The sequence below is a fragment of the Pelodiscus sinensis genome, chromosome 1 (assembly GCF_049634645.1).
Source record: "Pelodiscus sinensis isolate JC-2024 chromosome 1, ASM4963464v1, whole genome shotgun sequence".
Taxonomy (NCBI): Eukaryota; Metazoa; Chordata; order Testudines; family Trionychidae; genus Pelodiscus; species Pelodiscus sinensis.
In genome coordinates this window covers 75,521,104-75,593,192 of record NC_134711.1, presented here as the reverse complement: position 1 = coordinate 75,593,192, position 72,089 = coordinate 75,521,104, and the positions used below count along the sequence as shown (strand labels likewise).

Below are 72,089 nucleotides of genomic sequence, written 5' to 3'. Positions count from 1 at the left end.
TTAATAAGGAAAACATGTATTTTTTACTGTCAGAGGCAGCTCCCCTCTAGCTGCTGGTACGGCTCAATTGAAAACACTTTTGTCTTTCACTACTGACTGCAGAGAGACCCTCAACTTCCAGACAGCAGGGCCATACATAGGAGGAGCCATACCTAAGGGGCACCAGATCTAGCCAGCACAACTCTGCTGCAGTTGAACTGTCTAGGAGGCAGAAAGCGAAGAGTAGGATTAAATGATCAATGTTCACCATGGCAAAAGATTAATGGTTAGTGCCTCAAGGTTCTGTATTAGGCCTCATGTTGCTTAAAATAATTAATTATTTGAAAAGAGGTGAGGGGAGTGAGTAATGCTGTAGCGAAATCTTCAGATGACAGTTATTTAGGTTAGTCAGGGCCAGAAACAACTGTCAGTGAATGGGCAACATGATGGCAAATAAAAATCAAACTTCTTCATACACCTTACATGGTTCTAAATTAACTGTGTCAACCCCCAAAAGAGGATGGGAGCATCATTGCAAGCAGCTCAAGAAGACCCTCTGCTCAATGTTAAGCAATGGTCAGAAAAGTAAGAGTTGTTAAGATGCATGAATAATGAAATGGAGAATAATCCTGAAAGTATGATCTCACCTTTAAAGAAATCAATGGTACAGCCCTACCTTGCAATATTTTGTGCAGGACTGGTAACCTTATCTCAAAAAGAAGAGGACAGAACTAGAAGGGGCATGGAAAAGGGTGATCATTATGATCAAGACTATAGGGGAAAACAAATACAATGCCACTTTTTACAGAGCATAGTGTATGTGCTAATGAGTTTTGGGCTGCTGAGTCTGATGCGCAAGTAACTATCCTGTCAACAGGTAGGGCATACCCCTTAAGGGCACTTTAAGATGTGCTTTTAATCTGAGAAGCAGATTCTTTTCTCCTCAAACCCGTCATCAGAAATCTTGATCTATTTCACTTCACAGTTTCTCGCTCCATTTACAAGACGACTTCACCAACCAGAGCAGCATTCTGCACTCCTTTGCTAATCACCCCCAGAGATTCCAAATGATCTTTGCAAGCCTCCTGAAATCTGCACAGCCACCTGACTGTCTTTACAAGCATTTTATAAACTTCAGAGTACAGCATACTCTTTGGGATCCTGTAATCCAACATTCACTTGACATGTCCAAGTCAGCTCAGTCTTTTTTTACTAACCAACTTTCCCGTGAATGACATACCAGCACGAATCAACACTTCCACATTTGTTATCCTAACTTACCATTTTATTCAAAGATTTTTATGTTAGCATCTGGCATGAAAACTGCTTAGTCTGTTTAGTAAAGAGATTGAAAAGATTAAGATTGTCTGCCTCCAAAAAGAGATGAGTAACAGATAACATAAGCATGACAAATATTGAACACTGGAGAAAGCGAGTGTGAACTTCTTTTCTCTGTGTTTCACAACACAATAGAATAAAAGGTGGAACATTCCAAGCAGCCCTCAGTATACTTTTTCATGCAATATTTGTTTATCACAAGAAGTCGGCGAGGCCAGGATGTTAACAAGATTCAGAAAGTAGATGGATGTCTATAGGGCTATCAAGAATAACCAGAGTTATCATAATTAATTCTTAAAAAAATCTTTGTGGAAGGGATATTAAACTTCATGATTTGGGAATTAAGCCATCCTCTATTTCTTAGAGATCAGGTTGAGATCCGCAGTCTTGGCAGAATTCCCCACAGCTGACTACTACAAGGTGTTACATCTTTCGCTGAAGTATCTGGCTGAAGTATTAGCTACTGGTGAGTCCTATGTACCTAAGTATTACAAAAATATAATGCATCAAAATATAAAAGTTAGTAGGAAGAAATATCTTCATTCTGGAAGGCATTTCAAAGTTCAGGAGTTAATTTAACATGTTGTACAGTCTATAGAGCTTTACAAAATTCTTACATGTTCTTTCCTATGCTACTATAGTTTGCATAGTCTGGGGTTCTCTAATTCAGGCTCCATACATGGAATCTGGATTAAAATAATCTTGTTAAATTGAACTTCATCCCTCATTCAGGATGCAATTTCTCTCATCTTGTTTCCTGTCCCTCTCTAATGAAGCCTCTTTTTCTCCCCTAACAAACACTCTATAAGAAAATGTCAATATTAGTGCTTCTGTTTTGGTGGGATGTTCAGTTAAAAGAAGTCAAACAATGGGAAGGAAAGGAAGTATTAGAATGATCACCAGTTTATGACTGAAGTCATATAATGGTTATAAAACTGACCTTATAAGTACTACCATTAGAAGAAGAAAGTATGTCCATATTGGAATCACTTGGCATTAGGTTTTCACTTTGAGTTCCCTGGCTTTCATTTAACAAGGGTTGATACCACATTGTATTAAATATTGCATGACCAGGTCATGATAGCTAGGTGGTGATATAAGGGGCCACCATAATGAAGTCTAAATAGAAGAAAATGTATTTTTCTTCACTGAAGAATGTCTTCATTGACATGAATCTTAGTATGGAATACCTGTCAATTCTTCATCCACAACAAGGCAGTAGGGATTGGAAAATTAGAAGAAGAAAAAAACATTGAACATACAAGGAAGAAAAATGCCCTTTAAACACTTTGTTCTGTGTAAATATAAACCAACTCCTACAAATTATGAGATGGAATATGTCACATAACTGGAACATCAGTGGTCAGAGCAAGAATCAAGCTCTAGTGGTCAAGCAGTGTTGCAATAAGACAGCCTATTACAGGCCAGCCATGCCCATTAGGTTGCCTGCAGAGTGACTCTGCGGAAGCTCCTACAGAGTTTGATTTAGCGAGTCAAACTACCATTTAGTATCTTACTAAATCAAACTCAGAGGGTGCCCTGTCAATGGTCAGTACTCCTGCTTCTGTTCAGAGTGAGGGAAGCCAATGAGAGTGTTTGTTCCTGTGTGCCTCCCATTGTGGGGATGGCAGAGAAACTGAAAACAAGGTATATTGACTCCAGCTACGTAATTAATGTAGCTGGAATTGTGCATCTTGAGTCGACCTTCCCTTTTAGTATAGGTTAAAATGAAACATTTGGGCTCCAGTGGAAAGTTGTGATAGGTGTATCCCAAATTTTAAAAAAAATCTCAACCAGCTCTAATTACTTGTGTTACGGCGGCACTAAAACCTCCAATCATCATATATAAGGTTCATTGTACCTGACACTATAACATCACCAAAAAAGGCTAGAATTGATGGGGGCTTTTTTCACACAATACTTTCCCCCCATGCTGATTTGTGAAAATGCTGATTTGTGCAAAATTGAAACTTTTGGCAGAAATATGTTAGTTTTGCCAAAACTTTCTTTAGGAAGATTCCTCAGGTCCAGAATAATTTTACTTAAGGTAACCTCAAAATAGTCAATCAGGTAGCCTCAAACTTGGGATGTAGGAGACCCAGATTCAAGTCTTTTTCTCTCTCTTTATCCTAATACAGATAAAAAATAAATATAGAAATCATAACATGGATTTTGACATAGCTGCTTTTGAAAATTTTACTCTAAATGTATAAAAATACAAATGGACTAATATGACAGGGCAACTATTGTGAATACAAAATATAACAAGGTGTATAAGATTCCAAATATAGGTACTTAAGATTTACACCTGTTCATCTTATTATTTGAGAAACAGTATATGTTCATCTAATAAATACTATTAAGATACATATATTCACAGGACCAGAGTTAGCAACCATAATTTGCTATTTCCTAATTTTGACTGGCTGGTCATGCAACCTCTTACTATCCTGTTAACATTTTTTTCAATAGAATAAATTAAAATATGGCATAACATCACACACATAACCTACACGTTTTTCCACACTGATGAGATTAAATAATAGAACTGTTTTTGTCATATAGCCAGACCACATGTTAACTGGAACAACAAAAGGTTTAGTGACTATTCACTGTGTGAGTAATTACAGCTTGTATGGGGATTTTTCTTCCACTTTTCCAAGGCAGCAAAAGTTCTAGAATCCCTGCTGTTGAAGATCATTTCTTTGTGCTAGTATGGGAAATAATAATAACAATATAAAGATAGTCAATGACCATTCTACAAAACAGAAGAAAAAGCTGAGTTAAAAATGAATTTCACAGGCCTTTAGATGATTCCACTTAATCCTACTACCTTGTGCTTCCTATCAATGTAGTGATCAACAGTTTTATGCTGAATATTTAAAAAGTGTTCTAGGCACAAATCTACAAAGATAAATAAAGACAGAAATTCCAGTAATAAAATAACTCAGTTAATACCTCAAGAACAAAGCTAACTTTTTTACGAAAATCTCAGAACAGCTTTGCATAAATATGCACATCTCATTGCATTGTCTTATAGAAAACTGTACTTCCTAGTTTACTCTGTTTAAAAACTCAACTTTCTTATACCTAAATAAACACATCATAAATCCAGATATGTATATAATTAAAAATGTCTGTGAATCCCATCTTGTATTGACAAATATGTGTGCACTATGTTCTACACATATTTTTAACAACTTGTGTTAAATACTGACATTTTCCTATACAAAACAGGAAAATGGCAAGCAATTAAGTTCCATTAAGCAGTTGTTGTATGTGCAATATGAAATGTATTATTTATGGTTTAGTATTCAGTAAGCATTAATTACATTTTTTATAATTAACACAGAAGAGATATATGCCAAGCTATGCTGCTAGAAAGAAAAACAAGCTAATATAAAGATTTACCCATAATTGACAGGTAGCTTGACATCTTTCTATTTCCCAGCATGGTGTGAGGAAAGTGCACATGGGCAAAGTTGTTGTTGTTGTTGTTTGTTTTTACTTTTTGCTTTTTGTTTTCTGCTTTTTTTGCTCACTAGATCTGTAAAGCATACCCTGTGAGCAAGCTTTCTTTTTCTTGTAAAAGCTCCCCAACCTTATAAAAACAAGAAGAGCTTTATTAAAGTCAACAGAGAAATCTTCGAGGAAAATAGTAATTATAATTATGTGTGTGTGTGTGTGTCTATTTGTTCAAGAACTCCTCCTAAATGGTAAGAGCAAGGACCACCAAATTTGGTATACAGCTTCCTCCTATCCTAACTTAAATCAAATATTGAGATGGCTCTGGGGGACAACGAGCCCGCAGGAAAGAGCTATCCTGCAGAATGTGCACTGGGGCAGCTGCTCCATCAAGGAAGTGGCTAGTAGGGCTGGGGTTTTGTCATCTTGCCTGCCTGCACCCCAGGTAAGTAGCCCTCCTGCCCCAAACACCTCCCTCCCCTCAGCCCTTGCCCCAAGCAGTTGGGGGGGGCAGGTGGAGGAGAGAAAATGCCTGTGCTGCATGGGACCCCCTACATTGACTCTCACCTCCTCCCTGCCCCCAACCTCCTGTACTGTCCCTACACACATTCCCAAGGTCCTGCCCTGACTCCTGCACCTCCCCACACCATCAGATCCTGGCCCTGAAAGACCCGGACAATGCTGGGTAAGTTTTCTAGTGGATGATCATTTTAAAAGGCTTAAATGACTTAAATGGCAGGTGGGTTCTAAGCCTTTTCCAAGGGAACCTATATATACTCATTAAGTGTGCTGGAGTCTGAATTCCTGACCAAAAAAAACCCTCTCTCTTTCTGGCTCATTCATACACACTTCTAGCCTTGCATCTTCTGAACAATCTCAAATTCCCACCTTACATTGATCCTAGCTCGTGCTGTCTTTCATTACATCCTGGGAGATCAGCATGCTCCTATTTAGAATATATTAGTCATTCATTCCTAATGCCGCAAAAGCTCTGAAGTCCTAGAAAGGAAGATTCTTTACTTTTACCTTTCTGTTCCCTCACCATTAATAGATAACTCCCAGATGCTGTTTCATTTTTCTTCTGTCAGGAAAACTGTAACTACATGATTAAAATGGCATGCAGCTCTAAAACTATTATCAATTATACTAATTAAGGTCAAATAGAATGGAGCAGCAGCCTTTGTGGAAAACAATGTAGGCAATGTAAACTGCTATTAATTTAGGGGCATCATATGTACATATGACAGCTTCTGCAGACCTTATTATTAATTATTTCTAGGCAGTCTCTTATAATCACATCTCCAAGACCTCATATCTAATTCGGCTCTTTCAGCTGGGAACAAAAAGAGCATTGATGGAAATCGATGTTTTTTGAATGGAGTGTGCAGGGTAGCTATAATGACCTCTTTTCAGTGGAAAAGTCTCATTTTTTTTTTCCTTGTGTCAAAAGAGATTTAACTGGGAATTGTGAATATTTGCTTTCCTTCAAGCTATACAGAAATTATATGTCATAAAGGCCTAGACATAAGTAAAAATGAACAGGGTCTTCTCCAAATTTAAATTCATGTTTTCCTTCACAAAATAAAGCTATCATCTGATATTGCCAGCTATTAAGTGGTGCTCTATTCATGAATTGTGCAGTTGAGAAATAGAGCTGGTGGGAAATGCTATATATTTTCCAAGATTTTTTTTGAATGAAATGAGATGTTTACAAAGAAAGATATCACATAATTTTCCATTTTGTAAAATGAAACAAACAGTACAAACAGTTTTCCCCCTCCCCTTCATTTCTCTATCTCTAAGTGAGGGCAAGAAGAGAAGGGGTGGGGGGATAAAGATGGGAAAAATAACCTAATGATTAATTTTTTTGATGTGAAATCCAGAAAATTTGAACCACTCTGCTAAGAGAGCCCTGAAACCTGTGTGTCATGGCTGACTTACGAACAGCTCCTCTGCTCATGTGATAACATGTCTCTAAAACCAGATGAAACCCTCAAGATAACAGTGCTTATGCTAAACTAGTAAGGCACTGGTAATAAGTTGTTTTTCACTAAAAGACCTTTGAATCTGGAATCTGCTTCCCATATCTGTTAAAAAGAGTACTAGTCTGAGCATCATAATGCATCTCTTTTCCCAGGCTGCTGAGGAGAGAACATATTTTTGAGGACTCCTGGTGAAGTAATTAATTTATATGGATTGGATATTGCAGAGATTATACTGCTACTAGTATTGATTGTGTATAATCTTGCTGTGTATTTTCTGTGTATGTATGTAGATCATAGGGAGAGGGTCATTTCAGAAACTGAAATATATAAAGTGCACATCGTAACACAAGGGGGAAAAATCACCAAGAGGGTCTCCTACCTTGTAATGTTTTAGATGAATAATTTTTCCTGCATATTAGTTAGCTTTTACTATTGCCACAATGTGTTGAGTAATGCATGCAGAAAAGGAACAGCTGGGTTTTGGAAAGGGTTTCTTGAGGGAGCCAGTAAGCACAAGCAGTGTATGTGGCTCATTATAGCATTCCCACCATGCAGAATATTCTGTAGCTAACTTATTCAGATTAGATAGGTGTTGTAATTATATGATTAATAGTCCCTTGTTCAAGTACCTCCTAAGGAAGGTGTCTACATAATGAACAAGCAAGCATTGCCAAAATATTTTTCTCCAGTATAAATGTCTATATAGTACATCAATAAACTTCGTTTTTTGTTATTAAAATCTGTTGCACTATCCTGCACATTTCTGTATAATGTTTTTATAAGCAATGATAGTTCCTAAACATAATGGGACAGATCCTCAGTTGGTGTGAGCTGGAATAGCTACATTTTATGTCAATAGATCTACAGAAATTTACACCTGATAAGTATCAGGCCCAGAGTAACTCCAAAGTAGTATTTCATAATTGTCTAATAGATTACATATTCTTTGTTATCCCAATCCATATCCCACTGAGGTCAATGGAAGCTTTTTCATGGACAGGTTGCACCTCTATAAACCAGGACTCTCTGGTCCAGCAACATCTGTGGTCCAGGAGGACCACTGATGTTCCAGGATCAGAAAGTCCCAACATGCTGCATGCGGGGGAGAGGCAGGAGCCCCATACAATTCAAGGGAGCCTGGAGCCCAGCACAATACAGGGTGGGAAGAAGCCTGGCGTATGGGTCAGCTGGGAGGGTGATGGGAGCTGGAGTGCAGTTCAACTGGGCTGGGGGTGGGCAGGAGCTGTTGTGCAGCCGAGCTGGGCTGGGGGGAAGCCAGCATGTGACCCAAGCATGGGACCCAAGCATGTGACCCAAGCCAGCATGGGAAGCCAGCATGTGAGGGGTTGGGAAGCCCAGCATGTGACCCAACTGGGCTACTCAGGGAAGCCAGTGGGGCAACAGTGTGGGGGGTGGTGCTGGCAGCAGAGGGGCCAAAAATGACCTTCCCTGGTTGGGCAAAATCCACCATCCAGGACCAATCAGGTCCCAATGGTGCCGGACCTGGGAGGTTCAATCAGTACTTAAATGGGCTTTGAATCAGGTCCTTAAATGTCCACACTTTCTTTTCTTTCTCTCTTCCCCAGTGCATCCATAAAACATAGAAGAATGTTTCTTCTTTTCAGTAACACTAGGGGGCTGTGCCCCCCTACTCATTATGCTCGCCAACCCCCCTCTGTCTGCCGCAGCTGGATGGTGGCCTCCCCTCCTACCTGTGCCACAACAGGAGGGGGGTTGCCACCAGTCCTTCCTGTGGCCAGATGGGGGCTGTGCCCTGACTGGGGCCTTGTTATCCAGGCTTCACTGTTGTCCCACAGGAATTTTTTCTATAGATAGTGAGATTATTTACAGTGAATAATCACTGTAAAAAAAAGCACTATTTGATAGCACTTCTGTAACCAGCATACCAACAATAGCAAAAACTTTTAAACTTTGTCTAAGTTAATTCATTTTTTTTGCACATGAATTAATATTTGCTGCAGACCTGTACATCACAAAAAAGATGCTCTGCAAAAAGATATTACATGGCAACTGACAGAGTTGGTCAGGCTTTTTTCAATTAAAATAAACTTTTTTTGATGTGGGAATGTTTCCATTTCCACTAAACTTTCATTGGAACATTTTCTCAGGTGTAGGATTGAATTTCTGGTGAGGAAAAATTCCTTTCCCTACAGCTTGGAATGGCCAATAACCTGATTGTTTGGGTGCTCGTGTGTGATGTAGGAAATGAGGATACTAGTCCTCATTCCACCTGTTTCTCTCCCATCTGTAGAATGCCTCCACCACTAGTTGATTCTGCTGTGTGTCTCTCTCTTAGTCTTTCCTGTTGGAGCTTTTCCATTGTGTAAAAATTATGAAACTGTCATTAGGCCTTTGGGAGGGACTGACTCTCTAGTCCATTAGCTAGGGCACCCAATGGGGATGCAGGAGACCCAGGTTCAAATCCTTGATCTGAATCAGTTAATTCAAAATAGCACTTTAGTGTAGACATACCCAGAGATAGCAGCCAAAATTTCAGTCTGATTCATTTCATATATCGATGAATTAAGTTTTCAGTCTTGTCACTTTCTCTTTAATATTTGATGTGCGTAAATTAGGCAGATACAACTATACATATTCAGTTGTGCACATCTAACTTAAAACATTCCAGTGCCATATTTCATTCTTTTGTATGTGAACTAAACATTTTATAAGAGAGGAAAAGAAAAGGATCATTTAAATATAAATCTCTATGTAAGAGAACCCTGGAACTGTGTGTTAAATCAGGAATTTTCTCAATAGAAAATTCTTTTTCTTCAAAAATTGACATTTTCCATGTAGGAATTTTAATTTTGCTTCTTTTTTTTTTAAAAAAAATATTTTATCGGGAAAGTTGTAAAGTACTTTATTGAAATATTAAATAAAACATTGTTGGACAGTATAAACAAACTTCATATACAGTCCTGAAGACATACAATTCTACCTCTTCTGATAAAGGATTTCTTGGTCTCTGTGGTGAATTCATGAAATAACATTCAGAATGAATACTTTTTTTTTAAAGTAAGACAGTGTGCTATTGCAGTTCAGTTTAAAGTTCCAGAACGTTAGAACTCCACATACTGAAAACTAACAAGATTATGATAATGGCTCACAGAATGTCATTTTAAAAATCATTTATCCCAGCCACCAGTAGTGACTTTAGAAAAAGAAGCTGCCCTTTGTACTTCTAGGTTTTAAAAAGAGCAACATAGCATATAAGCTGCCAGACTAAATCAATGAGTGACTTATACTTTCCAAGGTCTTTCTCCTGGCTGGTTTTATTATCACTAAGCTTGCAGCAAATGGTGAAAGATTGCCACTTCATACAGAAGGATATTTTATGTTGTCAGAACCTGTTGATATATTATTTTCTTAAGAACAATAACAATATTAAAGATCATCATGCAGATAATACCATGGAATTCCTTGAAAAATATAAGGAAAATAAATCTTCCCATGTGTAAATTCAATTAAATATGAACTTTTACATGCCTGAATGTCTGGCTAGTCATTCAGCATAAAGCTATACATTGAGCATCAGTCCTCCCTTCCTTTTGTGGGTAACATGATTTTGTGCCCTGCCATGATGATTGCAGAAACAACCATCTCCTCTTATGACATCTTTCAATTTCTACTGATGTAACACTGACACCTTTTTGCTGAATATCTCTATGTGTGAGGAGTTTCAATTTACAAATATGACTGGATGAATTAAGGGTAGCATTTACAGTTTTGAGAGAAATGAATCATACCTGCTATCCTGATGGAGTTTGGAGAGATTTTGAATGTATGAGTGAAACTGAGACATAATCTTGCAAGATTCACTTGTGGCTACTATGCTCAATGGAAATGAGTGAAGTGCACCCAGGCCCAGTGCTGACTGAACCTTGTTTGTATCTTATAAGAAGGGTAAGTAACCCTTCAGCACACATTAACCTGGCTAATATTCAAAGGACCATCTTCTGACAGGTCCACTTATGATTTCCTTATCTCTAGTTATACAATTTTGGCAAAAATGATTAAAAAGTTGTTGATAAGTGATATTTTAGTCTTCCAATCAGCCTTCAACTTGCATCTAGATAGTGCTCATCACGAAGCTGGATGATTCACCTTTGCTGTTGAAAGAGCTCCCATGTACATATTAATTTTGCTTGATTTACTAGTGAAAATATTCAGCTTGTTCTATTAATGAACTGATTTATTTTAAACATAGCTTTTCCTGTAGATCTCCTTGCAGATTCTACTATATTTCCAGTTCATATGTCATTGCACATTCTTCTTTCATGAATGTCTGTAATCCAAGTGAAAAATGACATCTTTTTAAAAGACTTTAAAAATAAGGGAATTTTCCTTTCTTTTCTTGCAGTATAGTCAAATGTAGAATAGCAAGTTTATGCATTTATGCAGGAAACCTAGTCAAGTGTGATAAGACTGAATATTTTACTTGGCTTTATTCTCCAAGAAGTCATTTTGGGGTTTTTAGTCTTCACTCCCATTAGGAATCTGAACCCTAAACTCAGATTGACCTTCCTGAAACAGATCTATCATCTGTGTGTCTTCCTTTGGACTGCATGTAGTTTGTTGGTTTAAAACAACATTGGTCATTCATTAAATTAATTAAATTATACAGGCATGTAATCTTGACAAAGAATTTTACCTTGGAAACAAATATATCTGTTATATTTTAAGGAGTACATCTGAAATTCAGTTATTTTAGAAATTATATTCTAAAATAAGTGACAATTTAGGCAACTATCCAGTAAAATTCGTTATGTATATGCTTAATTTTAGGCATGGGAGTAATCTTTTAACAGTTCGTGAGAATGTTTGCTTGCTTTAAGTTGAGCCTGTGGATAAGGGCATTGCTAGCTTGTATTGTAGAGACTGGTGTATTGAAGTGTATATTTTTGAATGGGGAATTTTTAAAATTCTTAAAATGAAGCTTGTATTGTGTTCAAAAGTAGCCTCTCTTGTTGTGCCATCTCTACACACTGCTGCAAGAATTGCATAAAAAACGATATGCCAACACTAGAGCTGATCAATGAATTTTCAGGACTTCCTTTAAGTTTCCTCCACAACCTATGAAAATATCAGTTTTAAAATTTTTTTAAAAAAAGAAAGAATGTGAACGTTCTTCAAATTGAATTATTTCAAGAGCAAGCGATCATGTAAATAGAGCTGCCATCTTGTGGATAAAAAGGTAGTAAGCCAGTTGCTGATGCTGCAAAAATAAAATAGACAAATGCTTGTAATATTTACTATTCCTGACTTGGCACTCTCTTCTGAAATAGATATATGAGAACAGCAATTTTGAGACTGTACATTTAATCTTTAAAACCTTATCACCTGAGCTCTGATTTCCCCCAAAATCTGTAGACCTACCCCTGACCACACTAATAATGTGTAGGTGAAGCTCTATCAAAAGATGTGTGTTCTCTGCAGGATTTTGCAATACAAATACAGATAGTCCCCGACTTACAAATGAGTTACGTACCAAACACTTGGTCGTAACTCGATCTGTTCATAGGTCGGATCCCATTTATTGAAATGTGACCACACTGTTTGTAAGCGCGGATCACATTAGTAATTCGGGGACCGGCTTAATGGGAGGTTGGTCGTAAGGATGAACAGTTGTTAGTCAATGTTTTCATAACTCGGAGACCACCTGTAATTAGTTTAACCATTAAATTGATCTGTCAGAAATAATTGTCAGGCAATTAAAGGCGGTAATTATTTCAACTTGTGGGAAATAAGTATTCATGAAACTGAATTTTACTTTGCTTGGGGTAACATGTCACAAGTACCTCAGCTTAAAGATTCTAACTTACCATATGTTTACAGTACAAAAGAAGGTATCCTAATACAAATGTGCTGGAGTTTAAGTGCTATTTCCATTTGACATACAGGTTTGGTGCAATATTTTCTTCTTAAATTCATAATAGGACTCTATTGCTTCTTGTGTGCTAATTTCACAAACAAAACTTTTGACATAATTGACTGTTCTGTGGGTAAAATATAAAATCTAGATTCTGAGATGTTAGTGTGGATGGAGGCTATGCCAGCATACTGTTCTTTAACCACATAGACTATCTAGCAGTTCACATAAGAATAAATTACCCCATTAAGGAAATAAAGTATTATATGTGTAAGAAAAACAAAAATATGGGACATGAATTCATTGTGTTAAGATTAATTAGATATGGGGACTCTGTATATTTTACAGACCAAATCAACCCACATAATCACATTTTTGTTTGACTTTTTGTTTGATCTTGGCTATTTATAGCATTAAAGTTTCAGAGGAATATAACTTATACATATGATATGTCTAAGCATATTTTATCCCATAAATAATTCCTTTACTCATGACTCATATCTTCTTACCAATTACTGTGTCTTACCTTTATCATTAGTCACACAAAAGCACAGTTGGCATTCCTATTGTCCAAATTCATCTTTCTGATCTGTAATTCAGTTTTATGTCACTTTGCATGGCAATGAATCTTTTTTTATATACATTTCCATCTAAACTCCCATGTTTTCTAGGCAGAAATAAATGATATGGGGCTTTCACTTTGGCCTAAAGTACATTTTGACTAATAGGCTAGCTTCCAGATCCCTACACAGAGCTGCTGTTTATTAAGTCCCCAGAATTTAATCTCCTGAGTCTCTACAACTTGGTGAAAGGACCACAAGGCAATGGCAGAGCTGTTTATCAAGTTTATTTGAGAAATCCCGTGATATGTTTCACATATTCTATATTAAGCCAAAAAACATTTCTGAGCATATTTTTTCCTGGGGAATAAACTGAACAGAAAAAAAAATTAAACACAACACTTAGTTTTAGCATTAGGCATACTGAATTGCACACTAACTAAGGAGTTATATTTTACTCTAAACAAACATCAAATCAAGCTTCTCTCCAGCCAAGTAAGCAGCAACAACAACAAAAAGTCAAAGTAGAGGGAAAATGTTAATGTAGATAAATGTACACATACTCTGCATACAATATGTAATATATATGCCCTGTGATTTTTTTTCCTTATATAGAGCACTTGGATAGTCTATCAATTAAAGATGAAAGATTAAATTATTATTTCTGTTTCAGAAAAGCCAGATATTTAATAGCTGGATTGGGGCTCATTTTAAAGTTCCCATGATTTGTGGAATATTTCTGGCAACCTAACAATATTTAGTGCCACTCTATTTAAGAAATCAGATATTTGACAGTGTGTTTCATGCCTCATTTACCACACAATGTCTGAGATCCTATTTTACATTAAAAATAAGTGTACATTTACATTTGTGCATATCTTTACTTTTACTTTGTTTTAGTTTTTTAATTCTTAAAATATCAGTGCCTACCTGTGGATAACCTAATTATAGCTACATATGCAGTATTCTCAAATGAGCCCCCCTCCCCTTTTTTATGTGCATCTTTGGGAACTCTCATAGCTTAATATAAGGCAATGTAAAATCATAAAAAGAGAATTCTCCAGATGCTGTATGCATTAACCTTTCATTTAATACCCCTTCTGTATAATATTTTGATGATTACTGCCATTTAGTAAACATTATGAAAATTCAATTCCCCAGGGCTCTTGCTTAATAATTTAAGCAAATTAGTTTTTGATTTTTGGTTTTCTCTGTTTAAACTGTATGCACCTGCCACTCAAATTGTGAGCTTTCAATATATTCATTCCCCCCACTCTCCACACCATCTATATATCAAACAGCTCCACATTTCAATTTGCAGCTGACAGTTTAGGGTTAAGTTATGATTCCAGGTAACAGAAGCCAATGAGAGTACACCCAGTTGATGTTTGTGACATCATCTTACAGTCAGAGTACATAGAACAGCTGAGGTAGCTTTCAGCCTCAGCACCAGTGCCATTATGATGGATGTTTACATCTCTTCATTGAGAGCCAATTATCTTGCTTTTGTGTGAGGCCCAAAGATCACTCATGCTGCCTGCTTGCACAGAGCACTGTTGGATCTAGCTGAAGGAATTGTTTTCTCTATCTCTGGTAAGAGTCTGTTTTGTTTTACCTTCTCTTTCAGAATAAAGGTGGTATGTCCAACCTGTATAGGGAATTGCTTTTTTAATCCAAAGGCTTATAAAAGCTATAACATGTAAAGAGTTGGGTTTTATTTAAAGAAAGATGCTTTAGGAAAGAATGCATTTTAAAGGAAAATCAAGTATATGCCCTATCTGATAAACTCTACTTTGCAATATAAAATAGTGTTGATGTCTATGTTTAACTTTGGTATAACTGAAATTATCATTAGATGGACAAAATTGTTACTCTCAACAATAATTTAGTGCATGTCATTTTCCTTCCTTCTATTGGAATCAAATATTTAATGGCAAACAGCAGATAGCGTGGCTTAGGGATAAAGAGTTTAATATCAGGTCAAACTTAAAAAATGTTTTGGAATACTTTTGTGGAGGTGTATTTCAAAGTCATGGAGACTGATACTAAGTTGTTACAGGTTCTGAAATAAGTTGTGATTACTTTGTTCCTGGTTATAATTATTTAAAGGGACAAGAAACTGGAAAACAAATTCAGAGCATTTAATGCACATGTAGCCATACCTTTCAGTGCTTAATATTTTTTTCCACAATTATAGTGCACAAAATCTAAGATGTGAGAGATATGGTTATCTATTTCAAAGTGTAATAATCACTATGGTTCATATCTGGGAAACTGCTTGTATGTCTCCTCCCAAGTTTTGCCACAGAATTAAGTGCATTTACTGCTTGTGAACTGATGTGGATTTAGTAGATTAGCGATGACACTGGTACTGACAAATCAGGTACAATAAAAGATTTAATTGACTGAAGTAGTTCAGGGGCTACTGTATGAAGAATCCATAACCAGTTTTACTACTCAAGGAGTGTATATAATGGGGGATGTAACAGGCTATAGTTAATAAAAGCTGGTGATATAATTATTTATTTAGGAAGGACTGGAATTCATTAACTACCTATGATTTAATAGCTTTGCTGCCCTTAAAATAATCTGTGATTGTACAATAAAAAGTTTTAAACAGAAGCATATGTGGAAAGCATTACAAGTACTTGCAATTCTCTGTAGGTCCGTGCTAATCAGTATTTTTGACTAATAATAGCCGTTTTCAGCTCAAGCATCACTTAAACAGCAGAATTTCTCAGCTGTGTTGTACTTTTGCATTTTTACTAGACCAGTCCTGTTTTTGCAGCTCTTTGTTTACCACAGGTTTTTTTTAGCTCTCTGTCAATATTTGTCCAAAAATCCCAAGCTTGAATCAAATGTCAGATATATATTATTCATGGGTTTGATATGATGTATTTTAGTTGAGGCAAAATCTCTATCACTGTGTATTTTCTATAGCAAAACCTAAAGGACCCTGATTAAGGTTCAGAAATCATGGCCTATAGGCAAATTGAATATTGAACATTTTCTGAGTTTCCCCTGCTTACTTGTATTGTTAACAAACTGAACTAATCTTCTTTTCCCCACCTTAAATAACTTGACTTAGTCCCTGACACTGAGAGTAATAAAATAAAAAAGTACGCAGTCCTCAGCCTCAGCATTACACTTCTGTTTGCTATATAGGTCCATGCAGTTTGCCTATCATTACTAGCATTCATATAGGACTTTAAAGTAACCCAACCTCCCAGCTTAGCCAAAATCCGTGTATGATATAAATAAACTAGCTCCTAGCACTGTCAAAATGCTCAAGTGGTATTAAAACTTCTACACAGTTTGTGTCCCCAAGCCCAACCCCCACAAATCCAGGGGATCCACATTCAGGGGGTTGTCTCAGATGTACTGTTTGTATTTACTAGAGGAATTTCAGAAATGAGTGCATGTGATAGGGTACGTGCACAACATCAAACTATAGAGGTGAATCTTCCCTTCAGAAGCATCATGTCTTACTGGTTTTGGGTGTTTTTTCCCCATTTTGTTGGCTGCCTATTAGCTCAGTGTCAATCTAGGACACAACTTCTAGTGTGATAGTATCCGTTTTTCTGTGGACTTTTATGCTTCCTAGAAGTCTCTGAAATGTTCTTAAGGACTTGTAAGTGTGCTTCTTTTTCTATTTGTGTGTAGCATTTGTTTCTAATAGTGGTGAATGCTCATGTAGCATACACTACTGGGAGGAGAAAGTTTCAGAAGGAGGACTGTCTCCCTGCTATAAGATGAAATCTCCACTCAAACATCAGTGAATATATTTGTTTTAGAAAGAGTCAAAACTGATAGAGTGCTCAGGTAATGCTTCATTTCTCTGCATGCCTGGCTTTTTTATTTCCCAGTACCAGAAGTTTTGTGGACTCAGGATAACTTAAAATGATTTTGACATCTCCACCAGATAAAGTTTGAGTTTCTCTGCTTGTGTCACTGTGTTCATGAATCAAAATACTTTGCTGACACTCTGGGGCTCCTTCAGTTAGATAGTTGCTTAGACTTTCTCTGGATGAGATTTCACTCCTATTTCATCTAGTTTGAAATATTGATTCAATCTTTTGAAAATTCACATTTGGTAAATAATAGGCCTGCCTTCTCTAATTTTTGCAGCACTACAAAGAGATTTTGGTCAATAAGGATATCATCCATTTGGCAGAAAACCCTACCAGTCACTCCATAAATTGCAACAGAAAGCTGGTGATATACCAAATGCTAGTCAACTGAAACAAAATCTTCTATAAGGTGTAGTGAAGAGAGTAAGTAGTACTGATTTTGTAGCAAGTTGTACATGCCAGACCGTAGACTGGGCATCCAGTTTCAAGAAAACTTTTGCTTCTCTAAGGGTGTGTCTACACAGCTTCCTAAAATTTCAACAAGATACGCAATTTGTACTATGCAAATTGTGTATCTTATTTGAATTCTATTTTGAGATTTGACATTTTGTGCATCTACAGAGTGCCAAATTTCAAAAAATGCCCTATTTTGAGGCATTCTTTAACTCTTGTGGAAAAAGGGTTACAGGGATGACAAAATAACGTGCCCATTATTTTGAAAAATATTTTGAAATAACAGGCGGCACAGTGTAGATGTGTAAGTTGTTCCAGAATGTGTTAAACACATGGGAGTACATGTAATTTCCCCCTGATATTCTCAATGTACTTTTCAAAGTTACATCTGTCCAACTCTTGTCAGTTGTACACCATTCAATTTAGGCATCTGTTCTGGAAGGTACACCCATCTGCTCCATGAAGCAGAACTCCGTTTTCACTTTGGCTGGTAAAGGGAAGGAGACTTCCCTATTTGTGGATAGAGTAAATGAATTTGCATTTGGTATAAATTCAATGTGATAAGTTCCCTCTACTTTTCTCAATCATTGGAATAATTTGTGGAACCCATTTCTGATATCAGATTCTATGTCCAGAACATCTGGTTGTACCCTTATTAACTAGGCCAAAAGCTGTGACTGCTGGGCAACTAGTGAGAGTGGAATGTAAGCTCTTTGCAACATAGGTCTTTTAGACTATAGTGTTCTCTACTAATTTTTACAGAGACCAATTTTATTTCCTTTCGCATTTAATGAGGATTGTCCTGAAACTTTCAATATCTTTTTTTTTTCTCTTGAAGCGCTCCTGCACCTATAAAGCAGTCTTGGAGAAATTGCTTTCTCAAGGAGAAATGGTCTCCAAGGTGTATCCTTTGGGTCATCTTGAACTGATTGAACAACAGTCTTTGCCATCCTTTTATACAGGCAGATTGTTGCATAATGTATATCTTTCAGATAGATCTTGCATGTGATGTTCCTAGCTGAGTAAAGCCATTTGCTGTAAGGTAGTTTGCTCCACTATGTACAGTCTTTCACATTTTTGTTGTGGACTTTTTTTTTATTCCATGTTAGCAAAGCTCTCCCAGAATTCACTCATGCCTATATTGACTACATAGGTTTTGATTCTGAGCATCCTGAGAGATTTTTCTCCCCATGTCTATGGTTTCTCTAGTAGATTTTTCCTCACGGTGATTCCTTAGAAGAATCCCCTACACTTTGAAGTACCTTTAACTTTGGGTGTGTGTAGTCTACAGAGTTTTGTCGACAAAAGTGGACTTTTGTCGACAAAACTATACCTGCGTCTACACTGCCGCTGAGTTCTGTCGACATAACGTCGACAGAACACAGTAGTTTTGTCAATGGCTGTAAACCTCATTCTACGAGGAATAATGCCTTCTGTCAACAGAGTTCTGTTGACAGAAGGCATTACTGCATCTACACTGTCCTTTGCGTCTACGCTGTCATGTCGACAAAGTGGCTTGCTTTGTCGACACAACTGGATGTAGTCTAGATGCTCTTTGTTGACAGAAGCTTATAGTCTAGATGGACCCTTAGCAATACTATGTTTTGTCTGTATCTAGTTAGAGGTTAGGAATAGTTTGGGGTCTTTCTGATAGGCTCAGGTTAGGCTGGTGGCCAGCTATCTCTAATAAATTCTTTGATCCATAGTAGTAGTGTTGAATTTGGCTATCTGGGGTTGTTACAAAATAATTTGCCGACTCACCTTTCCCTTACATGTGAAATTGAAATAGTTCCCACTCAAAATTCACAGTGCATCATGAGATGAAACATTTCTTTTTGATTATTGAATTGTTTCATATGAGCAGCTGTGTTGGCTTCTGGAAAAGATAGTGTCCTCAGCTGTATATCCGACTGTATAGAGCGGGTTATTCACTTGTTTCTTCTGTAATTGTTGATCTAGACCAGAAGTGTGACAGAATTTCTGCAATTTGCTTACCCAGAGAGGCTGACCCTCAGCATCCTGGAAATCAAATTCTCCTGGAAGTGGCATTAGGTCAGAAGCTGAGACAAATGTAGCCATTCTATAATTCTACCAGACTAGATTCCTCCAAGTTTTCTTTTTTTTTCTTTGTTGCCTTTCTGTGACACAAGGTGGTATGACTCCTTAAAGTAGTAAACTCATGTTTACTCCTGTAAACCATGTTTCATGAGGCATAAGGGAGCGGTCGACAAAGGCTTTCTCTGTCAACTGATCCACATCTTGACTGCCGCGCTGTGCTGACGATCAGCTGAGCTGGCACAGCATGGCGGCCATTTTTATTTTAATGAAGCCGGGGATATTTAAATCTCAGCTTCATTGACTAAGTCAGGTAGTCTAATTTACATGCCTCTGTACACAGAGGCATGTAGTCTAGACATACCCTTTGGATATGGCACATATACAGTCTGGTCAGCACTACAATTGGTGAGAGGCTTGTGCATGCTCAGTGAACGTGACTTTTCTGAGATTTTAGCTGCTAAAATCTCAACATCTCTACTAAGAAATGTCTATATGTGGGGCTTTTCACAGTCTTAAACAACTTTTGGCATGTTTCATAGCTGTGCAGAGTACTGACACAAAGACCAAATTGGAAGTTTCTGCTGCGAAACAGAAGCACACGAGAGCTGGTCAATTAAAGATCATAAGAATTGTGTGCTGCAGACAAAATAATATTATTTTTCATTGTCTGATTTTGGAAATGGGTGAACCATTTTCACTGACCAAAACACCTGATACAGACACTGAATATAAAAAATTTCAGCCTAAATATCTCAAATTTGGCAAAGATCTATACATCTGAAGAGAGGGACTTATGAAGGGAAGGGTAAGGAAACCTTATCAGTACATGATATTATCAGCACAATCAATGTTACAAGTAGAAAGGATTAACAGCATTTAAATTTAGAAGGACCATTATTATCAGTTATTGTGACTTCCTTCATAACACAGGTCATATAATATCGTTGCCTCAATCTTATAATATATGGTTGAATGAACATATAAGAGTTCTATGTGAAGAATTTCATACTAAAAGCCTTTGCTGTGTCCAAAACCAAGAAGTTTTACTGGTCCTGTTCAATCCATGATCTGTGATATCTATTCTTGAGCACTGTATACTGGACTTCTTTTTAGTAACTAGCCATAGACATCTCATGTATCACTATCCATCTGTTACTTTGCTGGCTTAATAGCTTAGAATTAATGTCTTATATCTTTCATGGATTTTTTTTTCTCCTTAATTTAATTTTGAAAAATTCCTAAAACAATATTACTAAAAGGTATGTTATAGCATGGGCTTAAATTTTTCACCCTAAAAGCAGGAACTTCTTTATGAAATCTGGCATTGTGAAAAAATTCCTTGACAGATAGTTCTATTAGAATCATTAGAAAAATGTTCTTTCTAGAGTTACTACTACTTCTCTCCTCACATCTGATTTTTACAATGTTTGGTGTATCTCAACATTTAGGAAGTCCATTGAATTGGAATTAAACTGTTAAGTTCCAGGTAGCCATTGAGGTAAGAGAAATTGGGCACAAAGAACAGGAGACATTAAGGCAAATCCTTAGATAGTGAAAACTGTCAGAACTCTGTTAACATACAGTTGAGCTATGACAATTCATGCCAGCTGAGGAACTGCTCCTGAAAATACATCTCTCTCCTGTATATAGTTCCATGGAAGCATTGGGAAAAACTTGAATTTTTCTCATTTGACAGCTGCCAAATAGATTGAGTTCCAGCGCTCTCTGTGGATACCACAATTTATGGAAGGCCTTTTCCCATAAGTCCTTTCCTCTGGCCAAGGCACTGGCCTCTGATGTTTCCTGATGTGCTGAGTGGTTAGACTATATTTTGTGCTCTGATATAACTTCCACATTTCTACAGCTAATTCTACATCCTTATTGATCTCTTTTGGGTGGGGAGGGGATGAAATTCTGTCATGCTCCTATCTGTTAGCATCTGTATTTGGTGCTTGTGTCACCTGTAATCTATTAACGTATATCCAGGGTGTGCAAGGTTATAGTCTGAAATATAATTTGAATTAAATCAGTTTCCCCTTCATCATGTTTGGTTTAGCCAAGTAGTTTCTGAAAGGTTAATGCTTCATTCCCAGTTGGGTAACTTTTTCCTTGCATCCAACAGAGACCTTTAGGTTGTATCTAATTTAGAAGCAACAGACAAGAAAACAAGGGAGTCGAACTACTAGAGTTCCTAGTGGGCTTGTTACCTCCTCATTCCATCACCATGAGGAAGTTATCTGCTTCTGGCACACTTGCAATGAATTCCCTCTTGGACCTGGAAAAGCTTAGTATCAGCACTCCAATATGCACTGTGAACTCCATGAATGTTAAACTAAGAAAAAGGTGTTGGAATAGATTTTGCTAAATATAACAAAGACTACAAAGTACTGTGGCAAAAATATGCGCTCTTCTGATTGCTATAATTAAAATATTGTCTTTATAAATAATTTTTACTACCACAGAGACATCAGGAAATAATTGACTGACTCTTGCCTGAAAAATATCTTTGGAGTAATCTAGAGACTCAAAACCATGAATTTCCAGTAGTATAACATTCCTTTCTAGGACAGTGTGATTACAGTGTGCATCTGTAATTTGGATGCACTGGAATAGGGAGGAAAGCTCTGTTTAGCTCTGTTTTAGCTAGGAAATTACCTTAAATCTTTCATATTCTCCAGGCCAACATTGAGCCCTGATAGAGTTTTGAAAATTTAGAAAAGAGGTAACTCAGTGAAGTCGGACATAAGTAGATAAAAGTGAAAAATTCATGGTGCCTATGTGATTTAAGAGCATGTCTGATTGAAAGTGAGTGGGACGTGGGCACAAAAGTCACTTAGGTACTTCTGAAAATTGACCTAAAGTGCTTATTCAACCATTTCACTCACTCACATGTTTTCTTTTAGTACCTCTTTAAGGACTTTTTTCTCTAAAGCAAAAGAAATATCTTGGTTTATGGTTACATATAAGGGAGCTCTCCTTCCCCTGCCATAGCATTGTCCTGTGAAAGAGGAACAGGTTGTATCAATCTGGTTTTTGAAAGTGTCTCTGGCCTTCAGCCCCTGAAACTAGTGAAGAAAATCTTTCTACAGAGTGGGGAGGTAATCTAGTGAATTTAAAAGTATTTGGTGTCATTTCCTTTCTTGGGCAGGGACAAGGTTATTGTCATAAAGGAAGGGGCCATCAAGTTGTCAAGCTTGTTCACAGACTACTTGTCTTTAGAACAGAGGGAGGACACTGAGTTTAAGTTGAATGTAATACTGATGCTCTAAGGAAGGGCTGTTTCCTCAGGGAGCTGAGGTTAGAGAATGACACCACTAGTAAGGAAAGATTCTGGAGAGAACATGCCTCCAGGCAGCCTCATTTTCAAACATTCTACTCAATCTACTCAGATCAGTAGTTGCTGTACAAGGAGAATTCAAACTCTTGGAAAGAAAGGTCTGTCCCTCGTCACCTCTTTAATTGATTTATAAAAGGCAACATTGATTGGCAATCTGTGACACCTGTACATATTCAGTTGTGTCCTCTGAATCAGGCTGGCCTGGCCAGTGCCCATGCACAGAATTTCAGAGAGGATCTGGCCCAGCACACATGCAGCCAAATTTCTGATGTAAGAGCCCTAGAGTCTTAGAAACTATTGACCTGAAATTGATTTTATATTGACTAAAAGAAGCAACAGATTAACACTGTTAAGATGGTATCTTTTAATGAACCAGCCAAACTCTATCAGAGCCACAGGTACACATTTTAAATGATTAGTGGTAGCTTCTACTAATTATACAGTGTTCTGAAATTATTTGTGTGATTTTTAAAGATGCAAAATGTATTCTACCCTGCAGTGTGAGTAATCGATTTGCTTTTCCCTCTGACAATATTCAAAAAAAAGTAGCATGGGTTCTCAGTTTTGAGGATATTTTGAATTTTATTACAAAGAAATGACCAAAGAGCTTGCTGTTATATAAGTGAAAACAACATAAATTCACTTCTCCATCCCTTTTATTGACATGAAATATTGCAATAAAATCATCGATCCACTTGAAAATCACCCACTATTACTTTTTAATGTAAACATTATAATTAAAACAAAGAAATTGGAAAACTTTTAGAGTTGTGAGACTGTGACCCTAATAGTTTTAATGGGGTCACATAGACTCCTGCAACTGCACAATCATTGGTTTACATAGGCTTCAAATTGGCAAAATGATTTGTCACTATGACTCTAACTGAAGTCTGTGTATATGTGCTCAGGTGGTTTTATTTTAGGACGTTTTTTAATCTGCAAAAAGCTAGCAACTGTGTAGTTTACTAAGGATTGAGAAGATCCATTTTGAATGATTAAGTGTTGTGAATTAGATGGCGATGAACACACAATAAAGGGGCATGGATAATGCATGGCAGAATATAGTTTATTCCTTTTTTCAATTGTATTTTAGTTTTAACTATTTATGACTGTCATAGAACATAAGTACAATAAAAATAATGACATATTATTAGGAGAGCTCAGTACAAGTGCCATTATTAATTCTTTGTTGAGAAAAAAGAGAGACACCTGTTTTCAATGTGCTTTATTTGTGTGCTTCAATGAAGTGTGGCTAAGTAATGCTGTATAACAGGTAGGTTTTGTAGAGTGTGATTGGGGTTTTTTTTTAAATCTCATTCTGATAAGCCAGGGCTGTCCCCTTCAATGCAATATTTGACTTGCACTGTGACAGGTGACAAATGAAAGTGGTGATGCTAATGACAGATAATTAATAAGCACAGAAAGTACCCACCTCTTTTTCTCTTTTTTACACTTCATGTTCTCCTATTGTGGAAGCAAGTCGCAAGAGGTTTATGAGAAATCGGGTGAGATTTCATAATCAGCTGCTGATTTAATGTGTATTATTGCAATATAACCTCCGCTTTGACTAAAAAAACAAGTTATTTGGCAAATACTGTCCCCACAATCCTAATTATAGTGTTGGCATGAATTACCAGCTGCATAAGGCAAAAGTTTAGATTAATTGAATTTAAAATGCACAGAGGCACAGACTTGCACACACTTCTTTTCTGAAATTAATCATGTATTCATTCATGAATCTTATTTTTTCTCAGTCATGATTTCATCTGCCTTTCATACTGAATAGCATCCCATTCTTCCAAAAATCAACACCTTGGTTAGAATCTGTAAATAATGTTTATCATTAACATTGGCAGTACTTGGAAAAAGCTTTAGTTTGAGTTTGAGCTCTTTTTCTGTGCAAGTGGCCTTTTTCTCCACGTTCTTGAATTGAAAGTGAATGCTTTTTTCTGTGTTATGTTTGGACCTCTACAAACTTTACCACACTTTGGTTAGTAATGTGTAATTCATAGGGCCTTATGATGCTCTCCTATGTTCCAAGGATAAAGAGGGAAATTGTATGAAATATACAAGACACAGCTTATTTTATGGGAACGCAGCCCCATAAAGTTTTACGAATCATATATTGATATCAAAGTGTAGAATTCTTTGCATGGTTTTTGCTTGAAAATGTACATTTTATCTTACTCAATTCTTATTATCTCCTTATTAGTTAAAGGTTGTAAACCTTAAAATATAAAACACAGTGATATTCGTATGTGACTTCATTGTAATAGGTCAGAGGGTAAGACCTACATGTCATTTATTTATTCTTTTCCCCTAGCTTATTGAACCAATCCAATAGAATACACTTTTTTTTAATAATAAAGCCATTTCATTTAGCTCTCCAATCCAGCTGGAAAATAAGAAAAACATTTTTCTAGTTGTTTTCTATTTTGACTTCAGCAGGCAATAGACAAGTCCTAGTCTCTAATTTCTCTATTTCCTTCACTTATTTGGAAAACTTTTTGATGAGCTCCTTTCTCCGACATTAATTTCTGTTACAAAATCACAGATTAGTCTCTGTGTATGCATTATGAAAGTGGACAATTGTGTTTGTAACTCCCTTACTGTCAGGATACGTCTACACAGCACTCATTTCAGAATAAGCTATTCCAGAAGAAGTACTCCGAAATAGCTAATTTTGAAATAGTATGTCTGCACTATAGGGAATTAGACTGAGGCAGGCTTCCCTAATGTGGATGCGCTACGCTACCTTGATTTAGAGCCCCAGAAGGCACCAGGGAGTAATTAGTTTGAATGGCCCTGGGGAGGCGCTATTTTGAAATAGCAGCAGTGGAGCGTCCACACTAGCGCTATTTCGAAATAGCTATTTTGGAATAGGCGTTATGAAATGAGGTTTACAGAAATCAGAATAAGCTGTCTGTTATTACGAATTTATTTCAAAATAACAGAACTGTTGTATAGATGCTCGCATTTTGTAGATGCTCGTATTTTGAAATAACTGAGCTGTGTAGATGCACCCTAATTAGTGCAGTGTTACTTTATATTTTGGCACAGGTAATACCGGTATTTTTTCTGGCCAAATCTGGGATATCATTAGTTTCCTGTACGTCAGCAATGTTCTGTCATAATATCAGAGATAAGGACTGATCTTGCTTCTGATCCTAATGCACTAGTATGACAATTATGAAGCATTGACTATGTGGGCTGCTGAAGAAATCCTCAGCAGTAAGGGAGTTGCAGTAATAGTGGTTCTGTTAGAAAACTAATGCCTTCCCAAACTCTGATGCCACCCTCGTTCATTTCTGATTTTCAGGACTTGTGACAGACTTTGCTGGGCCCTGGACAATGTGGGTAGAGGGAGAGACTTCAGCTCTGTGGCCCCCAGAAGGGGTGGAGCTAGAGGCACCCAGCTCAAAGTGGTGCCCGGATCACACTGTGCCTCCCCCACAAAGTTCTCAGCGCTGCCAGGACTGCATCTCATGGGGACTCCAGCAGTAATTCAAAGGGACTGCTCCAGCTGCTGCTTCTGCCTCAGAAGCAGTGGCCCCTAGGCCCTTTTAAATCTCCAGGTCCCAAGTCAACTCTCTCTCTCCCCCATATGAGCTGCCCTGATGATCTCCTGTATCATCTTGTTTGGCTACTGTTATTTTTTGTTCCCTATGAAATACGTTCAGATCATGGGCTCAGATTCCCAACCTAATTCCTTTATTTATTCTCTTGGTATTTCTGTCCAGTTCAATAAGGGAAAGGAAAAGTAGCATTTATAAAATAGGAAAGATGGTACAAATCCACAACTAAGAAATTCAGTCATTTTATAAATGAAACAAAAGTATAATTATAATAAGAAACTTAAGAATTAATTATTTCAATATATCAGAAATAAATGAAAACCTAGTAGTGGTGCAGATCCAAGACTCAAAATGATGGTGAACGGTTAATCATGATGCAGAAAAGGCAGAAATATACAAACATATTTCTGTTAAGTATTTGGAAAGAAGCATGAGGGTGCATTCATATCATACAGTGATGAAGAAACACTTTATAGTCTCTGAGTAACTAGAGAGGATGTCAAATGGCAGCTATTCAAGCTGAACATTTATCAAGTGCCCGAGAATATTGAAAGTATTGGCCAAGGAATTTTTGAAATAATTTTATTTTTAATGAATATTGGGGAAGTTCTAGAGGTCTAGAAAAAAAGTAATATTTTGCCAATATTAAAAAATGATAAAGGAAATAATCTGGATGGCAATAGGCTGGTTATCCTGACTGTGATCCTGGATAACATAATTAATAATCCTGGATAGTTTAATTAATGCTAATCAACATGGTATTATGGAAAATAGATCTTGTCAAAGAAACTTGATAATATATTTTTATAAGATTATGAGTTTGCTAGACAAAGGTGATTGTAGTGACATTTTTGTAAGGCTTTTGACTTAGTATAATAAAACATTCAGATAGAAAATACAAATGTATTGTAGAACTTGTTGCAGAGATTAAAAACTGGTTAACTAATAGATTCAAAAAGGAATTGCAACTGGGGAATTGCCATTTGCTGACTTGATTTGAAATATCTTCTTTGAAATTTATTTTTAATACTAACGATCTGATCCTCGTCTTGCCTATGGGTTTGCAACGTGATAAGGCCAGAGGTAAATCAGGTTTGTTTGAATATGAACCGTAACAAAGTTTCAGATGCAGTCAGTGAATTTTTTTTTAACCAAATTGTGAATACCTTTCAAACCTCAGTTCTCCTACAAATAATTTACTTGAAATAAAGAATCATGAAACTGACATTATGGAAATATAAAAATAAACTTGGCAACATATTAGAGGTGTTTGCGTAACCTGTTCATCAGTGTGCATGACATGTCCCATCTGTATTTGAGCCACAGTCCATTACAGCTCCAGTGACAGAGCCTGGTTCTCTATCTGAAGCTGTAGAAACTTGTTAATTTGGCTCTGGAGGCTTCTAATTAAATCTTAGTACCTTAGGGTACATCTACACTCCAGTGTTATTTCGAAATATCTAATTTTCAGAGTGGGAGCTGAATCGCATTTAAGGCGGCTGGGACCAGGTCCAGCAGGGCATCAGGTCAGGAGTTACTTTGTGTGGCTGCTGCCTGAGGCTATCTGAGGCCTGTGCTTAAAGTGACCCTCCCCCCCCAAACAGCCAGTTTGCTCTGGTTGCCCTCACACGGGACATCACAGCACTCTGCAACATGAAGCCAGAGCTGCCCCTGAGCACTCTGGTGCTTCTCTTGGACATGTTGCTGCGAGCCTGGCTGCACTTTCTGCAGGCTGCCATCTGGGAGGTCCATCAGGGGGCTGTCGGTATTCAGGAGGCCCTTCAGAAGAGCTTCCACCTGAGGAGCACTAAGAGCCTCCCTGCTCTGCCCCACTGGGAGCTTGTGCCTCATTCCTCCCTCACGTCCTTCCACTTACCCCTTCCTAACCCCCTTTCATGATGTCAAATAAAATACACGTATTTTCATGAACACAAACTCTCTTTATTTAACAAAACTGGCGGAGGGAGGGGAGCAGAATGAAACTGGTGAGACTGGGGAAAGGAGGCGGGAGAGGGGAAGAGAGAGGGTGGGAAAGGGGAGGGGGAAACCTGGGAGGAGGGAGCTGGAAGGGGGAAGCAAGGGGAAAAAGTGAGAGGGGAAGCTCAGGGTTGGGGGTCTCACCAGACCAACTTGATTTTCATGTGAACCTGCTCCTGGGTTCACATGTGCCCTTTGGTGGCCAGGCTGGCAGCTATCCTGCCATAGATGGCCACGTTCCCCCATCTCGTGTGGAGATCATGGACATTGGGGGCATCTCCCCCAAACCTGAATAAGGTCCATGATCTCCACCCTGTACCAGGAAGGTGCCTGCCTTCTGTGGGCCCTGTCAGGCTCCTGGGAGCTGGCAGAGTGCTCCTGGGGAGCGGTGGAGGGCTGGCTGCCAGTGGCTTGCTGGCTCATGTTTTGGGGCCACTGGGTCAGGGGCAGTGACTGCTGGCTCTGGGCTGGCAGGCTTGGAGCTGGCACAGGCACGGTGTCCAGAGTCTACTCCTTTAAGGGCTCTGGGAGGTGGGAGGGAGGGAGAGAAGTGTTCTTGATTGAGGCCAGAGTGGCCACCAGGGCACCCTGGGAAGGCTAGAGGCCCCCTATTTCAAAATAAGTGTCTACACAGCACTTATTTCAAAATAGCAAATTCAAAATTGGCATTATTCCTTGTGGAATGAGGTTTACCAATTTCAAAATAAGCCCTCCACTATTTCGATTTAATTTCAATATGATGGAATGGCTGTGTAGATGCTAGGTTAGTTATTTCAAAATAATGGCTGTTATTTTGAAATACATTCGCTGTGTAGACATACCCTTAAGCAGTATGGCAGCAACCTTGTAAGTGAGGGCTCGTCTAAATTTAAACTGCTTGGTCTCAGATGCTTAGGATGACTTTCCATTGTCCAGAGGAAATATTTCAGCAGCAGAACAGTATGTGTTATGTGTTCTCTTCTATAACTGATCCACATAATTCTGAATGTATTAAACAGTCAGTTATACAAGCGGGTACTCTAGCTCCTGCTGTGAAGACTCACACTTTAATTCAGAAGCTTCCTAGTTCAATCCCTGATGTCAACCAAGATGACATTCATCTAACCTCTACTAATAAATTATGTGTCTTGCTCCTACTGTTCTCCTTTGCGCCCTTTTCTATCTCACAACTGGATCGCAGCAGGTTGACAAAGACACAATTCACTTACATGTTTATATTTTTTCTTCCTTGAATTTATACATTTATAAATATTGCTCTTTTGTGTGCCAATAAGTTACACTAGGCATAGCTACACAGCACCTGGCAGAGTGATTCCCAGCATGGACAAACTCGCACTAGCTCTACTTGAACTAGCATGCTAATAATAGCAGTGCAGCTGCAGCTTCATAGGAAGTGGCTCATGCTAGCCATCTAAGAACCTACCCTTGAAGTCGGGCAAGTTTGGATGGGAGGAGAGGGTGCAGGGTGTACTATCTGACCTTCTTCTTGTTTTGCCCTGGCCACACTGCTAATTTTAAAACACAGGTATGTGACACTTTGGGCTACATTGTAGACATACCCGTGTGTGTGTGTGTGTGTAGTCTACTGAATGTTGTCCCAATACATATATATGGAACCCAAATTTAGCCATTTATATCTATTCCCACATTTTTAAACATATTACTGTACTGGAAACTATATTAAGATACTGGCAGACATTTTGCATGTGCTGGTACAACTCATGCTTGTTGAAAAAATTAGGTTCATGATGGTTCCATAATAACGCTGTTAAGGAAGAAACAGCTATTGCTTTTTGAGCAAATAATTAATATAATAAACACCAAGGGGGTGTCTAAACTACACGGTTTTTTTGACAAAAGTTGACTTTTTCAAAAAAACTATACCTGCATCTACTCTACTGCCACGTTCTGTCAACAGTAAGTGGACAGAACACGGCAGTTTTGTCGACAGTAGTAAAACTGGTTTTACAAGGAAGATCGCCTTTGTCAACAGAGATCTGTCAACAAAAGGGTTTGTGTGGATGCAGGGAGACAGTTCTGCCAGGAAAAAAAAGGCCTTCAGGAAGAAGCCCTGGTGGACAGTCCATCTGCATGCTTGGCACCTTTATTGTTACTATTTGCAGCCAACTTTAAACGGATAGGCACCTTGCCAGCCATTAGTGACAGGAAACCAGCCACAGTACATGGCCATTCCTGTCCCACAGGATCCCAGGCATGACCCAGCCCCAAAACCATCCTGGCCCTTCCAGGGTCCCTTCTGAGGACCCACTCAGGGGCTCCAAATGCCAGGCACTGGCGTGGTCTGGGCCAGAAATAAAGGGTCTCCCCAGTCTGTGGTCCGAGAAGGAATCCTTACAAGCCCTCCACACATACCGCAGGAATGCAGAAATTTATAGATGCATTGCCCAAGGACTGACCAGGAGAGAGCACCATCCCCGCACCCTGGAGCAAGTATGGGCCAAAGTTAAAGAGTTGTGCCAGGGGTATGCAAAGGCCCGAGATGAAAGCTCCTGCTCTGGGGCAGCCCCACACTACTGCCCATACTACGTGGAGCTCGCACACGTTCTTGGCAGTGAGAAAGCCTGGACTCCACTGCGTCTTGTGCAGTCTTGGTTACCAGAGCCTGTGATGGGTGAACCAGAGCAGGAGCACGAGCAGTCCAGGGAATCTGGAGAGCGAGACCTGTTGCTGGAGGAAGAGGATGACAACAACACCATGACCCTCACCCTGAAGCTGGTCACCCAGACCCCAGAGGCCTCCGAGGGAGGAACCAGCAGGTGAGTGCTGTGAGGTTGTGCGCACACAGGGTGGGGGAGGTGGGTGCACAGTGGGTGATGCACAAGGGAAACTTGTCATGCTCAGCCTGGACAACATGCAGCTTGCTGTGCATGTACAAACACGTGCAGTAATAGAGTGTGACACGCGGGTGTGTGCCACATGGTGCCAGGAGCCATTTCCATAACACATACGGGTGGGTTGGCAGTGTGAGAGGGCATATGGTCCCATGGGCACTTTGGGGCCCTTATGATGGTCAGGCTGATGCCTAGCTCACTCATGGTGTTACTTTCAGAACCTCTTGAGTCCCCTGTCTGAAGGAGAGTCCCTTACAACGAGGGCATGCCCTTGGGGACTGCTGTTGCACGCATGACTGATTGTCTCTTCTTCTTTTCCTCAACAGCTGGACCACCTGTGCAAGAGGGCCGCAGCACCCCAGTCCTACCTTCATCTTGGGGACACAGGAGCTGCATGCACTGGCATGCTAATACAGAGGTTCTGAAGATGCATGTGGTGGCCCTGCAAGATCTCAACAAGACCCTGAAAGAGAGGACGGAGGCAGAGACTCTGCGGCATGATCACCTGCTGGAAGAGCTTGTACTGCAGCGCATTTCCATTTGTGCCACCACCTCAGGGATATTGTGTCCCCCCATTTCTAGTCATGTGAGCAAGCAATGGAATCTCCCTTTTAAGCATCCAAATGTGCATTCCACCTGCATGCGAGTTTGGCTAAGATGAGTATTAAACTGCTCCTTGCTCACATCCATGTGGCTGGCGTAGGGCTTCATCAGCCACGGCATCGGGGGTAGGCGGCATCAGCCACAATGCACACCGGCATGTGCATGTCCCCGAGGGCAAGGTCCTGATGTGGGGAAAAATGTTCCTGCCTGCAACCTCCAGTAGAGGTAGGAGTTCCTGAAGATGCAGGCATCATGCGCCTGCCCCGATCTCCCAACACAAATGCCAGAAAACTGTCCCTGGTGGTCGACCAGGGACTAGAGCACCATTGAAAAGTAGCTCTTCCTATTAACGAATTAGGCTGCTCAATGGGATGGTGCACGCATTGGGATGTGTCCCCCATCAAACGCAACTCCGCAGTTCGGGAAGCCAAAGGCAGCAAAGTTGGCCACGACAGCATCAAGGTCTCCCAGTCGGACGAGTTTGTTCAGCAGCTCGGAACTGATAGTCGTCACCACCTGCAGAAAGAGACAAATAAACAGACAAAAAAAATGTTAGACGGGGTGCCTGAGCCCTTGAGAGGAAAACACGCCCAACCTGCCCCCCCCCCCAAACACCCCGGGAATCCCCTCCTCAGGACCCCCCTTTGAAGCAGCGCAGGGTGAGTGGAGGAGTTTCATCCCACTCTCACTCCACTCCTCTTTCCTCGTTTCCCTTTCCTGACAGTGCCCCTTTTTCACACACCCCCAGCAGTGACCATCCACCTAGAATGACTTACCTCCATCAAGATGGCCCCAACAGTAGACCTGCTCACACCAAACTGGTGTCCCACAGAGCAGTAGCTGTCAGACATTGCAAGCTTCCAGAAGGCAATAGGGACACTTTTCCACAGGGATGGTGGGGCACAGATGTGTGTCCTGTCATTGGAGAGCAGGGCCGAGCCAGGCACACAGCTCCTGGAATGTGGCCTTCCACATCCAGAAGTTGCGGAGCCACTTCTGGTCATCCCACAACTCCATAATGAGCTGGTCCCACCAGTCAGAGCTGGTGTCAAGCCTCCAAAAACGCCTCTCCAGGAAGAAGTTTGGAGGCAAGGGCCCTGCATTCCAGGCAAAGCTTCCATATCTCTGGTCTGGATCTAGATGGAGAAGGAGCATCATGACTGTATCATGCAGATGAAGCAGAACTTGTAGAATGATCATGTGGGGCCATCGCCTGCCCAGGGTCAGCTCTGGCTCCATGGCAAAAAAAGGGATCAAAATCAGAAAAATCTCCAAAAAACCCAAACTGCTGTCTTGTCCCAGGAAGCAGGGCACTCACAGCAAGCATTGCAAAACCTTTGCTGTTCCTCTAGGAGGTAAGCAAGGGAGCTGCAGGAGCAGAGCAACGACTGTTTGGGGGGGTCCCTTTAAGCACGCGTCTCTGCAAAGGGCAGGCAGTAGCACCAGGAAGTAAATGCTGCCCCCATGCGCTGCCAGAAGCGGTTCCGAGTGCCTTCTTTTTTCGACACAGTGTCCGGCAGTCTGGATGCTCTTTTTCGAAAAAGAGGATCGATTTTTTGATCCACATAATGTAATCTAGACTCTCTTTTTCGACAGAGGCTTTCTTGACAGTATCTGTGGACAAAGTGTCTGTTGAAACAGGCATTCAGTCTAGATGTAGCCGAAGGGGGAAATGGCAGAATCCTGACACAGGGAAAACTCTCATTAAATCAATAGGGCTTTCGGTACTAAGTATGAAAAATACAGGTTTCAAAGAACACAATTATAAACTTATGGGGCGGGGGAAAGGCATGCATGCTCTGCTTCTAAAGTCATTAGCACTGCTTCTAAATACAGATGCAATATGTATCCTTGTGCAGTGTGTGAGCTCTTCAAGTAAACTCTGGAGGCCATTCTACTTCCAAATAAGGTTTGGACAATAGAGGAATAATAATAATTCAAGGTGGAAACATTAGAGAAACCTAGTTATTGAATTACTTCTGCTGCACTTTTAACCTCCTAACAAAGAGATTGTTCATACTGAAATGATTGACACAACTTCCTCAGGTTTTCCATTTTAGTTGATTTTATTTGTTTTATTTCTCCCCTTTCCCTAATGGATTTTTGTTGTACTTTCTTAGAGAGTATTCTTTCATATTCATGGAGTGCAGTAATTCCACCCACTCCTGCCTGCTAACTGAGAACCATCTGATGGCTCTCCATAGGGGATGAAAAAAGGAATATCACACATAAGAGGGCTAAGTGTATTGGGAAAACTCAGAATTTCTACTTGTGTTGTTGGCAGTATGTGTTTATTTGTATTATGATAGCACTTAAGTAACTCAGTTGGCTACCAGGGCCCTTTTGTGCTGGGTACTATACGAACATATGATAAGGGCCTGTCCCGAGGAACATACCCTCTAAGAACAAAATGTGAGAGAACAGGTGGATACATCAAATAGATGGGGAAACATAATGAACAATATATATTTTAGCTAATATATATTTATGGCATAGTATTTGCAGAAATGGAGGGGAAATGTGAGAGATGGAGACAGGTTTTATGTGAGTAGGGTGCAATGGTATGATACTACACAGTACAACATGAAGGGACAATGTGGAATAAAGATGAGAAAGCAGAGTAGGCTCAATTATCTTTCCAGGATTTTAGACTCATTCTTGATTTTGTATGTCCTCTATGTAACCTCCACCCATGGAGCTGCTATGAAGACTTCAGTGGAGAAACCATCTGCCCAGTAAGTGGAACCGTGGTAGGAAGGTGGCAGGAGAAACACTATATGGCATCCCCTAATGCCTGTGCTCTTGTGTTTGTATAGAGACTGGTCTGTTCTTCTGTGAGCCAGCAGTTGTGAATTTATCTCACAGTGTTTGGATTACTATTTAATGCTCTGAAGGGATTTATTGTTTGAGTTCCCAGCTGCTAAATTACAATATTACCTGAGAGTGGCTAGCAGATGAATTAAATTCTCTGTGAGTTTTAATAAATTTCATAATAGTGATAAGGCAATTCCAGGGGGTGTTTTATTATGTGAAAATAGTTTCCCTTGTATGTTTGCTGCCAGACTTTATAACATCTTAGGGAAGTGATTATACAAATACTGCTTCAAGAAAATCACACACCTATTTAGGGTTTACTAGGTGAAATTATTAAATGCATTTGAGACAGACTTTATATAGATAAAATGAGACTTCTGGAATGCTTCAGAGTTTGGGAATCAAATTCCAAGTCTTTGACCAACACAAACTGTACCACCTGCAGTTATATGCCTATTTTTTAAAAGTGCCTTTCAGAGAATATTCTTGTTGTTATACATTTTATTACAGTAGCACTTAAAGGCCCTTAGTTTGGGTTTGGCACCCAATGGCACTATTTACCATACACAGAAAATGAAAAGATATTTTTCCCCATAAAGATCTAAGAAGCCATAGTACCTAAGTCTGCAAAATCATGCATTTAAATGAATGGAATGGAATGGGTTATATCAGTTGAGTACATATATAGAAAGATTCATATGTCCAAAGCAGTCATTTTGAAATTTTTTTGTAGCTTCCCATTTATATGTAGGTATAAGACCCAGAAATTCCTCCCAAGTAACATGTTGAAAGCTTCAAAACTTCATTATATCTGTTTCTGATTAGTTTTATCTGGAAGCCCTTGCTCTATGGAATCTGATCTATCTGTCAAGGTACATCTACACTGTACCCGTAGCCCAAAATAAGCTATGCAATTTGAGCGTCACAAATCACATACCTTATTTTGAAATAAAGCACTATTCTGAAATGTCCCTTAATCCTCATGGAACAAGGTTTACAGGGACATTGAAATAGCGATCCCGTTATTTTGAAAATTATTTCAAAATAATGGGCTCATTTAAAAGACGCGGAATAGCTATTTTGGGATACCGGAAGTATCCCGAAATAGCGCCGCAGTGTAGACTTACCCTCAGTTACTGTGAATAGAAATGTAATATGGAACAGTTATTTCTGGAAACAATTTTTTTAATCCATTAATTTTGCAAGTTTTTATTTTCAATCTCTAAAGTGATTTATGCATATGTAACGGAAGGAGAATTTTTAGAATGCTAAAATTAACTAACGTATATGCCACAGTGGAAAATATTAAATAGAAAACTAAAATGTTTGTCATTCTGAGTTTGTATTATGTCAATTTCAGCATGGCAAAGAGATTTCTAATGTGAAAATGTAATCCTTCACTAAGTATTCATATTATGGGTCCTCCTTTGGCTAGTCCCTAGAAGAGAGGTTCACTGTAATGACCAGCGAGAGGTAGGTGTTCCTTTATTTCAGGTATTAAAAGCTCATGCTTTAATGGTGGAGGTTTTAGATTTGGTACCCAGTAATAACCCATGATGTTAATAACTATAAAAGGAAGAGGAAAATTTAATAATTTAGACCATGATGCTACCTAACAATCAAATGAATTCTCTTTTGAAAACTTCCATAGACTTTCAATCAAGTCTAGACTCATAGACAAATACACTTTAAGATCAAAAGGAAGCATCATGATCATCTAGTCTGACCTAGTTATTGTTAATGTTAAATGTTAAATGCTAGATGGGAAACAGTATATTCCAGCTTTTGTAAATATGTTTGATAGCATAAGAGAACAAAAATGTAATTGATAATCCAATGTATCTAATAGGATCAAATGCATTTAATAGGATATTTAGAAAAAGTGGAATAAGATATTTAGAAAAAATGGAATACTATGAGAACAACTGGAATGGCTCTGTCAGTATCTTAGAGTTATTGTTAGATTATGGGCAGTCACGGATAACCTGTCTGATATAATTTATGATAGACAATGTTAAATACAGTGCTGAATGAAACATCTTTGGAGCGGGGGAAAAGTTTAGATGATGAATTTGGGAGCCATTCCTATGATTTGTGGAAGAAATCAGTACTAAAGGTCTCCCCAACAAATTATAACAAAGGAGAAGGTCTAGGATGTCTAGTTGTGTATCCAGATGGGATAAATATTTGCCAATTAAAAAAAACCTTGTCTTTTCCCCCTTTGAACAGCCCTATAGTTGAAATAGCTTGGGGCACAAAGTTAAAATGTGGCAGTAAGATACTCCGCTTAGGCAAAAGAGATACCTTTAAAATCCTTGTGAACATTGGTTTGATTTGACCAAATTGTGACCAACTGAGTATTGCTTGTTGGGTATTGTGCAGTTCCAGGCTTTCTTAAAACCCTGCTTAATGTATATATTTGTACAACACTTGACATATTGCATATATATATATTGTTTCTAATGTTTAGATAACATCAGGCATGTCAGGGCAGTTAGTAAATAGGGCTGCCCTAGACAAAGTAATGTATTTGCTTCTGTGACGAGTCTGGTTTAGGGATGTCAAACACTAGTCGACTATCCAATAAGCATTTGTTTATCGGATAGTAATGTCGACTAGTCGACTACATGAAATATGAAATAGAGGCAGCAAAGGGGAGGGGAAAAGGTGTTGCCACTTTGAAACCCCAAGGTGGCAGCTGTACAGCGGCGGACTGCTCCTTTAAAACACCACCTGTGCAGCTGCCATCTCTGCATGATTCAAACGGTCAGGGTAGCCCATAGCATGGAGCCAGGGATCAGTGGGGGACTATAAGTCCCCCGCTGACCCCAGCCTCCATGGCTTTAAAATACACAAGAGCCCCCGCTGGGGACTCTTGTGCACTTCAAAGCAGGCACCCACGTGCAGCCCGGAGTCAGTGGGATTTCCTGCTGGCCCAGGTTGTACCTGGAGTTCTGCATTCCTACTGGGGCTCTGGTACATTTCAAAGGAGGAATGCAGAAGTGCCTATGGACTAGTCCAGTGGTCCCCAACACGGTGCCCGCGGGTGCCATGGCACCCACGGGGGCATTTGTGTGCACCCACCAAGTGCTCGGGGCTGGTCTGGCCCTGGACACGTGGCGCAAGCATGGTGCCGGAGCCAGCCCCGGGCGCATGGTGCTTGGAGGGGGCGCTGGCCCCGGGCGCGAAAGTGTCCCTGCCCTCTGGCGCCTGGCTGGTGAACGGCCACGCCCCCTGGTGCCCGGAATCTCAAATGGTTGGGAACCACTGGACTAGTCAACTAGTCAATGGAAATTCCATCAACTAGTCAATTAACAGCATTTTAGCATCCTTAGTCTGGTTTTCAGGCAGAGACAATGAAGGTCCACTTACATAAGAGGTGTCAAGGCTGTTTCCCACTCTGGCACAACATATACACACATGGTTTTTCCCTCCTTTGTCTCTGAGTCAATTTGCTCTCTAGATACTGAGGGAGACAGAAGACATGTCTCTCTCCAAGAAAAAGACTCTTCATAATGTGTACGTAGGGTAAAGTCTAGATAGATCCGTCAGGTTTTATTGTTTTCTGGTTTGAGAATTTGGATCTGATGTCTATGCTGTTAGAGATGATTTTTCCTCTCTTTTGTAACTAAATTTTGGCCCATGGTGCAATTTTACATGAGTATATTAATTGGTGGCCCTCAAAAGGACCCCAAAACCTGATCTCTACAGGCTTTGGTACAAAAACTTCCTAATACTCGGACTTTGGGAAATAAAAAACCACTGCCACCGCCCACATATTCCAGGAAAAAAAAACATGGAAGAGGTCACTTGGGAAACCTCAGCCCTAAAGTAAAACCAGGATACAAAAATTAACCAATACCAGGTTATATAAAAAAGAAAGAACTTTTATTATCAAAACAATACCCCAGTTGCAAGCAAAGTTGGAGTGGCTAGATGGTAAGAGCCACCAATTAATATACTCATGTAAAATTGCACCATGGGCCAAAACTTAGTTACAAAAGAGAGGAATAATCATCTCTAACAGCATAGACATCAGATCCAAATTCTCAAACCAGAAAACAATAAAACCTGATGGATCTATCTAGACTTTACCCTACGTACACATTATGAAGAGTCTTTTTCTTGGAGAGAGACATGTCTTCTGTCTCCCTCAGTATCTAGAGAGCAAATTGACTCAGAGACAAAGGAGGGAAAAACCAAAAATTCATTTGTCTCAGTTTGAAATCCCTACTTGTATTTCTGTTGGCTAGGTACAGGAGACATAGTTAACCCCTAAATCCTCAGGCTGCTGGCAAACCCTCATGGCCATGACAAGAGGTAATAAAGCTATCAAGCTAACAAGGGGAAAAGATAGCAGAAAACTGAACAATTTGCATCTTAGCAAACACCAGCCAGGGAATAAAAACAGCATGGCACTTCCTTAACCACCAGAAATCATGTTGCCTTCCTCACAGATTGAATAAACTTTACTTTGAGGAAGAGCTGAAAGGAAGGTGGCGCACCTTGGTGCGCAGCCCTGGCAAGAACTGGCTGGCAGGATGCCAGGCTTGTGGTGACTTCCCAGCTGGGCTCCCGGTGCAGGCTGGCAATCGTAACCCGGTGCACACAGCCATGTGAGGCAGGCAGGCTCTGGGGACACGCTGTAGGAGACAAAGGTGTGTTTCCAGGAGGACTTCTGGTGCATTTGCACCTGTCCTGAGATTCCTCAGTGGATCCATGGCATGCACTGTTGCCAGCAGCTCCTGAGAAGAAGTCAGGGGAAGAGAGTGGCAGGAATCTTCTGGATGTGGCAGAAAAGACATTGAAAAGCAAAGGGAAATAAAATGGAACACAGTGTATCATAGGAGGCTGCTATGAATGACCTGGATTTCTAAGCCTAGAGAACTATTCTGAAGAGACCCTGGGAAATTGTCATTCATTCTGCCACTGCTACTGGAAAGGAACCATATTGATTTGTATTTGAAGACAGGAAGGAACAGTGTAGAGAGACATTATGGCCTCCTGCTGACCCAGATAGGGAAACTCCCCCAAAGATACCTTGGTGGGAGGTGCCAGAACCACCTGGCTCTGCCCAGAGGAAACAGGAAGGCAGGGCAGGAGGTATAAAAAAAGGGACTTCACATCTCAGTTGGAGGTCAGCAGCTGAGCAGGCCAGAGCTTCTACCCCAGCCCCAGAGGAGAAAAGCTTTGCCACGCTGCCCTCAGAAGGAAAACTGTGTTGGGCCGTTGGACCACTGCTGGGCCCTGAGAACTGACCCAGGCTGCTATGGCCACTGCCTGGGCCCAGAGATTCACCTGGACTCCCAGGACCCTTGCCAAGCCAAGACAAGTGGGCTGGACCACCTGGACCCTTACCCAATCAATATCCAGAGCCTAGACATGCTGCTGGCATCTTCCTCCCTAGCTGACCCGGAGGAGCAGCATCGAAGCCAGGTAGGCCCCCAAGGAGAATGGGGAAATGGCTCAGGGACAGGTGGCTGAAGAAATGGAGGTCAGCTGGGCAGTGCATTGTGGCTCGGACCTCCATTGATCCACCGACCCAGACGACGCATTACAGTTTGGAGCCCTGCCAACCCAGTGACTGTGCCGCCACCACTTCTAGGGCCCTGGGCTGGGACACAGTGGAGAGGGTGGGCCTGTGTCCCCCCTGCCAGCTGTTCCCTTGGGAGGTAGGTTCCCCCTGTGGGGCAAATCTCCTGCACTTGTCAGCTCTCTGCCAGCAAAGAGACCCAACCCCTGGCTCAGTGTGCAGATTGGTCTGTGCCTTGGAACCCTTTGGACTACTTACCCATTTGATTGTTTGGTTATTGCCCCATCCTGATCCAGGGCCTGGGCTCATAAATTGCCAACTGGCTTAACCCAGTTTGTTTAACTGTTACTTGCTGCCCACCCCCAACAAAGGTGTGGCATCCAGACGGCCGCCTGGTTTACCAGAGACTGCTTAACTGTTTATTTGCTGTCCCGCCCTAAACCAGGGTAGGCTGCTAGAACTGATATTTGGTCCTCAGTTAAGATTTCATATTGGAATGATAGTTTGTGCTTGTTTAATTTTCCAAAGTACTCAACCATATGTGCTTACTGGTATGAAGAACTCTGTCTAACATAAATAATTGAAAATTAATTTTAGACTAAATCTATTCATAAATATATATCATCCTTTTAGTCACACGATACTGAAGTAGATTATTTGCTCTGTATGTACAGCACCTATCAAACTGAAGATCCTAGCTAGGCAGGACCACAATATAAACTCATAATAAAACAATGCAAATTCCATAACTGCAGCTGAGTAGTGTACATTTGAGTTATGTATGTATATGTTATAAAACATACACATATACCCCATGTATATTTATTGTCATCTTATTGGTCACTTCTTCTGTCTCTTCTGTGTGACTTTGTTCTCTTCATCTGTTAAAATCCTCTTCAGATTTTAAACTCAAGAAAAATAAGTTAAACCAAATCACTTAATAAATTGTCACAAATCAATAAACAAACTTGTTAATATGTGTAGGGGAAGGTTTTAGCCTCACTTACTTGCAAATGTCAGTAATTCAAAAGGGCTCTCCCAGCTACTAGTATGAATTAATGAGTCTGTACTGTAATGATATAACAGGAGCATGGACTGTTAGTCAAGGCACCAGTCACACTGAAGTGGAGTTCCACTGTCTTTAATGTTATTATCATTAAAACTGAAGAAGGCAATGAGAATTCCTTCGCAGTGTGGTCTATGAGGATTCAGAAGAGGTGACCTTCAACGTGACAAATGGCAAAGGAAAGCTGGTGAAATTGAAAGTTAAAAATGTGGATTTCTGCTTGATACCTGAGAATCACTGCTCCCCAAAATGGCTCAGTATTATCTATTCAGAAGATAGAGGTAGTTCACACTACATCACCTCCTACATTAACTTCACTAGCCTTTCATCCAGAACTCATTTATCACTGGGTACTCTCATAGAATATACATTAGTGTATTCTTCCTCCCACAGGTTCTTCAGAAAAGCCTGACAAATCTTGAGAAATTGCTCTGGTGTTCAGACATTTAAAAAGTGATCATTTTACAACTGATGCAATATAGTTGTTCTGCTAATGATGTATCAAAATTTGTCTCATATGTTCTAATCTAATCTTCTTAATCCATCTCTGTAAAATAGCCATAAGAAAAAATAACAAAGTAAAAGACTGCCATAGAAGGGAACAAGGTTAAAATAAACAGTGAATTAAGATAGTGTTAAGAATCAAATTGAAATTCACAAAGTCATTAGAGTTCAAGGTTGAGGCTGAAAGTTTTGGCTTAGTGCACGTGGGAGAAAACACATTGCTGAGATCTCTGGTTATTCAACATACATAACAGTATGAACTGAGACACCAGAGGATATTTTGTTTAGGATGGAGTTTCAGGGATTTTGTTTTTGCTTTTCTGTGTTTTGTGTTTAATTTTAACTATAATATTAAAATAAAGTATTAGTAATATTTACTATATAAATAACTCTATTTTTTTCATAGCAATGTTCAAATATTGAACTTAATTCTCACAACACACATTTGAGGCAGATAACTATTTATTTTATGCACAAAGAAACTCAGTCCCAGAGAAGTTAAATGATACCCAATTTACATGCAGGGAAGAAGAGACAGAATTAAGCTTAGAATGACTGGAAGGGGCCGTCGGGCATTGAGGGTGTGTCTCGACTGCAGTAAAAGATGTAGTGCTGGTATTGGTCAGGTGACATGCACTTTCAGGGCTTACTAATATTGCAATGTAGACATTTCAGTTTGGGCTGGAGCCTAGATTTTGAAACCCTGTGTGGAGGGAGGGACTCAGAAACCAGGCTCCAGCCCAAACTGAAATGTCTACAGTTGTATAACAGCTGCATCATGTGTCTTTTTATCAAAGTGTAGAGAAGGGCTACTCAACTTTGGAAGCCCGGCGGCCACAATGATACTCACAGCACATGCCGAGGGCTGCAACTAAAGTGTGGTTGCATATACCTGCACAAATATGCAAATAGCTTCTTTCACACTGGTGGGCATGAATACAAATATTAAGGCAGGACCACACAACATGCAGGTCCCATTTAATTCAGTTCTGCTGATATTAATAAAATGCAATATTTACCCGATTTTCACCCATATGACAGCACTTTTAATGAGCAATGACAGTCCAGGAATTTAACTACTAAACCTCATATCAACAGAAGACCATTATATTGACTCACCGTTGTAGAATGTGTTCCCAGTGGAGGCCGTGTTCAAAGGATCACACCTGTGGGTTGCAATTTGAGCCCCGCGTAAACCCAAACTGCACTGCGGGCTGCAAACAAATGGGTTGTGCGACACAAGTCCCACCTCACTCCGACCAATCAGGTACTGGTTGGGCATGCCAAGACTAGGTGTCCTAGGGATGGAGCTGTCTGCTATCGAAGGAAGGCAAGATAAGGCAGGGTGATGTCGTCCAGTCCCGCCTCCCCAGCTCACCCAAGTAAGTGCAGGGAAACCAACACTAGCTGCCACAGGGATGGAGCTGAAGCAAGGATAAGGCACCAGCTAACGTGTGGGACATGTGGTAGGTTTTCCAGTGGCTGTGGAGATAGGATATCTGGGGACCACGAGTTGAGCCCCGCATAAACCCAAACTTCACTGCGGGCCATAAACAAATGGGCTGCAAGCCACATGTTGAGTAGCCCTGGTGTAGATATTCCCAGAATGAGACCCTTAGCTTTTGGCTCTATGCAGGAAAGTCGTAGTATTCATTTTCTTTGCAAAGAAAGCACTGACAATAGAAAACTGCATAAAGCAGTTTCTGCAGTTGAAAAGGACAAACAAATGCTGTATTTTGTTCCTCAGGACATTGAGTAGAAGCTCCCCCCGCACCCCAGCTACACATTTTTTATATTCTCTCCCAAAACAACATCTCAGTAAACTTCCCCCTCGTCCAAATCTGGAGGCCTGTTCTGTACATAGTGTAGTGATTTTTACAAGACAGAAATTGGTTTAATTTCAACACACACACACACGTAAATACTGGTCAGGATCACTCTGTAAAGAAATGGTAAACTGTACTATACTGTTCAGCCTCTAGCTGGCACTGTGTGTAAATACCTTATTTAAATGAAACTTAATCCTATGTGGCATAGCATTAAAAGGATCTTATGATGAACACATGTGGGCTGTGTCTACACTGGGCCACTTATTCCGGAAAATCAGCCGCTTTTCCGGAATAAGCTGCGAGCTGTCTACACTGGCCCTTGAATTTCCGGAAAAGCAACGATGCTCTACTGTACAAAATCAGACGCTATTCCGGAAGAACTATTCTGCTGCCGCTCGGGCATAAGTCCTTATTCCGGAACACTGTTCCGGAAAAGGGCCAGTGTAGACAGCCCAGTAGTCTTTTCCAGAAAAAAGCCCCGATCGCGAAAATGGCGATTGGGGCTCTTTTCTGGAAAAGAGCATCTACATTGGCCACAGACGCTTTTCTGGGAAAAGGGCTTTTCCGGAAAAGCAGCCTGCCAATGTAGACGCTCCTTTTCCGGAAAAACTGAAAACGGAATAGTATTCCGTTTTAAGCATTTCCAGAAATTCATGCCAGTGTAGACACAGCCGTGGAGTGTATAAGCAAGCTCTGTAGGCAGTCTGCATCTGGTCCTGGAACATGACACACTCAGAATTTTAAGGCAATGGCTGACTTGCTTATACAATATCTAGGGACTGAATCCTCTTTTTGTACAACGGCACATTCATTCATGATCTGCTCTGCTTTGATAACTCAGGAATTTTTCTTTTAAATCTTTGAAGACAGAGAAAACAAGGGTCCTGGTTCCATATTTCAGACTCGTACATTCATAACCTCATGTCATGTAATCGAACAGTGCCACTTATGGTCAACACTATTACACATGGTGTACTTATGGGCAGACCATTATAGCTGATTTCCAAACCCATATAGCTCCTTGTGTTATTCACTCTTGGCCAGTGGCACGTGCTTGAAACTGTTTAAATGCTCACTTCAGGTATTGCTAACAATCATAATGTCAACAACACAGACTGTAATCCCTTGTTAAAATTTTTGCATCAGGCAAATGTTGATATAAACAAGTAGTCAAATTAATTTAGAGGAATTACATACCTATATGGCATTTCTTCTCCAAGTCTAAGATTGTTTCCTAAAAGAAAAATCACCAGTGTGCCATTTACATTGGAAATAAAACCATCATCTAGGAGTCAACTACCCCAGGGTCAGGCCTCAAAACTGGAAGTTCATACTGCTATTTTAGGATGCATCTAAATCAGCACCCTAAATCTGAAATGAGATACGCAATTTGTGCTAAGCTATTTTGAAATTTGGCGTGTCTACACAGTGCCAAATTTTGAAATAATGCGCTATTTTGAGCTATCCCTTAACCCTCGTGCAACAAGTTTTACTGGGATGGCGAAATAGCATGCCCATTATTTAGAAAAATATTCCAAAATAGCTGTGCAGTGTAGACGTACCCTTATTTGTAAGAAATTAGAATAATATTATTATGTTTCCAAAAGTTTTAATTTCCTCTTTTTCTTGCCTACTACTACATATTAAGTGTATCCCAAACAAAGTCATATTGGTGACCTAGGAACTAGGAACAAATACTGTTTTGTTCTTCTATTGAAATATAATTGTACATGCAGTCGGAAAATATAATTTCAATCAATATTTTATGGCATTGTTTCCTTTCTTCATTTACACTGTAGTATCAAATAATGGAACATATGATAACCAGAACAAATAGTGAAAACTGAAGTTCAGGGAAAGATTCCTAGGTCTACTGAAGATTTCAATTTATTAAAATTATGTCCATCCTATATTTCCTACTCCTAGTAACAACAGACAAATCCTGCTCTCTTGGCTCATGCAACTAGTCCCACTTAGGTCAATGAGACTGTGTTGATGAATAAAGCAAATAAGATTTGGCCCAGTATGTGCAATCAATCTTATATTTCCTATCATGGTATTCTGAGACTAACTTCAGTTAAATCACCCGTCTCAGTTTCCTGCAAAATAATCTTCTGTGTCAATATCATCTGAAAAAGAAAAATGCAATTCACAAAATCAACTCTTATCCCCATATCCTTTCTCTCCATGTAGTTCTGTAATATATACAATATGATATTTTCCCTCCCTTAGGCTCTTAAATGAGTACAGACCTGATCTAAGAAGTTTTTACAGAATCCAGAAGTCAAAAATATTGAAAATAACTTCAAAATGATAAGTTTGGTAAGGAATTAGCTTCAGCTGCTAAATAAAAAAATGCATTGATGGAGGAAATGCAAGGTGATGTCAATACACTATAATAATTTATTTCACTGCATTTAACCTGTAAGAAAGGTAAAAGAGATGGGCTTGGAATTCTGACATATACAAAGAAGTGACTTCTGAAGAAGCAGTACTGAAAATCAGGTAATGCTCACTGAAGTCTAAATACAGTTGGACCAAAATTTGGTCCTAACCATCAACAAAATTTTCTTCTTTAGGGATTTTGGTGATGCAATAAATGATATGGTATCATAAGCTTAAAGTTTAACAGACAAATGATGAGTTGATTTTTAATCTGCCATATATTGAAATGGAAATAATATCATACCTACTTTTTGACATTTTCTGTTCCTTTCTGGGCAACTTAATTCTTTAAAAAGAAAATTAAAATTTCCTTTTCACTGTCATTGGAATGGCTGGCCAAATTCTGCTGTCGGTTATGAAGTTTCCATTTCATTAATTTTAACAGCCCATCATTTGTGCAAATGGGTGCAGTTCCTTCTCCCAACATTGATAATGGGATAAAACCTCTAAAAATTCAATCCTATTGCAAAATGTCATATCTGTGAATTTTGAAAGGGTTGAATTTCCTTGAAACAGGTTCTCCCATCTCTAGTGGATTACAGACATGGATTAAAAGCCCATTATTAAATATAGACAAGTTTCATCTTATCTGATCCATGAAAATACTATTTTGACCATAAAATAGCTGTGGTTATAGTAATAAGAGAAGTTATTTTCAGCAGTGTCCCAAGATAACAATAGCACTGTCATGTGGAATAGAAGATAACATTTTGTCATTACTATGTGCAGTGCACACAGAGAATAGAACACAGCACTTATAAGTCTTTTTTTTGGAGGAGAGAGGGGCACAGTAGTCTGATCCACCTTGTTCATGGTTGAGATAAGAAACCCATATTTAATTAATGTGGGGAAAAAGCTAATGGTGATAGATAATTTTATGTGTACACCTGGTAAACCTGAAAAATCAGATTTTCTTTGTTAGACACAATTCCCAGCATAACTGGGACTATGATAAACTCCTATTCTGCTGACACTGAAAATGAAAATGTATTACCAGTAAGTAAAAGAGAAAAAGAAAACAAATAAGTTATGAAAACATGTCTCCAATTGAAGCAGCCCTATTACAAAATGTTACTGCAATCACACACTTTCAAATAAACTGTGGATGGAGTTGTATTGGTTTTTTGCACTGTGTTACAGTAACATATGCATTGTAGATACAACTTTTCCTATGTGGAAAGTATGGAAGCCTCATGATGACTGTCTTGTAGGGTAAGGGGGAAAGTGCTTGTAGGTATACCAAACACATGGGAGGTTTCCATACTGTTAATGCATATAGATGTGGGTTTTATGGGTTTTTTGCTGGTCCTAAATAAGCCGGTGTAATTGTAATGGGGAAGGGGGGGGAAGTCACCATCATGTGGATGTGTTTCTAGTGGAGTCCAAAGGGAATTTGTTCTTGGACTTATACGATGACCTGGAAGAAAACATAAAATCATTATTAATAACCATTTGCAAATGACACAAAGAGCCAGGGAATACAAAATGATAAAGAAGACAGTGTCCACAATTCAAGTAGGATGTTGAAAGACTGAGGAGGGTTCACAAAACTATGAAAATAACGCAAGGATTAGACATCATACTTTTATAATGAAAAAATAAAAAGGGACATATATTTAGCTTAACAACAAAAGTCACTAAGGGAAAATATGATCAAGAGTTCTTCACTCTAACAGATAAAGGTATTATTCAATGCAATGGCTGTTGAAGCTAGACAAATTCAGACTGGAAATAGGTACAAATTTTTACCAAGGTTATTAACCATTAGAATAACTTACAAATAGTTAAAAAGGGTAAACAAGATGATCCAGGTGATCAAGGTTAATACCTATTCGAATAATTTACCAAGGATTATGAAGGATTTTCCATCATTGTAAATGTTTAAATCCATATTGGATTTTTTAAAAGATATACTCAAACAAGAATTAATTCAGGGAAATCCTATAGCCTGTGTTATGCAGGAAGTCAGATGATCACAACAATCCCTTCTGGATTTTTTTTAATTATTGAGCATTTCTGTACTCCCTGGGTTTATCCAGATGGCACAAGGATGCAGACAATATGACAATAATCTCTTTACTGTACTCCCTGCATAGCTTAAACCATATACTTTATTTAAATAACACACACATTGACACACCAGAGTAATATGCATAGCAGCCCTGATACTTCTGTAATTGGTGTTTTATTGTCACAGCACTTTGGTTTTCTTAAATGGAAAGTTTATGCCAGTGAGTAGGGAAATGTCCATGTTTTCAACCCATTGCTTTGTGTGACTGACAGATTCACAGTTCAACACAGAGAGATAGTGAAGTGAAAAATCTCATTCATTTTCCTCATGTAGTACACAAGTACTCCAAAGAAATGGGTCATAAAGTTTTTAATGAATCTCATCTTTAGTTACAAACCTTTACTGTTAATGTCCCTTGTTGCTTGAAAGCTGTCTTATTAATACATTATATCAGAAGTATAATCCCTTTTTGGCTTTTGAACAAATTATTCGCTGAAGGGAATGAATTAAAACATTGCTGGGGGAAAAAAATCTGCTCTGTAAGCTGCCCAGATGTCTAATGCATTACACCTGATTAATAGGGCTATCTATGGCACTGAAAAATTTAGGCTAGACATGGTTTTGTTTCATTTTCAGCAGGTCAGTCTACCTCCTCAACTGTGGTACAGTTATCCATTACTGCCAGTGATTGTGTTGACCCTCAGAAAATACAGCTGCTGACATCCAAAGGAGGAGATGACCTGTTCATAATCTAATGGAAATGCCTTTTCCCCACTTCACACATAAATTAAGAAGAAAGTCAGAATAAAGGTAGCTGAGGCAGACAGTCATCTGAGAAAGGTCAAACTTTCTGCAATGGTTTTTTACTACATATACGGTGAAAGCAATTACCATGTATATTTTTTTTAATATTGTATGTTCAATGACAAGCTCTGTGACCAAGCTCCTTGTGTAAGGGAGTATTGTCATAAAATGCCATAAAAAAGATGAATAATGGAGCAGACTAGCACACTGCTCATGTTCATATTTTGGATATAAAGTTTAGCTATTTCAGCATTAAATTTAGTCAAAAAGTTAAAGCTATCCAGAGAAGCTTTTCCTAGGCCCAATGTAGCATTTAATAATTGTCTGCAACGCATTATAAATTAGGATTTTTTTTCAAAACAGTCTGGGACATATTAGACACTTCTATAACTTAAAATGTAATCGTTGATATTTATTCTGACCTGCTTCTCCTACTACAAGCACAGCGTCCCTTCCAAATCTCTGATACAAACTCTGTGATAGAAATTCTCCTCAAAAAAGGTTTATTAAAAGTTCAATTAATATACAGAGCTAGTTTAAAAACAAAATTCTATTCCCATGGAATATTCTGAGATTTCAAAATTTTGTTTTATCCCAAATCAGATCAAAAAGTAGATGTATCAGATTTTATGTATTTATTTTTGAAAAATTAAATATTTAGTTTGAACTAGAGCAGAAAGGGAAAATGTTGATTAAAAGCCTTGTGGTTTTAAAAATATTGAGTTGAAAGTGTCTATTTTCCTGGAGATGAATAAGTTTCTATGAAACTGTTTGAAGTGGAAGGAAAAGAGAAAGAAAGAATAGCCTATTGCCTCATGGTTGTGGTACTCACCTAGGATATCAGAGATCTTGGGTCAAGTCTTTATTCTACCTAATTCACACTTTCAGTATCTCCTGATGGAGCTTAAATAATTAAATATTCAGTGAGCCAGAAAGCCTGAATCTGTATTCTAGTGCTTAAAGCACTCATCAAGTCCCTGCTCTGTGTCAAGTAAAATAGGGTATGTCTACACTACCACCCTAGTTCAAACTAGGGTGGTAATGTAGGCAACCGGAGTTGCAAATGAAGCCCGGGATTTGAATTTCCTGGGCTTCATTTGCATATTGCCAGGCGCCGCCATTTTTAAATGTCCGCTGGTGCGGACTCCGTGCCGTGCGGCTACACGCGGCACGGACTAGGTAGTTTGGACTAGGCTTTCTATTCCCAACTACCGTTACTCCTCGTTCTACATAGTTACTTTAACTTCATTTCCCATTTGCCAGCTGAGTGCCCTGAGTGCCATTTGGCCATTGGATATGCTGGGTTCTCTTTCTTTCAAGGAAAATGTCTATGAACATTTCTAAAAGGTCTTAGTTTTGTTCCAGTGGAGTATGAAAGCCAGTTCTGAAACCTCAACCATTTTTTTTTAAATGAAGTTCTTTTTTTCTGGCCAGTCCTTGTTTCAACCTTGATTCAATATGGTCAAAATAAAATATAAATAACCAAAATGATAATGTCCTGTTAGTACGAGAAGTTGGTCCAATAAAAGATATTACATTTGCCTTCTCTAATATCCTGGACTTGACAAAGTCATGACCACACTATGCATAATGTCAGAATGAAACATTTCAATTTTATCTAAATAAACTCTGGCAATAATTTCCTGCAGAATTGACATTTTCTGATGGAAAAATGTTCTGTCAGATTTTTTTTACCAACTCTAATAATATGTGACTATGGAGTGGGGACAGGACAAGGTCTTCCTTCTACAATGTGCTGTAAAGGTTACTGTATAAAGGTGCCTGCCAGCCAGTTATATGCAAGAGCTGTTGATTTCACTTGAAACAATGTCAAATAGAATTGTTAACTCTTGTGACAACGGGAAAAGGCAACTATATGGTTGTGACATCCAAGAAGAATGTCCATTTCTCTGTTGTACTCTTAATATGCCATTTTTACTAGCGTGGTCTAGTGGTATTTGGGGAAGAGTACTGATAAATCCTAGATTCTTCCTTTTAAGTGCAAAAATGCATAAGTCCCTTGTGCAGGTTCATAGAGGAGCTTTGTGTAAGCAGTCTTCTCCCCTTCTTTGTGGCCCACCCAAGAACAAATGACAGAATCAGCCCTCTGAACAGTCCCACCTCGCATTGCCTACTCCACCAATGTGGGGAGCAAAATAGACACACCAGTGTGGTTTTCCCTAACAGCCTTGAAAAGAAATAACAATCTAGTTCTTAATAATTTTATGGGAATAGCAATTTCTGCACAATCTCAAAAGCAGGGGTGGCCAGCCAGTTAGACACTAAGAGCCAAAATAGCTGTGGATAGTAAAATAAAGAGCCATGTACCCTCCCCCAGAGCCAGGCAACCCCAACCCCCCCCCCCCTCCAACCCAATGCACCCACCCTGATCCTAGAGCCAGGCACCCCCAGTCTCTCTGCTCTAACCTAATGCCCCTCCTCTCCCCCAGAGTCAGGCACCCCCAGTCCTCCCTTCTGCTCTAACCCAATGATTTTTTATTATTTTGTAATTATGCCTCCGAGTTGCACAATTTTTACTGTAGAACGACTGCCACCACTTGAAATCATTGCCCTTAAAAATAATTAGCCATCAAGTGAAGCCAGTGGAAAAGAAAACCAGCACCCCACATTTATCAAAGTACCACTCAGTAATTCTTCAAATTTAGGACTCATGGGTGTTACAGAGAAGCCTATGTCATTGCATCTCTCAGCCTGGTTCATTCTAAAGGGATGAGCTGGGGAGGATGGTTCAGGCTTGATTGAAACATTTCATGCTCAACAGATCCTGTAGCTACAACACTCAATGGCTCAGGGATTTCCTGCCTTTCAGCATGCATCGACGGATCACTTCAATCCCACTGGGAGTACGAATATGCTTGCACCAGCCACGGGTCCCTTTGCGAGTCAGGTTCTTTGGCTGATGTTCATTCCCACATTCCCTGGTATGTATTTGCCAGTTGCTCCAGGGTGACATCTGTGCAGGAAGATGCCTGCAGGTCTGAAGGACAGGCAGGTGCTTGGAGGCTGCTCCAAAGCGGAATTTTGGATGAAAGGATGGAAATTGTCTTCAGCTGCAAAGGGAAGGCTGCGATGTGCAGTAGTAGAAAAGATCTGCTGCCAGGAGACCTCACTAGAGCTGCTGCTGCTGCCGCCACTGCTGCAACCACATACTTCTCCCTCTAGGCCCTGGTGTGCATGTGCAGAGCAGCCGTAGGCAGTCCAGGAATGCAGCTCTAAACGAGCCATAGCCCTAAGAGACACATTTCTTTGAGCAAAGAGCCACATACGGTTTGAGAGTCGCAGGTTGGCCACCTCTGTTTTAAAGTGTCCTGGTTGGTCCAAGACTAGAGGTGTGACTGAATAAAAAGAACGAGCTCTTTTTGTTATGTGGTATGCACAAGTAAAAAAAAAAAGTCTCTATATTTTGCTTGCTGAAGGTTGAACTAAATGAAATAAAATAAGAACTTTATAGTCTCACCATATGTCCTTTCCCACTACAAATCCTCAACTCTGTCCAATATTTAAACTTTTTTTGAATTCTAAAAATATTCAGTTAAGATTTCTTCACTATTGTACACAGGTTTTTCACTTTCTATCCTTTTCACCTGCAGGCTCCAGATAAAACCAGAACTACTAATACAGAAGAGAAAAGTGTGGCCCATGGTGGAGGGGAGACATTGGGAGAGAGGGAATGTAAAGGAAAGATTTACTGCATCCTAAGCTCCATGAAACCTGCACATCAGTGCAAGGACCTACACATTCAGTTTGCATTATACACTAAATGATACTGACCCAAAGCATTACAGTTCAACTTTTGGCAAATGGTACCAATCTGTAATATAATATACTAGTTTACAGTGGTGGCTAACTATTCTTCTACCACTGAACAGGAAACTTTGAGTGATAACCAGAGAACAGCCTTCTGCACAGTGCACATTAACGTTGTACTGCTGAAAAATCAGTAACATTATGGTTTGCAAACTGAATAATGCCATATTTATTCCTCTGGGTCAATGCTTTAATATGGGTTATTGTATCTATCTCTATTTTTTAACTAAAAGGTAAAAAAAGAAATGTCCCACTAACTCTGGATGTGCTACAGACCCATATAGCCCACCCTACTTCCATTTGCAGATAACAGGAAAAAACTGTCCCTAAGCAAAAATTAGAGTTTTCATCAGGTAAAATAAATGTATATAGGCTGTTCCATGTGTCATTTCTTGTATTTTTGAAAACATTAAAATTACATCTCATGTTTTAGATAGTTTGTGTTACTGTATTGTTATATGAATTTTTTTTAAAGGAGTAACAATTATGGAAAGGAAATGTTATCTACATTGTTTCTTAGTTCTGTTGCATTTCCCTGACATGACAGAGTTCTTGGCCTTTTTTGCTTTATAATTGATAGAATCCTATCAGCATGAATGTCTATACTGGCATATTAATTTGTAGAGATAACAGGTTAGTTGGGAACAGCATATTAAGAAAGGCATCAAGCTAATACTTTCTCTCATCAAATCTACATACTTCTCCTGATCCCTTCCAGACAAAGTTCAAATTTTCTAGATGCAGTTACTAATCACTGATAAACATTGATAGGCTGAGTGTGAATGGTGAGACAGAATTCTGAGGACAGTCCCATGAGGACTCAGTCTAACCATAGACTTCCTGTTTGTCTAGTTTGACTTTGTTGATCTTAACAAGAATTCAGACTCTTAGAATCGGTGAATATATAAATAGTGATACCTGTCTATCTGAGGTTGGTATGCCAAAGTGAACCAAGATATTTTCAAGCAGAACAATTATGCATATTAAAAAGAAATCTTAATCCATTCTATATGTCTAATGGTGACATCTCATGAGGAGAATTTTTATTTTCTTTCATCATGGTACTCTAAGCAATACAGTATTTATGCAATAATTAGGGCTTGTAATTCAGTTGTGCCTGATAAAATCTGCAGCTAAACTGTATAAGAGTTTAAGGGTATTTCTACATGACAATAACAAGACTCAGCTTGATGGACTTGGAGTTGTGGGGCTATAAAATTGCAGTGGAGACATTTGGAATCAGGACAGAGCCTGGGTTTTGAGCACCCTTACGGTCTGTTTTAGCCCTGCAGCACAGAACAGCTGACCTAGGTCAGCCACAGCTCCTTCCATGGGTCTATTATTATAGTGGCAACATACTCTAAGGGGCTTATATTAAACTTCAATTCTTGCTATTTTTGTAATGAACTGTGCCTGGAATTACACCAATTTTGGCTCAATATTACAAAGCAGTGAAGGGCAACCTAAGCTGCATGAGAGGCCCTTCATCTCAGTGGGCTACAAGGTTGTTGTAACCAAGACAGTCTCCTGGGATAGCTCGGGTAACAGCGCTTCTGTACTTAAAATTTCTGAGTTATGCTGATTATACCATAGCAGCACTTTGATTGGATGCAAGAGGAGCGCACAGTTTATATAATGTTGTGTGCAATCAGCATGCACCTCCTTTCACATGCCTTTGCTTTGTGTGCGGATGAAAACCAGCAAAAACTGGCAACACTGTGCATGGTCCGTGGTGAACAAAATGTCTCATAGGCCACACATAAAACCTCAGTGAGCTGCAGATTGCCCTCCATTGTTATAGAGTACTATATATCAGGCTTTAGGTGAGTTTAAGTTAAATTTGCAAATGTGTTGCATCCTGCCTTTTCTTTTTCGTCATTAACAAAAATGTCATAACAACACAAGATAATTTCTCGGTATCTGGATGTGAAAAAATAAAGGTAGCTCTTTGTATTTCAACTTTGAAGCCAGATTGGTTGGAACTCTCCCTCTGACTACAGACCATGGTCCAGTGGGGAGACCCGCATGTGGAACACTTTCAGAGTTGTCAGCCGACGGTCAGGGCAGTGTGTGTGTGTATGTTTCCGAGAAAAGGTTTAACGTCCGTGTCTTTACTGCTAGGACCGGGGTCCCGTCGCAGAGGGTGGCCAGCAGGCCAACAGATGCCCCGTTATATAGGAAGAGCTTATTACACCTTAGATTTTAGCTGCTAGAACACAGGGGTTCCTTCGCAGCGGGCAGCCTAGGAAAGGCTGAAAAGGTGCCCCAACGGATCTTGTCACCTGGGAGTGACACAGATCCAAACGCCCAAGCTCTTCCTATGCCTGTCCCTTTATGACCGGCTGAAGTTCTTTTAAATTGTGCTTGGTTCTATTACAGCAACTGAAGGAGTCAGGTTAAAGCTTAAACAGTTACAGGTTTATTAAAAGACTTATAAAAGCATATGGTTACAATGGCTATTGCTCTCTTTCTTAACTGTTAACAAATACAGATTTTAAAAATGGTTACAAAGAAAATAAAGATAGAAAATAGAAATAATGGTACCAAGTGACAGTTTAATCTTTAAAGAGCTCTAAGTCTATGTGTACACTTAAGACAAAGGACCACATCCAGGTACAATTTTTACCCCTTTCTGTGCCTCTCGACTCCAGCGTGTCAGGCCAGGGCCGGTCTCTCAATTCCTAGGAAAGACGAATACGAGGTGGGCGTCCCCTCTAGAACCTCGGGAGATCAAACACCTAACCCGACCAGCAGATAGATGGTAGATTGACACTCAGAGAAAATGTGCTGCTGGACCCATCTATATACCCCTGGGGGCCCGTATCCTCTTTCTTATCTAAGATGCCAAATTGTACTGGTCCATTTTGTGGCACCAGTTCTTACAAGCAAGTTTCAAGTTAATTTACACTTGCAAGAGAGATAACTAAATTGTGAGTACTAGACATTTTTTTTTACTGGGCGAGAGATTCCTCCCCCCGTGGACGGCTGTGTGTTCGTATCAATATGGGTTAAGTCAAGGACACTCCTTGGCAGCCTCTTGGTCAGCAATTGGCATATCTCTGTTTACAGCCATTCACGGTCACACAGCCTGGGCCTTCTGCTCTGTGTGCCCTGTATGCTCCAGGCAAGCAAAAATGGATGTTACAGGGGGGTTCCTGTCTGGCTACATTGTATATCTCATTTATAGATTTTTATTTTTGTGTGGTTTACGGAGAGGGGCAAAGGTTTAAGGCTGGGCATTGGCGAGTTGAGAAGAAAAGCCACTGTTACAAGTATCACATTGCTAACTGATGAAAGAGACAATACAACTGTTTCCCTCATTCAACAAAGCTGTAGACAGCAATAGTCATAATAGATCAGAGCAGTAGACTCTAGTGACATAACTCCAACAGACAATAGCAAGTTGTATCATAAATAAATATTCTATGACAATACAGAATATTATAAATGAAGCAGCAGCAGCTGCTGCAAACACAGCCATGTATAACAGAAAGGGAATTTTGTTGCTGTGACAGCTGATCACATAATTCCCTTAAAAATGTCCATTCCGTATGAGCAAAACTTTAGTATTTAGGTTTTATTTCAGTCCTAACTCTCTGACCTGCTCTAGCAACACTCACATGAGTTTTGTACTTTGGATAAATAAGTTTGATCATCTTGACTTGATATTTATTCCATCTCCTGCTATAGTTCCAGAGGGAATCTCTCTGCAAATGGAAAAATCACATTTGAAATTAACAAATTTCAGTTTTTCAGAAAGTCTGAAGACAGGCTTAGTACAAAGTAGATTGTTAATGTGTATAAGATGTTTTAAAATGTAAGTACAATTAACATTGGAAGCAAAGAATAAACAAAGCTAACGAGGGGGAAAGCATTTTGGATCATGTAACCATATTGGAAGATAAGGGTGGATTTTTCAGTTATTTAAATTATGACACCTTGTGCTTAGTATACATGTTAATTATAGCAGTTCATAAAAAACACAGAGGAAATTAGTGCTAGCCATACATTTAAAAGTTATGTTTTTCTTTAGTTTTACTTTAAAGAACAAGGTAGAATCTATTACCTAAAACACCCTTCCAGCACAGCATGAGAGCACCGGCCACTTCTATTTACCATGCCACTTTTAATATAATTCAATTTGACATAAAGACACATATTTATTATCTTGCCTCTGCCTACCAGTCTGAGTTTCTTCCTTAATGGATTCAACAGTAGCAGCCGTGTTGCCCAAAATGGAAGAATTGATCAGTCTGATTTTCAGATTCCCAGTGCGACTGACCTTAGCTAAAGAGAGAATAGCATTTTGCAGAGACAATAAAAGGCTCAGTGTCTGTGCTGGATGGACCGGTACAAGTGCATGTTTCTGTAACCTGACTGATCTGTCAATTTAGATCAGTAATGCCTGATACCAAAAGAACAAGACTATCAATTAAATTACAAAGCTATCCTCTGGCCACAAATTTACCTTACTATCTAGCACATACAGCTAATGAGAAGTAAGACTATGGCACTTGGATCTGATTGACACAACTATCCATGGATAGTCACTTCTAATTCATTCTTAAATTAAAAACACCTTTTTGTGTTTTGTTAATGGCAAAGATTATAGACCTATTCTAAATGGGCTAGATGAGAATTCTTCCACCTGACATACTTCAGCGGTGCTAAGTGATTTTTTTTTTCCAAAAGCACCTAAGTGACTTAAGAGCCTACCACCTGATTTATTCTCCAGAATTAGGTCAAAATAAAGCAGTTTACATCAGCCTAACTCTGTAAGCATCTACTCTAAAAACTGACACCCACCAAAGTAACTCACCCAGACTTTCCAGTAGGGGAGAGGGGGCAAAGAGGGCAACTGTATCCATCCCCAATGGTTCAGAGGGACCCGGGGATCCAAGCCCTGTAAACCATTGCCAGAGTGCAGCATGGTGTTCTCTGGGCAGCTTTTTCACCTCCCTGGAGATGTGGGGGTGCCATACTGCAAGATCCAGGTAGCACTTGGGGAAGGGACACCACAGTCCAGGCAGCACTGAGCACAGGTTGCCCTCAGCCATGCCCCATTCACCTGAGGCCACACCCCTTCTGGGAGCATGAGGCTTGACATGGCTGTTGTCTCCCCTGAACTCACCCATGACACTAGCTTACTAACTCCATCTCTGCAAGAGCCATAGTGCTTAAGTCGATGCAGTTAGTTAATGCAATGTTAGTGTAGATATAGTATTGCTTACGTTGATGTTTCTGCCTGTGATGGAGTGAACTCATCCTAGAGTGGATGGCAAAAGGTTAACCCCTCTTTGTGATCTGAGAAAACCCTAACTCCATGGGCCAGCTAGGAGCCATATTCCATGTACAGCAACAGTGTAAGAGTGAGCAGATCAGCTCAGTCTGGCCTGATTGCTAGAGAGGAAGGACATTGGTTGCAGGCTGCAGCCTTGAAGCTGCTGCAATCTCCTTGGCTATGGAAGCCAGCGGTGTCAAGACCCCAGCAAACTCCCCAGTATGTGCAAATATCCCATGGTCTTTGGAGCAACTAGGAACAGACCAATTAGAGGAAACTGGGAGTCCTGAAGCTACCCAGACCACGAATGAAGGAGTCATGGTAGGAAGAAGACCAGGGAAGGAACTAGCCATAGTCCCATGTATAGTTGTCATATTTGCCATTACCTTGTAAAATAGCTGCTGCAGTCGAATCCATTAAGGAAGAAAGTCAGACTCATAGACAGAGGCAAGATAATGACAAGCTATGCTGGTGGGCAGGCATGGCACTGTATGTGAAAGAGAGCATAGAATCTAATGAAGTAAAAATTTTAAATGAACCAAAATGTTGCATAGAATCGCTATAGATAGTAATTTCATGCTCTAATAATAAGAATACAGTAGTAGGGATATATTACCGACAACCTGACCAGGATAATGATAGTGACTGTGAAATGCTAAGGGAGATTAGAGAGGCTATAAAAACTTTTTAAAAAACCCTCTAATAATAGGGGATTTCAGTTATTCCCATATTTGCTGAGTACAAATCACCTCGGGGCAGGATGCAGAGATAAAGTTTCTTAACACCTTAAGTGACTGCTTCTTGTAGCAGTTGGTTCTGGAACCCACAAGAGGAGAGGTAATTCTTGATTTAGTTCTAAGTAGAGCACACAGTCTCATCTAAAGGGTGAATAAAGCTGGATCTCTTGGAAATAGTGACCATAGCATAATTAAATGTAACATATTTGTGGTGGGAAGAACACTACAGCAACCCAGCACCATGGCATTTAATTTCAGAAAGGGGAACTACATAAAAATGAAGAGATTAGTTAACCACAAATTAAAAGATACAGTGCCAAAAGTGAAATCCCTGCAAGCATCAAGGAACCTTTTCAAAGACACCATAATGGAGTCTCAACTAAAATGCATACTGCAAATTAAAAAAAAAAAAGAAAAAAAGAGAATCAAGAAAAGTGTCACCCTGGCTTAAGAACCAGTGAAAGGAGCAGTGAGAGATAAGAAGGAATTATTTTTAAAAAGTAATAGCAATTTCTTTAAGTATATCAGAAGCAGGAAGCCTGGTAAACAACCAATGCACTGAACAAGAACCTCCACCCCATTATATTGCCTTTCAGAAGCCATCCCACAATGTCCCACACTGGCGCGAGCACATCAGAAGCAGGAAGCCTGGTAAACAACCAATGCACTGAACAAGAACCTCCACCCCATTATATTGCCTTTCAGAAGCCATCCCACAATGTCCCACACTGGCATTTAAATCAGTGCAAGTACACCTGGTGAGTACACCCACTGCTGAAACAAGCAGCATAGTGTGGATGTATAAAAGTGATTCAATTATTGCTGTGGGTGTACATTGTACTTAGGTTGACTTAATAGTGTGGTATAGACCTGCACTCTGTCTATATCAAAAGTTACTTAGAAACCTCTATCTTACTAAAAAGCAGTGGATGTCAGGCTCTTGTGTTACTTAGGTACTTTTGAAAATATTACCCATCATACCTATTATCCTTTTATCTGCAAAAAATATAATGTAGAATTTATAGTCAGCAAAAATGTCTTATGTATTAAAAATATTTAAATTACAGGATTTTGTATCTAAATGTGCTTACTTTCCTAAACAGAAACGACTTTCGATTTAGAAGTGCTAACACTTGAAAATTGAAAATGGTGATTAACAGCTTTTTGCTTTATCTTCCTTAAACATGGAGTTCATTAGAGGCAGACAGTTTCAAGAATACTTGTATACGTTTATCCCTAAAATAAGGATAATGATTTCGTCCAAAACTCTGTACTGTTAAGTGAAGATGTATTTATTTAATCAGACAGTACACTATAGATTCATGTTCATAGATGTATCATCATTTGAAATCTTTTGAAAAGCTCTTGTCCTCACATTGCACTTTTCAAGTAATATAGTACTTATCTATTTATCTCATGGAGGGTGTGTCTAGACTACAAGGTTTTTTCGAAAAAAGTGGCCTTTTTTTGAAAAAACTTCCCCTGCATCTAGACTGCTGCCATGTTCTTTCGAAAGTAAATTGAAAGAATACGGCAAGTTTTTTGACTGTGGAAAACCTCGTTTTACGAGGAAGAATGCCTTTTTTCAAAAGCGCTCTTTTGAAAAAAGGCGCTATATAGTGCAAAATGTACTTTTTCAAAAGAGAACGTCCAGACTGCCTGGGTGTTCTCTTTCGAAAAAGCGGCTTGTTTTTTTGAAAGTACTGGTTGTAGTCTAGACGCTCTTTTTCGAAAGAGGCTTGCAGTCTAGATGTAACCAGAGATAAGCAAAAGTAAAGATAAATTAGTCAGTGTTTATACAGAACTTGGACAACTTAGTCCCATATAAATTCTAAATATTAGTTATTGTGCTGGGCTGAAACTCAGAAGCTGAATGGATTTGCCTGCTCAGAGCTTACTGATAGTGTTAGATATAGATTTCACAGTTTCACACATAAATTATTCATAGAATATCTTTTCACATCTCAGATTTCTTTTTTACTCTCCTTATTTATATTTAAGGGTCATAGCATAACTATGCAATGGACTTTTTAGAAAAGGGGTAGGAAACTATCATTTGGCTCATTTCAGCAATGAATCTAAATGAATGCAGAGGGAATCTAAGTTGTTTTAATGTAAACCTTATTCTAGTGATAATTTAGACCTTCTCTGCACACCCATCTAGATTCATTTAGGGTCCGTCTATATAGCACACTTATTTCAAAATAAGCTATCCCAGAAGAGTTATTCTGAAATAGCTTATTTTGAAATAGTACAGCTACACTGCAGGGAAGCCTCAAAATTAGTCTGAGGCAGGCTTCCCTAATGTAGATGTGCCACCTTGAATTTGAGCCCCAGGAGACACTGGGGAGGAATAACTTATAATGGCCCTGGTGAGGGGCTATTTTGAAAGAGCAGCAGTGAAGCATCTACACACTCCTTATTTCAAAATAGCTATTTCAGAATAGGTGTTATTCCTCACAGAATGAGATTTACAGATTTCAGAATAAACCATCTGTTATTTCAAAATGGCTGTGTAGACACTCACATTGTTATTTTGAAATAATGCTTGTTATCTTGAAACAACAGTGCAGTGTAGCCGCATCCTCAGACTCACAGCTAGTATTGTAGTTTACAGTGGCTTCATCATATCACTGCTAAATTTAGGCAAATGAGTCTGCCTCAGTATAAAGATGTAGCTGACTACCCAACCTAAATTTACATTATTTCAGACATTCTTCCATCTCTTTGCTTAATAACCTAAGTCCCTTCCTACACTGGTGAGTACATATAGTGACAAGGTTTAATTTACACATGGTGGGTGATTTTTTTGCTGAAATTAAATTGAAGACATATCTCCCATTGATTTCAATTAGGCCAGGATTTCTCTCCATCTTTGAATTTGACCTTCTGTCTTCTAGGAAGTAGATTCTGTTGTCCTACAATAAAGGCGTCCTACATTTCAGATTGTTTTGCACCTTTACTCTTGGAATTTATGTTTGTAGTGACATTGAAATGAGGACTTGAGATGCCAATATCTTCATATACATAATCCATTATACTGATATCCCAGTCTTTATCTATTTAATAATATCAATACATCGTACTTAATAAAGTCCCTTTCAATTTATTATCTTTAAGAACTTTTTAAAGGTGCATAAGGGTTTTATAGATGGGGATTTTCTGGGTCACAGAGAGTATCAGTAACTTTTCTGGTGTCATGTAGGATGGGACAAATCAATTGCTATTCTGAAAAAAATACCATATTCCAGTAAAATATGTCAGCTATTAGATGTCACCTACCCATCTGCATTTCTCTGTGAGAAAAAAGAAACTTTTAGTGGCTTTCATAAATATTAATAAGATGATGGCTTTGAAGGCATTAGTAATAGAAAAGCACACTCTTCAATTATCTTTATTATCCTTTTCGGAAATTTTAGTGAGAGTAGTTTCAAGTTATTTTATTTTATTTTACTTTACTTGTAATGTTAAAATTACCTTTACATTATACTAACATAATGTCAATTAAAAGCTAACTGCCCATATTAAGAAGAATTAGAGTCAAAGCCATTGATGATGTATAATAATGGTAATGTGAAATATGAGCCATATCAACTATATTATGCATTGCATACCATTAAGCTTTTGTAATAATTCCTGTAACTGTAGATATACTGTCATAGTTGAGAAAAGTCAAATAAGGTCTTAACTTTATATTGGATCTTTGAGTTCAAGGGGAAAAATGGCTCTACTTTCTACATGTGAAACGTAATAAGTTCAAGATTATGGCTAGAAAAGTTACTGTACATTCTCTCTCGCCAAATCCTAAATTCAGCAAGGTTCTTAAACACGTCTAGGCATGTGAATAGTCCCACTGAATTTATTTGGGGCTCAAGTTGGCCCAACCAGTCTGGTTGCATTTAGCAGTATTGTAATCTAATGCATCTCTGGCCAACACAGCCATTATCACTCCTACAAGCTGCCTTCTGCTCTTCTCTTGCTATCTGCTTCTTGTCTCTTCTTTGAGAATCTTATTTCATGAAGGCTGTTCTCCCAGAAGAGAGTTCAACAAGAGTTCCTATTTCAAAACAGCTTAGCCCCTAGTGAATTTTGGGGATGGAGCCTGGATGCAGTCCCATACTCACAGGGGAAGACACCCTGAGTTTGGTCTGGGAAACTGGTGACACAGAGAAACTAACTTTATTGGGAGAAAGTGGGAAGTTAGCCCCAACGGGAGAAAAGTTCGAGACGAGAAAAGGGAAAAGGGGAGTATGCTATGTTTCATAGTTTCATAATGTATAAAGGCACAATAGATTATTGATTCTGCCCACCTGAATATCACAACCCACTGAATCTCATCAAGATACTTCTATATTAAGTCCACAGGCTTTAGTTAGACAAAAGCATTTCAGTCCAAAGGAAACAGAATTGCGATTTGCATGCAAAAGAACAGGAAGAGCAAGGTCCAATGCCCTGGACCACTATAATAGCATAGAATTAATTAGAAGAGATTAGCTCAGATGATCTCAGCAGATAACCCTGGGGTCCATGCTAGAGAGAGGATGACACCCCCACCTTTCACCTCCAAGATCCCTGTCAATCGGCCCTAGGGCAAAATTGTTTCCTGATGAGAGCTGGTCAAAACTCAGGATTAGTGGGGCAGTGAAGTGCAGGCTTGCCCAGAGCAACAGTTTCTGGAGGCTCATTCCTGGTCCTCCAGTATCTTGGCTCTACCGCAGAAACTTGGAAGGCATAATAACCATAGCTTGAGTCAGAATTTTTTTCCCAGGAAGCCTATAATTTCAGAAAGGCCCTGGCTTGAGCAATCCAGTGCTGCTCTAGCACCGTAGACCCAGGAAATCCAAAATCCCCAGCAGCCCAACAGACAGGATCTGTCTGGTCTCTGCAAAAAGGGTTCCATGAGAGCCCTGCCTATGATTAACTGAAAGTTCATCAAACCTTAGCGCACTTTACGAGACATTTTGGAATCTTTTTGGAAAATGTCCAACCATCTCTATTCCCAACTCTAGATTTGGCAATCAATTCTGCATAACTCTGAGCATGTATGCAAAACATATCAGCCAAGCATCTAGAAATAGAAACCTCTCATTCAACAGAGGAAATAAAAAAAAAAAAAAAAAACATCCTCAGGTGGTTAGGGTTGAAGCTGAAACATTTACTTAAGGGAGTATTCCTTACATCCCCAAAGTGTTCACTGAAATTAAATATCAGGGAATGAAGCGTTGTTTTCAATCTAGAAATATTAGAAAAAATACATGTATGCACACATGTACATATGTATAAATCAGTGAATCAGAAGCTGTAAAATGAAGAAGTTTAAAGACATGCTTGAGAGCAGGAGGCAGTGAGGAACACGTGTTTCTAGATGAAATTCTTGCTTATTGAAGTCAATGGAAAAACTTCTATTGACTTCAAGAGTCACATATTTTAGTCTCTAAGTATGAGGTGACGTGGGGAGGTCCAGAGGAGTTAGGAGTTTCCAACAAGTTGATGCTGGTTGTTTTGCATGTTTTGTTATATGTTTGTGTCATTATCTGGGAAGAAAGATGATAATAGATTCAGGGCTCTGGTTTTGTTGAGTATTTATTGATGTTTTGAGATAAATCAATTGGATGTACTTTGCAATTGCATTTCTACTCCACGACTCTGGATAAATACTGAGTAGGCACCCCTCATCTTCTTGGCTGAAAGTATAGCATCACTAAGTTTGGATTGCATGAATACATATAAAATATCTTTCTCTACATCAGAGTGCCATCACAGAATGCACAGGCCTTGCCTAAACTGAAAAAAAGAAATCCAGGCATTGACCTTTGAAATAATATTTTAGACTGAAAAACGTTTATTGAAATAGACATGATTATTCTTTAACTTGATGGCATCAGTTTAGCATTCTCTCAATGACAGCAAATTACTTTTCCAGAATTGCTCTGCTAAAAGCTGCATCAGCAGATGGAAAAGTCTCTACTGTACAAGATCTAGTAAAACTGAAAGTGGAAAATCCACACAGCAGCCCTGAGACCTGCTCTAAGGAATTGTTATTCTTCACTTCCCAGGAGATGAAGTCAACATTTCTGGAAATGAAATACCCCCTTAATATAGTATAGCATAAATTATATGTTCTTAATACTTTTTTGTCTCTTTAAAATAAATAAACAAACTCACCAATTAAACATTCAGATGTTTCTCTTCATGTAAAAAATCATGGTCCTTCTGAGAGTTACTCCTTGAAAGAGGCTTTGGGGCCTCTTGAAAGACTGCATTGTCTGACTGGAGCAGATTTGTCCTGTTTGACAGATGCCCAAGGGTGCAGAGAGGGCACTTAGAATTGTTTTTAACTCTGGAAATCATTGCATGGACTGTTGCATATTCCCTTTTTATAATGATTCTGCATTGAGTATAGGAGAAGAAGATGGTGCTTGCCAGGGAAAAAAATTACTTCTCCTCCTGCCCAGTATCTTTCCCTTCCTTCCCATAGTATACATTTTACACTGAGTATTTTCCTGAGTTTTCTTCCATGGAACAATTTGAGTAGTTTAGTATTGGAGTCACCCCCCCCCCCCATTAACCTCTTTCACCCTGTTTTGCTCTGTCTGCTTCTTGATAGACACTGTTATCATTCTAGGTGTACTGATTTCTGCGGAGCTAACAAGTTGCACCTCCCAAAACTGAATTCTCTGGTCTGACAACATCCATACTGGATCAGAGAACCCCAGTAGCCTAGTGGTGGGAGGGTAACCCAGAAGGATAAGGTTGAAGTAGTGGAATGGGGCAGGGGCTGATGGCAGCCCTGACAGCCTATGGCTCTGCGTCCAGGTTGAGGCAATCCCTGGAAGTGTAGGACTGGGCTGGTGGCAGCTCATCGAAGAGCATGGGGCTGGGGCCAGGGCATGGGGCCAGAGCATGGGGCTGGGGCCAGCAATGTTGGGGCTGGCGGCAGCTCCAGCAGCATGGGGCTGGAACCCCAGGCAGCTTGTGGAAGCGGGGCCAGAGCCTCCGGGCTGAGACTAGAGCCTGAGCCCCTGGCAGCCTGAGGAGGGCCAGAGCCAGTTCCCAGCAGCCCATGGTATTGCGGGTCTGGACCCAATGGCAGTGTGAGCTGCTGGAACCTGGCAGGCAGTCCAGTTGAGGCAACAGCAGCGGGGTCAGTGACCCCCCCCCAGGCAGCCCAGCAGGGCTTAGAGGGAGCCTCCCTCGGCAGAGTCGGCAGCTGGGGGCTGTAGCAGGGAACTATTTCTACCCCAGCAAATTCCCTGGTTCTGGACAGGTCCGGTCCTGAGAGTGCCACTTGAGAGATGTACTAGTAAAGAGGAGGAACTCTGACAGATCTAATTATGGGTGAATAGTTGACTGTTATTTTTTATTCCTTCTAATTCTGAAAGCAGAATAGAGGAACTTTAAGTTTGGATTACATCAAATTGGTTATTGATTCTATTAATTTTATAGTGCCTAGAATTTTTATGCTTTCTTGCCAATCTCCATTACGGACTTTCACATTTAGTTTCCTATCTCAGTAAGTTATTGGGAAATAAAGCAAGCTGAGGAAAGCTTGTAAAGGAATATGCATAAGGATTAGAATGTTCTCTCATGCATATGTTTTTAGATAATGTATTTTATTGTATTGTTTTGCATTTAAGACCTATACTGTAGATTACATAATGTATGAAGTCCTTTAGAAACACATTCATTTATTGTTCTGTGATTGCAAACTTCTGCTTCATGGGCTGTTTTTCCATTAAGAATGTTTGTAGTTCACTTCTCATTTTGAAGACTGTGCAATGTTACATACAATGTGTCCATGTTCCTGGCATAAAGTAAGAACAGTACAGTAGTTAGCATTTATATGGCATATCAGTCAACAGTGTGATGTCAATAATATAGCCACCCTGCTCTTCATAACAATGATTACATAGTTTGTTATTAATGAAAAAAGAGATTTTAAGTTTAAAAATATATTAAATTAATATGTTTTTGTTTAAAAGATCAAAGAATGCTTCATGAAAGAATGTTATCTATCAAAATAAAAAGCCAACAGAAGCTTTCTGAGTAAAGATCATGCAACACTTTTAAGTTTTCACAGCATCTAACACAATGGGAAATTAATCTTGATGAAGACATTTGAGTGTTACTATAAAATATAATAATAATACATTGAAAATGAAGCCAGGAAAAAATCCAAGGTGTTAGTTATATTTGTGTTAAATTAGTTGAAGGAAAATATTAACAAGAGATAATACTCTAAGGATTGTAGAGGACTAAAACTATAGAACAGAAATACAAATAGACAGTAAAGGCCAGTGTCATGTTGTCACAAACAAAATATTTAAAATAATTGTTATAAGTTAGTGACTATCTGGAAACTGCATGGCCTTCAAGATGCTACACAGAATGACTAAGTGGGACTTCAAAGCAAGCATGAGGATACATTTCAAACATTCCTATCAGAGCGGACGAATATTTTGTATGAATAATTTTTGATAAATTCAGTTTCAATTGACCTAAAACTATTCATGAATTTGCTGAATAATTGTAACAAATGTTCATGGGGCTGACACAGATGCCATCTGCCAATGAGGGGAGGACTGCCATATAACCGTTAGCCCAGCGGTGTGGGTGCTCATCTCTCAGATTCAATTTCCAGTTCCCCTTCTGCAAAAACTATTTAAATTTTATAAAACAGTTTCAACAGGAGCAACCAGTCCAGAGTATCCCACAGCACAGTGGTTAGAGTACTTGTCTGAGAAGTGGAAGGCCGAATTGAAATACTTTTCTACATTAGGAAGGGAGAAAAATGGAACACTGGTCTCTTACAACATAAGGGAGTGTACTAAAATAGGTGGGTCCTGTCTCTTGCCAACACTGAACATTTAATTTACTGCAAGAACATTTCTAGTGGGTCCTATTGATTCGTGTCCCCCTCCCCTCCCCACCAAGAAAATTGGAAGTTTTCCCCCATTTTTTTGAATTGGCAGTAAATAAAAAAATTAAGTGTTTACTGAACTCTAATTCTTTCTTCAACAATTCTAACATTTGAACTTACAGAGACTCCATCATCTGTTACCAATGAAAGACCTCAAACAATTGAATTTTCTGATTGCATCCACTTGCAGACTGTGGTGTATGAAGGCACGGACTCCGGCCGGTGCAAGCACGAAATCATTTTATTGCAAGATCACAACTACCTTTATACTCTTAAAAGTTTACAAACTGCTTTTTCCCAGTCCCAAACACAGAACTCTCGAAGGTCATTGACTCAGGCAGATGTTGTTATTGTTGGCTCAGGACTCTTGCTTGGTTTCGTCCTTGGGACGCTCTGTCATGCGGCCAAAGCACTATGCTTGCTGATTCTCTACATCTCCCCCTCTTTTATACAAAGCAATACCATTAATAAGTAACATTGTCATTACATGAGCCTCAACTTTCTGAGCAGAACGAATACAAGAAAAAAGTAAAGAAAGAATTATAAAAAGCACAATAAGAAGCCCACTAGCAAGTCCAATAAACACCCACATGCGCAAATTTAATCCAGAAAACCACGTAGTAGGATTAAGCCAAGATAAGTCAGATTGCAAAGTAGCAAAAGCCTTTTGTGTGGTTAATTCTTGCAATTGCTGAATTTGGTTCTTTAATTGAACATGCAAAGAATTAACATGAGAATGTAAAGAAACATCAAAAGCACCCTCTAAATGGGTGTTTAACAAGGTTCCAATCATGAACTGATGAATTCCAGGGGAGGGATGTCACACACAGACCTCCAGCAGTGTGCTCCCAATCACAATGCAGAGACAACCTAGTCTTTAAGTCTGTGTGCCTATCACCAAGCCAAATGACTGCGGCTTCTAGGGCCTCAAGCCGTGCCAATATCTCTTCATCAATGGTCTCCTGCGTTTGGAACTCCCGTGTAACGTTAATTAGAGCTTCCCCTACCATTTTTGCAGTCTTAACCGACTGAGTTAAAGAGGCAATAGCAGCAGTGGCAGAAGCAAGAATAATAATTGCCGACACAAGAGCAAAAATCAGCCACCCCAAAAATCGCTTCGTACGTCTACGAGTGTTAGTAATCTCCTCCTGCAGCAACCTTGTAAGATGGCCAAAACCACTATCTCCTTCCCAGTCTCGTGTGAGATTAACAGGAATCCATAACTCAGGGCATCGTCAAAGAGGGAACACAAAGGTCACATTATCACTCATGGAAATGCAGGTCTTATATTGCACCTCAGACAACATAACAGAATAACAAGAATGGGAAAATTTACATCTCTTAAAACTTGCATTTTGTGCCAAGGCAAAAACATATGGATGTGAAGTACAAACCATAACACTATTATCTTGCTGCTTAATATAGTTAGATGCATAATTCTCTAAAATCAAACTCCCTAAACTATAACCCATAAATGCTAACCCTATCCGCCACACCCCCTTATGTAACATGGAGGCCGTGGCATTATCCCCATTAGTAATAAATTGTAACACAGGACCGGCAGAGCCTCCCCCATGCCATGAAAGGCTATGATTATACCGGCCGAAGGGGATAGTGCGATTGTCCACTTTATCCCACAGCATACCGTGCGGGCCCCAATCCACAACCGTGCCGAATTCGCCCCGGAGTACCAGGGGGCTGCGTCCACGACATTCCTGTCAAACTGGTGCCGCGTCCGCTGATATCCTCTTTATCATGCAGCGGGGCAAATCAGGGGCGTACGGCTCCCAAGAGTCATTGCCGCTTCCGTGCATCCCGGGAATGCTCAGTAAGGTATAGTTAACCCTTCCATCGTGCTCCCACGCCACTAGGTGCAACTGTGGCTGCACGGGCATGCAACTTGAGTCATGAAGGGTAGAAAAGCAAAGCGGTGGGAGGTCAGTGACAAAGGTGACATTGGTAACATTAACGACCTCGGTTTCTTGCTCCGCTGTAGGGGGTATCCACATCCCTCCCACCCAGTCGGTACCATTGTTACTGATGGGCGGTGAGGGATCCCACCACGTCACAGGCCTGAATACGGGGGGATCAATGATGTGCGTCCAATACAAATGTGCTGTCGCAGTATGCACACAGAAACCGCTCCACAGGAACCACAAAAATGCAGTGGTGACCGTCATGGATTTGTCGCTATGGATCGGCAGCAGTCCCTTCATTCTTGAGTTGAATCTCTTGCGCTGATGGCTTACCAATCCTGGCTGGCTTAACAAATCGCACAGGAAGCCAATTGGGACCTGAGGGAAGAGAAACACAGGCATACCCACGTCCCCACATGATTAATGGAACGGGACCTTGCTACTGTCCGGATTCCAGGTGTCTGTAGTAAACCTGTGGCCGCTCCGGCCATGCAGAGTCTTGCCCAAAGTGGCGCTGTGCTGCCGTGAAAGACAAATCAGAAAGATTTAAAAAGTTTAACACATACATAGCTTTGTCCAAACGCTCCTGTGGGGTCATTCCCACTAGACTCCCCCTTTTTTGTTTATCAAGAAGGGTCTTGAGAGTGCGGTGCGTGCGTTCAACAATCGCCTGGCCCGTGGGGGAGTGTGGAATGCCTGTGGTGTGGCTTACACCCCAATCCTGCAAAAAGGACTGAACTTTGTGGGAGATATAAGCGGGACCATTATCAGTTTTAACAGAAACTGGAACACCCATAACAGCAAAACAATGTAACCAATGCAGAACAACATCACGAGCCTTTTCTCCCACATGGGCAGTAGCAACAATAAGGTGGGAAAAGGTATCAACAGTAACATGTACATAGCGCAATCTGCCAAATTCGGAAAAATGGGTCACATCAGACCGCCAAAGTTCATTGGCCCGTAGGCCTCGCGGGTTAACACCGCTAGGTACCAGAATGGCGGATAGACGCTGGCAATCCGGACAGGCGCGAACTATATCTTGTGCCTGCTGTTTAGTAAGGGAAAATTGCTGAGCTAATGATCTAGCATTCTGGTGAAAAAAATCATGTGAAAGTCATCTTATCATAACACATTTGAACCATATAGGTTATAACTGCTAGATATTAAAAACAAGATTAAGCATAAGCGCAACATGAATTGTTTGTCTAGCCTCATGCTGGCTGTTCTTCAGGACTTCGTAGTTTGCTTCACCTATCGCTGGCAGGTTTTTCTGGGCTGCAGCTGGTACCTTGGCCTTGGTCTCTCAGGTTTGTCTGCTTTTGGGCCTGGATTGCCGGTACCAAGCCTGCGTTGATCTCTGTCTACTTCTGGACCTGGGTCTCCGGTACCAGGTCTGCAGTGATCCTTGTTGGGGCTAACCTCTGTAGGTGCTGGAACCAGTTGGCAGTGAGAGGCATGAATCCAAGTGGGCAATCCCTTGCACTTTACAGCAGTATGTGTGGTCAGAAGGACGTGGTAGGGACCCTTTCACCTGGGTTCCAGGGCAGTCTTTCATTGGTGAACTTTCACGCAAACCCAGTCTCCTGGTTGTAGTTTTTGGCGCTGCTCAGTCGGGTCCTCCTGGAAGGCGTCCTTAACCTGTGAATGATAAGTCTATACACACCTCATAAGTTCCTGACAATACTTGACTAGGCTTCTTTTAACAAGTGTGGCATCAGCCAGGTTAATTTTGGGTTGCTTAACAATTTCATAGGTCGGCCACATGCAATTTCATGTGGACTGAGTCCAGTTTTTCGATTAGGAGTGGCTCTCATGCTCATTAGGGCAATCGGGAGTGCTTCTACCCATGTGTCAGCTGACTGTCAGGGCAGTGTATGTGTGTGTGCTAAGAAAAGGTTTAACGTCCGTGACTTTACTGCTAGGACCGGGGTCCCATCGCAGAGGGCAGCCAGAGTGCACACAGGCCAGAGTTCTGACATATTTTAGCAAGTTTGTTCTCTAAAATCCTGTTTCATCTTTTTACTGCTTCTGCGCTCTCCAGGTGTCGCGCACAGTGCAGTGCTTGTCTGGTAGAGTAGTGCTTTGCCAGTTTTTGAACAATTTGTCCAGTAAAGTGGGTACCTTTATCACTGGAGATCACAAGGGGTATTCCCCATGATGGGATGTAATGATTTAGAAGTTTCTTTGCCACTGTGATGGCATGTTTTCCTGCAGGGATAAGCTTCTACTCATCTCAAAAACAAGCAAACAATCACCAGCACATTATTTTAAAAAAATGACATTTAGGCAATTGAATAAAGTCCATTTGTAAGTTCAGAAATGGTCCCAAAGGCGGAGGTTGCCGGGACTGTCTTTACAGGTTTACCCACGTTGTAGGCTTGGCAGACAGGGCAAGCCAAACAGTAATCTTTGACTGCTTGGGAGAATTTGGGAGCAAACCAATTTTGTTTTATGTTTGCCAACATGCGACAA

At 39.8% G+C, this 72,089-nt stretch overlaps 1 long non-coding RNA gene across 2 annotated transcripts; it reads left to right on the top strand.

Moving 5' to 3' along the window:
• The first annotated feature begins 14,651 nt into the window (after positions 1–14,651).
• Positions 14,652–53,156, top strand: LOC112544266 (uncharacterized). Of its 2 annotated transcripts, XR_012900790.1 has the most exons (4): positions 14,652–14,813; positions 17,349–17,494; positions 48,765–48,968; positions 52,544–53,156. It is a non-coding gene; the product is annotated as an uncharacterized LOC112544266 (long non-coding RNA). The 2 variants fall into 2 exon arrangements; XR_012900788.1 differs by lacking the exon at positions 52,544–53,156 and having other exon boundaries at positions 48,765–49,610.
• Positions 53,157–72,089: the final 18,933 nt, after the last annotated feature.